Genomic DNA, 72,089 nt, shown 5'->3' with positions numbered 1-72,089 from the left:
GACACTGAATTTTGCTTTTTACTAAACCAAGAGACTAAGGAATTTCCTAAGAAATGACAAGTTCTGCTAGTACTCTTGCGATCAGATTTACTTCCTGCAAAATCTGCATCACTATATGAAACTAAATTAAAGGAAGGTGATTTTGGGTAAAACAAACCAAAATCTGAAGTATCTTTCAAATATCGAAGAATTTGTTTTACTGCAGTTAAATGAGATTCCTTTGGATTAGCTTTAAATCTTGCACACATACAAACACTAAACATTATATCAGGTCGACTAGCAGTTAAGTATAATAGAGATCTGATCATACCTCTATAGAGCTTAGTATCTATATTTTTACCATTTTCATCTTTATCAAGAGAAGTAGTTGTACTTATAAGATTTCTTCTTGATTTCGATGAGTCCATCCCAAATCTCTTGAGAAGTTCTTTTGTATACTTAGCCTGATTGATGAAGATTCCTTCTTCAGTTTGCTTTATTTGAAGTCCAAAGAAGTAGTTTAATTCACCCATCAAGCTCATTTCAAACTCTTCCTGCATAGCTTTAGCAAATTCTTTACAAAGAGAATCATTAGTAGAACCAAATATTATGTCATCAACATAAATTTGCACAATAAGAATATCTGAATTAAGATTTTTAATAAATAAAGTGGAGTCTACCCGACCAATGGAAAAACCAGATTTTTCTAGAAAATTTCAGTCTTTCATATCACGCTCTTGGTGCTTGTTTAAGTCCGTACAAAGCCCTTTTTAATTTGTAGACTTTTTCTGGATATTTCTCATTTTCAAAGCCTAGAGGTTGCTCTACATAAACTTCTTCATTGATGTGTCCATTTAAGAATGCACTCTTAACATCAATTTGATATAACTTAAAGTTCATGTAACTAGCAAAAACAAACATCATTCGAATTGACTCTAATCGAGCCACTGGTGCATAGGTTTCATCAAAATCTATGCCTTCTTCTTGATTATAGCCTTGTGCTACTAGCCTTGCTTTGTTTCGAATGACTTCACCATTTTCATCAAGCTTATTTCGGAAGACCCATCTTGTTCCAATTACTGGATGATTCTTTGGTCTATCAACTAGATCCCAAACATCATTCCTAGTAAATTGGTTAAGTTCTTCAGACATGGCAAAAAGCCAAAATTCATCATCACAAGCCTCATTGATATTCTTTGGTTCTATTTTAGATATGAAAGCAACATTTGCAATATATTTTTCTAATTGCCTTCTAGTTTGGACACCACTCTTTATTTCTCCAATAACTTGTTCATGTGGATGATTAGAAACTTCTTTCCAAACTGGTTGAAGAGGAACATTATTTTGAGAAGTACTCTCTATCAAAGGTTCTTCTTGAAGTATTACTTCTTCTCCTTCACTTAGAGGTATAACCTGTTCACAATTCTCATCAAATGCAATATGTAATGATTCTTCAATGCAAGATGTTCTTTTATTAAAAACACAATAAGCTTTACTTCTAGAAGAATATCCAAGAAATATTGATTCATCTGATTTTGAATCAAATTTATCAAGATTATCTTTGGTATTTAACAAGAAGCATTTACTACCAAAAAATTTGAAATATGAGATCTTTGGTATATGATCATAATACAATTCAAAACATATTTTATGTAAAATTGGTCGAATAAAAACACGGTTTAAAACATAACATGTTGTATTTATTGCTTCAGCCCAAAAGTATTTTGGTAAATTTTTATCTTAAAGCATGGTTCTAGCACATTCTTGCAAAGTTCTATTCTTTCTTTCAACAACTTCATTTTGTGGAGCCTCTCTAGGAAAAGCAAAGTTGTGAGATATACCATGTAAATCACAATACTTTAGAAAAGATTCATTTTCAAATTCACCACCATGATCACTACGAATTTTAATAATAGATGTAGATTTTTCATTTGTAATTCTTCTACAAAGTTTGGAAAATTCAGAAAAAGCATCATTTTTGCTTTTTAGAAAAATCACCCATGTAAATCGAGAATAATCATCTGCTATAACAAAAGCATACTTGCTACCATTCAAACTTTGAATTCTAGATGGTCCAAATAGATCTAAATGTAAAAGTTCAAGAGGACGTTTTGTTGAAACTATATCTTTTGCTTTAAAAGAACTCTTGATTTGTTTACCCCTTTGGCAAGCATCACATAAGTGATCTTTCTTATATGGTATTTTAGGTAGGCCTCTAACAAGATCATTCTTGGATAACTTGAAAATAATTTTAAAGTTAACATGTCCAAGTATCTTGTGCCATAACCATTGAATTTCATTTGAAACAATAAGACATTTTTCATTAAAAAAGGGTAACTCATCTAGATAAAGTTCATACACATTGTTCCTTCTTTTACTTTTAAAAATGATCTTTTTAGATTGAAAATCAGAAATTAAGCATAAATCATGTTTAAAAGAAACATGAAAACCTTTATCACATAATTGACTAATAGATAATAAATTCTGCATTAAACCATCTACTAAAAGAACATTTTCTATCAAGAAAAATTTTGGATTACCAATATTACCAATACCTATTACTTTTCCCTTGTTATTGTCACCAAAGGTGACGGTTCCTCCATCCTTATTTTGGAGGGTGGAAAATAACTCCGGCCTTTCAGTCATATGTTTGGAACAACCGCTGTCCAATATCCATTTGCTCCTTATTTTGTGTACCTACAACAAAATTAGAAGACAAAGCATTTGACCCCTTCTATTTTTGGGTCCATGAGAGTTAGTCTTAGAAAACCATATCCATTTGGATTTTGGTTTTCTTTGATAAAAAATATTCTTTTTATAAAAAGATTTAGCATTTCTAGAGTAATCATGTCTAGGCTTATAAGCATTATAAGTGCCATGATTAGATGCATTTCTATTATAACTAAAAAATTTAGTTCTTTGAACAAATGGTTGAGAATATTGTCTTTGATTCTTCACCACATAGTTTGGTCTATTTTGAGTATCAAAGAAGCTATATCCCAATCCGGTTTTATTAACCGAGCATTTTTTAGAACCAAGAAGTCTTTCTAGATTCTCTTGACCATTTGTGAATTTGGTCACTATAGAAAAAAGATCATTTGATTTTTCTTTTAGACTAGTTATTTCTTTTTGTAAGAGATTGGTTCTAATTCAAATTTCTTTTATCTCAAATGTTTGACAAGAGTTTTCCTTCTTGAGATCTTCTATCTCTTGAAGTAACACTTTGTTTTGAGAGTCAAGAGTTGAATTTTCAGTTTTTAACTCTTTGTTTTTAGAACTTAGACTCTTAAATTTGGCATATAAATCATTGAATGCTTCTAATAAATCATCATAGTCAAATTGACTTACCGAATCTTCTTGTGCTACAAAACACATGTTGACGACTTCTTCATTTGATTCTTCATCGAAAGAGGAGTCACTATCATCCCAACATGCTTGAAATGCCTTTTTCTTCTTGAATTGGTCCTTGGGCTTGATTTTGAGAAGAGGATAATCTTTCTTGATATGTCCTGCCTTTTTGCAATTAAAGTACTTGACTTCATTGGGATTAGAAGAATCCGCTTTCTTTACCTTTCTTTGAAATCTTCCCTTTTTGATGAATCTTATGAATTGTCTTGTAATGAGGGCAATATTTTCATCTTCATCTTCTTCTGAATTTTCAGAGTCATAAGTAACCTTAAAAGCAAGAGATTTCTTCTTGGGTTCTTCTTCTTGTCTGTCTTGAAGTTGGACTTCATATGCCATTAGGTTACCAACCAAATCTTCAAGAGTGAGAGTGTTTAAATCATTTGCCTCTTCAATAGCAGTGGTTTTTCTCTCTTGTTCAAGAGTTAAACACCTTAGGATCTTTTTGACTAAATCCACTTGTGAATATTCTTTTTCAAGGGATTTCAGAGTGTTAGTTATATCGGTCATTCTTGTTACCATGTCCGATATAGATTCATTTTGCTTCAATTTAAATAATTCAAATTTATGAACTAAAGAAGCAATTTTAGATTCCTTTACCTTTGACGTACCTTCGTGAGTCACGAGAAGAGTATGTCATATTTTATTTACTGTAGAGCATTGAGAAATGCGATTGAACTCTACCTTGTCAATGGCACAATACAATGCATTCATTGCCTTGACATTAAGTGAAGTAGTGTTTTTTTCTTCATTGGTCCATCGGCTGAAATCAGTTGATGGAGTTTGGTATTTATCTGAAACAACTCTCCAAATATCGAGATCCATGGATTGCAAGAATATTGTCATTCTCACTTTCCAGTATCCATAGTTTGTTCCGTCAAAGAGAGGAGGACGAACAGAGGAGCATTCTTCTTTGTGCTGAGATGTTGTAGTTGTCATGCTAGATGATGATCAAATCAAAATAATAGCAAACCTGCTTTGATACCAAATGAAAGTGCAGTAGGATCGAGGCAACGAGCACTAGAGGGGGGGTGAATAGTGCTTTTAAAAATTGTCTGCGAAATATTGACGAATTTTGCAATTTGAAAAGCAAACACACAAAGAACACAATAATTTATCATGGTTCGGTCTTTCCCGACCTACATCCAGTCCCCAAGCAAAACCCTCTTGAGATTTCCACTATCAACCTTGTGTAACTACAAGATCATACAGACCAAATCTGGTCCCACTTTTAGTAACACACCTACTGAAAGCAAACAACTCCTTTAAACCAAGGAGTCCTTCCTTTTACAGAAAATTGAAATAAGTAACAACTTACAATACAACCTATGAGCCCTTCTTTTGAATGCAAATGAGATGCAATTGGCTTTTGAGGTTGTTGAAATACTCTACTCACGAATTCACTATCTCTCAAAGGAATTTGAGTGAAAAACTGAAGTGAAAAATATCACGTGAGTGAGAAAATGAATATGAGTGAAAAGCAAAAAGTAATTGATTCAAATTGATTGAATTGCAGTACTTTTGAGTGTAAAATGCACTCATATTTATAGTTGAAAGTTTTCATACGTTGAGGGTATGAAAGGGTGTCAAAACAGTCCATTTTGAAAGATCAAAATGTTTGAAAAATAAAAAGACACGCCTTTTTAAAGTTTCAGGAAAAATGGCAAAATTAGTCGACTGAGACAGTAGTTAGTAAACTAATAATTAGTTATTAGTAGACTGACAGTTATCGTCGGTCAACTGATCTGTTTATCGAGCCGTTTGAAAATTTGAAGTTTTGAAACTTAGTCGACTAGAGATAAAATTAGTCGACTGATAATATCATCAGTAGACTGAAAAACTTTTCAGTCGACTGCTGCTAAAATCTTCTGAAAAACATACATTTTGTCCGATCGACTGATAAAAGCATTAGTCGACTGCTGCTAAATTTTCAGAAAACACATGTTCTGTTCAGTCGACTGATAAAGTCATTAGTCGACTGCTGCTAAAATTTCCAGAAAACAGACATTTTATCCAGTCGACTGATAAAACCTTCGGTCGACTAATTTGACAAAAATGACTTTTTAGAAAATATGGCACGAAAGGATTAGTCGATTGGTGAGTCTATTGGTCGACTAATAAACACAAAAATTTAAGAAAAGAGTTTTCTAAAAAGATTTTCATGAAGGGTTCTTTTAGAAATATTTTTCTAAAGACTTTTTAGGTGAAATGCAACCTAAATATGTACTCTAAGTAAGGCTCTTACAAGAATCTATGACTTTTAATGAATTTAACATTTGCACACTAGTCTTCAAAGATTCTTCATCGATATCTTCAATGTCTTCATTGCCTTAGCTGAAATGCAGTTGATTTCACTTGCTCATCATCAAAACCTTGTACTTGAAGTATCATGTACGACTTCATTGTCGTAACACAAACCTCGTGGGGTATTATGATGTTGAAAGACTATGTATGCCTCATCCCTGCCCCATGAAGGTTATAAGGACAACCCTACCCGAAGATTCATAGGGTAGGGCCAAAAACTCTGCATAGTAAGAGAAGACCTTTGTTTTTAGCTCAGGCAGTGTACGCATATATAGGTCAGTATAAGGACTCTATGTCAATCTCCCAATCACTGCATTGCAGAATTGATCATCTGAGATAGACTCCGTTGAGCCATAGAGGAAAAAATAAAATACATAGAATAATAATACTCCTATGATTGTTTTAAGGCGGCTATATCCTATATTATACTAGATGAGTTTTAAATAATCAAGAGAAACATTATATAAGATTCGTAGAATCATAATTATCATGTGCATAAATATATAGAAGTAGACATATATAATTTCTATTGTTTACATATGTCATTATATATGAGCATACATGTAAATGAAAAAGACATGTATAGGGTCATCTTATTGACCTGATAATTCAAGTCATGGACTTTATAGATATGCACATGAGGTGCCTGTGTATATGAGACACACAAAAAATATTAAGAGAAATGGCTTATTTTCCATATGATAAAAATGCAAAAATGCATAAATTGTCCCAAGAATGAACCTAATGTTTACATAAGTGTAAGAATGCACGTTATAGTCATGAGATGAACATGTTTATCCTTGTTTGAGAAAAGAATTTGAATGCCTTAATTTTTCATAGACTTCTATGTCTAAGTATACACATATGAAATACATTTGAATGGTCTAATGAAATTTTGACATGTTTGTCATATGCAACTTTATAAATACATATATTATGTTTGAGAAGAACTCTATGTCCTGACTTATTTTGAAAAGCATGTGTGTGTATTTCACGCTATACATGATAAATGAGAATTGACCTACTAAATTGATGTGATTATATGTTAATAGCTTGAATGTTTATTCATTGATGCAAATGAATGGCATGGTTATTAAATGATTGTGAATTTCTTTGACCCTCATTTTAATAAATGATGAAAATCATACTTTGGTTGTACCATTACAAACTTGATTTGTAATCTTCAAGTTTGGTTTTAGGTTTCCTACAAGCACATTGTTAATGCCTTACCACATTACAGATATCATCTTTGAAGATTAGAGTGAATGACAGATTGTTGCATACTAAAAAAAAACTCTTACCCATTACGATCCCTATGAGGATCCAGACTTTATTTTTTTTCAGACTTATAAACATTAAACTTTTGTTTTGGATCTTACCATTTCAATGACATGTAAATATTTTGGAATGACATAAACTCATGGATGTCCTTCCTTTGATGCAATAATTAAAGTATGATTGCAAATCTCAACTTTTACGTAACTCCTCAACAGTCTTAACTTTGTATTTTTATATGTGATTTATCTTAGAGTAATAACCTCAATTGGGTTGTATCTACGGATGGTTGCTTACTATATCTAATACTAGGAAGCTAATATACGCTCGCGCTTACACTCAGGTGGGTCGTCCAGTATTTTGAACGATTGAATGGGAGTCATGTAAAACTTTATAACAAATAAAATTTTTAAATTTTCTCAAAATTTCAAGTTTTTTGGAAAAAGTTTTAAAAGGTTAGAATTTTTAGAGACGTTACACCTACTATTCAAGTTAGGGTTGCAAATGGGTCAGACTAAGGTTAGATCTTACTAGATCAAAATATGAATCCAAAATATAATTGTAAACAGTAAATCTAAATTTGAATCTGGCTCTGTATTGGAATTGAAGATGTAAAATTGAATCTGAATCCAAAATATGCGTGGTAATATTGTATCTAGAAGAAATAGAACAAAAACAAGATATTTGCATGTAACCAAAATGTAAATGGGCCAGATTTTGAATTGGATCAACTCATGATCCGACTTAAAATGTTGATTCAAATCCAACCCAAAGCTTGAAGTAATTCGATTGAATATATCTGAATTCGATAAGAATGTACATTTGGATCTTACTTAAATAATTCATATCAGTAAAAAACATGTCAAACTCGAATTGGATATTTGACTATATCCATTCCATTTGCAGCCTACTTCATCTTGCAGGCACACCAGACAGTCCTTTTGGTTGAATTTCTCAGCTGTATAAAAGAAGCCGATCATGTTGTCCACTCCAATTATGTGTGGCCAGTGAGGTAGTTGTGAAGGTGTTGAGTTGAAGACCCTAAATTAAACCCCATTGGTGGGCTGTAGCTTTCAGAGGTGGGCCACATAAGACGGGGTGATCATGGCCCCCCACACCAGGTTTTCCTCTTCTTGGGCAAGGGTTTCTGAGGTGGGCCAGGTACCAACGGGGGCTCAGATTGTCTGGCAGGAGCAGTTAGTGCACGTCACCTTGTGTTGGGACGTTTCAAGTTCCAACCCCAAATGGTATGGTTGTATAACTGGTAGGGGTCTGCCTAACCCCAGCTTTCTCTGTCTAAAAAAAAAAGAACCGGTCATGCTGTCCAAACCCGACCCGTTTAGCATCAAATTCGATGAGTTTCGATCAGGTGATGCAAGGACCCGAACCAAGATCCATTCATACCGTTGTAGGGTTTCTCTCTCTCCTGTCTCTCTCTCGATCCCTCAACCACAATGGGGCGAGGTGAGTGCGATTTCTTGTGGTTTTGATTCTGCTTTTCTTCTATTCTGTTGTTTCAGGGTTCTTCGGTTTTCAGAATTGGGATTTTCCCGCTTTTTTCATGATTTGATTAGGGTTTAGTGTTCTTCAATTTCGTTGATTCGTGGATTGTGGAGGCCAAGGTGTTGTGGATTCTTTTGTGGTCTGGAAATCGTCATTGTGAATTGGGCGTCATCGATTTAGTCACGAAACTTTAGTATTTGTTATTGGTTTTGCTTATCAGATATTTGATTGGCGCGGAACACACCCGCCCCCCGACGGAGACAGAGACGTCCGTTAGATTAGATCCACGGCTTGCCCTCTTCGATGGTGAATTAGATAAATGGTCGGGACTCCTTAACAGCCCTATGGCTGTTCTGCTTTTATTTTTTGTGGATATGCCATCAAAACGAGTTTTTGTGATTCCAAATTGGGATTTTGGGGATTTTTCTTTTATTGCTCTGAAAAGATCCCGCAGTGAGCGGATTCGCCTACACCGACATGAATAAAGTTTCTATTTTGTTATTTTCCGGTTATAAACTGATAGATGTTGGGAAATCCATTATCTTGATCAAGTTTGTGTTTCAATCTCAAAATTTTAATGTGGTTGTGTTGTTTGTTAATTTTGTAATCCACCATCACGGAAATTTGAGTTTTGGATGATATGTAATGAATTACTCTGTCGTGATGCCTAAATACCTCTTACACCAAAATTGCTTTTCTGGTCCTTTTTCTGTATACATTGAATTTCATAATGATAATTGTGAAGATTTTGAGTGTTTCTAACATGTATTGAGATGCTCATGTATGTTCCAAACATGCTTGCAGAGATAATCTTTCGTTCCAATTGCAAGAGTTCAAGAATTTTTCCTCTGTTCCGGGGATTCTCGTTCATGCCTAGAGGACCTGTTCGACTGGCTGCTAGGTGTAGCTTAATGCCACACAGTATGCAGAGAAATTATTCTGTGGAAAATGAGAGAGGTGGGGAGTCTGGTGTAGATCGAGTTTGTCGGATTTTGGAGAAGGGCACCTGGACTTCTGAAACAGAGGATGCTCTTTCTGCAATAGATCACGAATCTCAACCGGAATGTGTCGTTGGTGTATTGAAGAGCCAAAAGGATGTGCGACTGGCCGTACGTTATTTCCGATGGGCAGAACGTAAGATTAGTCAACCGCATCCACCTGAAACATATAATGTGCTTCTCATGATTATAGCTAACAGTAGAAATTATGATAATTTGGAGCAGATTCTTGAGGAAATGAGCCTTGCTGGATATGGACCAACTAACAGTGCATGTATTGAATTGGTTACAAGTATGATCAAATCGAAGCTACTTACAAGAGCTGCTGATTTTATAAATACCATGCGAAGATTCAGGTTCCGACCAGCTTTTTCAGCATACACTACTCTGATTGGGGCTCTTGCTGATGCTCATGAGCCTGATCTTGCATTGACAATGTTCCATCAGATGCAGGAAATAGGTTATGAAGTCGGTGTGCATTTGTTTACTACCATGATTCGTATATTTGCAAAGGAAGGTAGACTTGATGCAGCTCTCTCTTTGTTGGATGAAATGAAGAGCAATAATTTTGATGCAGACATTGTTCTGTACAACGTTTGCATAGACTGCTTTGGTAAGGTTGGAAAAGTTGATATGGCTTGGAAATTTTTCCATGAGATGAGGGCTCAAGATATCATGCCTGATGACGTGACATACTCGAGTATGATTGGTGTCCTTTGCAAGGCACAACGGTTGGACGAAGCTGTTGAACTCTTTGAGCAGATGGAACTCAACAGGAAAGTACCATGTGCATATGCATACACCACCATGATTATGGGTTATGGCTCTGCTGGCAAGTTTGAGGATGCTTATAGGTTACTCGAGAGGCAAAGAGAGAAAGGTTGTATACCTAATGTCATTGCTTATAATTCTATCCTTACTTGTTTAGGGAGAAGGGGCAAAGTTGTTGAGGCTTGTAAACTTTTTGAGGAGATGAAGAAGGATGCAGAACCCAATCTTGCAACCTACAATATTATTATTGAGATGCTGTGCAGGACAGGGGAAATGGAGATGGCATATAAAGTTAGGGATACCATGGAAGCTGCAGGTTTGTTCCCCAATATAATGACTGTAAACATCATGGTCGATAGGTTGTGTAAAGCTCAAAAGCTTGATGAAGCTTTGGGAATCTTTAACTGCATGGAACAACGGGGATGTATGCCCAATTCAATCACATTTTGCTCTCTTATAGATGGTTTGGGGAGAAAAGGCAGGGTTGATGAATCATACAGACTGTTTGAGAGGATGCTAGATTCAGGTCAGGTTCCAAATGCTGTCGTTTATACTTCACTTATTAGAAACTTCTTCAAATGTGGAAGAAAGGATGACGGACATAAGATTTTTAAGGAAATGATGCGCAGAGGTTGCCCCCCAGACCTCACACTTTTTAATATTTATATGGATTGTGTTTTTAAGGCAGGTGAAACTGAAAAAGGTCGTGCGGTTTTTGAAGAAATAAAAGAAAAGGGCCTTGTTCCTGATGTGAGGAGCTACTCTATACTTATTCATGGTCTTATAAAAGCTGGTCATGCACGAGAAACTTATGAGTTGTTTTATGCTATGAAAGAACAGGGATGTGTTTTAGATACCCTAGCTTACAACACAGTTATTGATGGCTTCTGTAAGTCTGGAAAGGTAAACAAGGCCTATCAGCTTCTTGAAGAGATGACGGCTAATGGGCACTCTCCCACAGTGGTTACGTATGGATCTGTTATTGATGGGCTTGCCAAGATCGACAGACTAGATGAAGCATACATGCTTTTTGAAGAAGCTAAAGCAAAAGGAGTGCCACTTAATGTTGTTGTGTATAGTAGCCTAATAGATGGATTTGGGAAAGTCGGGAGGATAGATGAAGCTTATTTGATCATGGAAGAAATGATGCAGAAGGATCTGGTTCCAAATGTTTATACATGGAACTGCCTGCTGGATGCATTAGTAAAGGCAGAAGAAATCAGTGAAGCTCTTGTTTGTTTTCAGTCCATGAAAGACTTGAACTGCAGTCCCAATGCTCACACCTACAGCATTCTCATAAATGGTCTCTGTCGGGTACGGAAATTTAATAAGGCATTTGTCTTTTGGCAAGAGATGCAGAAGCAGGGCCATGCTCCAAGTCTTATTACCTACACAACAATGATTTCTGGGCTTGCAAGGGCAGGAAACGTAGTAGAGGCTAATGAGTTGTTTCAGAGATTCAAAGCAAAGGGTGGCTTACCTGATGCTACTTGTTATAATGTACTTATAACTGGCTTAAGTAATGCCAACAGAGCAATGGATGCGTACAGGGTATTTGAAGAAATGCGACAGAAAGGCTGTAATGTAAGTGTAAAGAGCTGCATCATTCTTTTAGATGCACTGCATAAGGCTGACAACCTGGAACAGGCAGCCATTGTTGGGGCTGTATTAAAGGAGGTGGCAAAATCTCAACATGCTGCGAAATCTTTGTAACTTAAATAAAAATCTGGTGGTACCACGTATTGATTTTGGCATAGTTTTGATGTTTTTGGGATGTTTCACCGCCAATCAGATGTTTGTCTATTTGCAACTCTGTTCAGCCTAAGATATTGATGGGCTTGCTTTCTGGCATGCTGCTGCAACTGGATGAACTATTTGGCAGGTATGCTTGCAGTGTGTTTTTGCTTGATTGTATTTGTTTATGTGATGCATGCCCTTGCTGTCTGATATCCGTTTATGACAAAGCATAAAGGGCATAAAGGCCAGAGAGGGCTGTTTTCCTAGATGCTCATTATTTTGTCTGTCATATTAAAATATTGTTAGAGGTGGTGAAGAAATGTTCCTTTGGATACATATAGCTACCTAATATCTTCTTATTTGTGTTTAGTTTTACATTTATCTTTCAGACTTCGGACTGGAAAAGGGTGTCTTTCCTATATCAAACCCTTGGGGAACTTGTGTGGGAGTTTACACTGGCCCATGTTTCTTTATCCATTCACTGAAAGGGGAACAGAAGGAATCCTTCATATGATTCCTTGACCATTCTAACTTAATCCTCTTATCCATCAAACGATTTATCGTTAGCAAGAAATGGTAATAAAACCTCTTCACTTGGTTTTGATTTTTTCTTTTCTTTTTTCTTTTTTCATTTTATCTTGTCAGAAACATCATAGGAAAAATTGGTGGCTTTTTAAGAAGGTTTTACTATCCTCTTTAGCCACTAGATCTTTGACTTTGCTATCGATTGACCACCAAAACACTAGTTGTCATATTCCATGCAAGCCATATTTTGTTGTCCTTAAGATCGTTAAGATTGAGATGAATATTGGTATCATAATCCAAAAATTAATGGCTAGCTAGCTGCATGATGATATAGGCAATGGTGATCTTTTCATATGCTAGGGCATGTGTGGGTGGGGCACAAGCCACTAAGCTAGGACAGTGAGCCACATTTTGATCATTGAGCATTTTTACCATTTATGTTTATAGTTTTTTTTTATCTTTTTGATAGCGGATCCTAGTTTAGAAGACCCCGATCCGCACTCATTGGCCCAAATCGATCCAAGTATGGCGTACTCATATCCAAATCCGTTATACCAAGTGATTTGGGTGGACCCAAGCATTATTATAGAGCCAAATGTCGAAGACCCGAATCCAAGCTTCGTGGTTCAAGCAATTGATGATGACCCATTTCCTACGGATCCAGATCCAAGTTCCATCTTGCAGTGGGACCCACCCCTAAGGTGCCACGTCAATATTTGCAACATCCTCGACCAAGAGAGACATTTGATTTGGGGCATCACATCATTCCGCATTTGGGGCCCTGATCCAATTCAATATTGGACGGGACGGACCAAGGAATCAGACTTGTTTGGACAGGCCCAGATTCAATAAGCAATCAAGAGCCAGCCAGCTAGGTGGGCCCTACCTAGGGAAGTCGACCTCCCCTCTTGAATGCCCTAGATGGATGTGCAAGTGGGTTTATGAAGGGGTTTTGGGTGTTACCTAAGGCCCTAGTAGGTTCTATCTAGGGGACTCTTTGGATTTTACAATTTCTTTAATGATTTCTTGTAATTTTTTGTGTGTTAAATGCTTTATCTAAGGTCTATATAAAGGGCTTGTAGCCACCTTGTGATAGATATATGAAATTAGTTGAATGAACTTATATGTTTCTCACTCTCTCTCCCAAAAATCTCTCTCTCTCTCTCTCTCTCTCTCTCTCTCTCTCTCTCTGCCCTAGGCCTTCCTCACTTCTTTCCTTGGAATCAACCCACGTCAGCCGAGTCGACTTTCCTGGACCATCTCCCAACTGTGGACCCTTAGAAGATCCCCTAGCCAACCCCTCAAAACTTTGGTAAGTCAACTAAGTCCAAGTCTTAACTCTGAGCCCGGTTTTAGACTCCCTAAACCCGTTAAACCCAGCCTCAGGTCTAGCATTCTGTTACTGAGAATTGCAGAATTTGACTCAATTTCATCATAACGTTTTTCCTAAACTTGACCTAGTCCAAGCCTGCAAATTTAACCATGCATTAACCTACTTGTCCTTAGTCTACCCACTAAAAATCGAATCAAAACTCATTCTCAATGAGGATAAATAAATCTAGCACTGTAACCTGTTTTTATCAAATCGCAGTCCAAACCCAAACTCGTTTTCTGTGTTCCCTTACTTTTATCTCTCTGACCTTAAAGTCCTTGAACGTCAAATTTTAGCCGAACCTTACCTAGCCTATCCCAAGCCTACCGTGAATTTTTTATTATTTTCTGATTGGTATTCTGAAAAGAATAAATTAATCTCTTAGGGTCTGTCAGAATCCAAACAGAACCCTGTCCTCAGAAAATCCTAGAACTTCCAAAATTTTTATCTCCCAAACCACTATTCTCAAAATCCTAAAAATTTTGTCCAAGCTTGCCTAACGTGTCTCAAAGTCTCTCCTAAATTTTCACCATTTTATCTGCTATGAATTGTGAAAATGGGATTTTTTACTAAACTCTGTTAAAACCCAAACTAAACTTGAACATGTTAACCCTATCTCAAACCCAACCGGCCAATAGCTTGAACCCAGACCTACCCATGGGCCCAAGAACATAACACTTTATATTTTCCTCGTGCCATTAGTAGATCATATAAAGTTGTCAACAAGTTGGTATGAGTTATCACCTGGATCAGATCTCATCTTGGTTAGATCCGGTACTTAAAAGCATAGGCAAAACACAAACTGGATTTGTTCAAAGAGTGAAAAAGGATCTGACTGCATCCAAGACCCAAAGATGAACTAGCCAGCTAAACATGTGGTGGAAGAACTTGGTTAAAAAAACATATTATCCGTAGACCTGCAGCACTCTTTGGATACGACACCATGTACTATCTCTGGTGCCTAGGTGTTATATGCACACTAGATATTGAACTCAATGCCATCCTAGGTGCTCTGTCATCTCACCTAGGAAGCAAGCAAAGCTATGTTCCAGGGAATAACCTGAGTTGGTTATCCATCCAGTAGAAACAATGAAAATGAGTTGTGTGGTATTTTGTAGCTTTCTGAACCTATTGTGTTGAGAAACATGAGAATGCAGTTATATGCCTATTTTAGATTTTTGGGTAGCAAACTTAAAGAACTCACATGGTTTAACGTCAGTGAAAACCCTAATCACATTACTATTTGTTGTTTACTTTGGTGCAGCATGTCCGTATGGTACATGACTACACATTATCATGAAGAGCATGAATTGAGTTTATCTTGTTCACCCTTTATGCTGTAAATGATAGAGAATCAACAGCAGTTAACTGCCAGTATGTCTTTAAACTCTAGCGTCTCAAGAGACAACTGCAGTGTTATTAATTTATTACAGCCGTCATATTCATTTTCTCTGCATGTTTGACTGATGATACTTCTCGTAATTTTGTACCAGGGGGGTCAGAGAATCTGGAAGGCCTTCCTTTCCCTGTTGCATATTAAATTTCAAGTTCTTATTAGTCTCTAACATGGGCTCATATGCAATGTCCAATACAACGGATTTTGAGAGATTTGCTATCACTAACATGAACTAAAGCTCTTTCCATAACAAAGAATCAGGAATTTTGGAGAAGCGGGAATTTTAGCTTTGAAATGCATTTTTGAAGAGGCAATTTTGTTGAGAGAGAGATCATGCTGGAATGATATAATACTGCAGCCCACTGTACCAGCCCAAAAGGAATTATCTCGTCATCTTTTCATTCATAAAATGGTACCACTATAAAGTTTGATTCACACAACCATGTGATCCTTCAAGGTTACCGACGTCAACAACTCAAAGAGCCCAGCCAAAGAGAAGCACAAATACCTGCAGTTTCAGCATGCCTTCCCACCTTCTCAATCAGCATTCTTGGAAGTTCCTTATTGAAATTGATCCTTTGTTATCTTTATGTTTAGATGTGGCAGCTCATCTTAGAAAAAACAACAATTTGAAATGTCATGTTTTTGCCACGGTTGCTACGTGTTGTATTAGGTCAACATAAATTTCAAACAACTGCATTTGTTCTTCCCAAGGCACAACTGGATGATTGGTTGTATCATGCATTGATAGGTTATATAGGACAGCCACTATCATCCTAAAATATCAATTCATCTGTAATACTGACTTTTCTTTGAAAAAAAAAATTAATAATTCCATATTCTTCTTTCGGAAATTTTGAAAAACTTGCCATGCCCATTGTCTTCTGCTAATTTTGACTTTGCCATGTATAATTACCAGTGATTTCTGATTTTTTTTTGTTTGTAGGCTAATTTGCTGAATTAGGGAATTAATCTCCACATCCATCATCTTTCTCTATTCCCTATCTGTATTCTAGGCCGATTATCATGGGAAGAGGGGAAATTTTACTAAATTGGCCGACTCTTTCTTCCTGCTGGTGTAACAGTCATCTGGTTTGATTTAAAATCGAACTGACTTGGGCTTATCAAAATCAACATTACATCATTTAGTCAAATTTTGAAAATCAAAAATCAAAAATAAAATAAAATAAAACAAATTTATGACATACGTTCAGTAAAAGTTTTGTTTCACAATTTTTTTTTCCAATATTATTTCTTGGGATGCAGTGTGTAGACCCAGGCAAGATGGAGTCTTAGACATACGTGGTCTTTCTGCTGTGTTTTTTCTTTCTTTTTTTTAAGATGGGAACCCTCGCCAAGAACCGGCTCCCTTAATGGGTCCGCCCCCCTACTAAATAAGCCCTGGGTGGGGTCACCAACACCCCAAGCCCTTACAGCGCCCACCAGTTAAAGGCACCCGTACACCCACTGGGAGTGGAACCTGAGGCAAAGAGGTCAGCAACTTCTCTTCAGGCTCGCTGCCACTCAAGTCACCTGGGTGAGTTTAGCGGTCTTGCTGATGTCAGTGCATCTCTTTTGGCCAAGTTAGCTTGAATCATGCTTCCTTGTCGGAATGTCAGGCTATTCAAACGGTTAACAGCATCAGTGAGCATATGCTACATATTTTGGCTGTGTTCCAACCAAGTTTTCGAAAATTGGTTGTGCAAATCGATGGCAGCCTCATCCTCGATGGTTGTGCTGAGAGAATGAGATTTATTGTCCACAATATTATTGGAGGAGTGTGGAGCTTGTTTCCTACCGGATCTAAGGTGGGGGTTTGGGGCATCCCGAGGTAATTTTTTTTGGAGCGTAGTTATGTAATTTTACCTTAGACTCATTATATCCAAGCTAGTAGACTCCATGTAAAATTTGTGGACTCCTCATATTTAAGGAGGCATCATTTTCTATTTTGTGTATCTCAATCAATAAAAGAATAAAGCTCAGTGCGGTAATAGACGTAAGCAGTTTTTGTCGAATCACGTAAAATTCTTATTTTTGTGCATAGTTGTTTTCTCCTTTTGCTTTTTTCATGCTTGTTTCTTACTTTCGTCAAAGAAGAAGGTATCCATCTTGAAGTATGTGGATGTTGGTCTTTGAGAGCACTATATTTTCAAAAAATAAAAAATGATCAGTTTCTCGAAGGTTGAAAGAACACCAAAGACAAAAAAGTTAAAGCTGCATATAGATTTATGCGGTCTTGCTCATGTACCGTTCATTGGAAGCTCACGCTATTGTGTAACATTTATTGATGACTTTACTTGAAAGGTATGGATTTATTTTCTAAAAAATAAATCTGATGTGTCTTCTACTTTTTAAAAGTAGAAAAGTCGAGTAAAGAATGAGTTAGGGGTAAAAATAAACTATTTGAGGTCTAATAATGGGATGAGTATAACAATAAAGAATTCAAAGAATTTTGCGCAGTAAATGGGATTTGTATGGGAAAGACAGTTCCAAGAACACTACAACAGAATGGAGTTGATGAATGCATGAACAAAACCTTAAATGAACAAGCTAGAAGCATGAGGATACATGTTGGATTGCTCAAAATGTTTTGGGTTGAAGCAATGAGCACAACAACTTACTTGATCAACTGAGGACCTTTTGTTTCCTTGGACTTTGAACTACCATAGAAGGTGTGGACAGGCAATGAGGTAAATTTGTCACACTTGAAAGTTTTCATTGGATATAGTATTGACGAGTTCGAATATCGATTTTGTGATGATCATAAAAAAATTATTATAAAGAGAGATGTTATATTCAATGAAAACATTTTGTATAAACATAGATCTATTGAGGAATCTGACAATGCATGAAAGGGTGAGCAGGTTGAATTGGAGATCTCTGAGTATGATGTAGCAAGTAGAGTTCAGAAGAGTCCTGAAAACATTATGTTGTAATTATAACTTAGCACACCTATGATAGAGCTGAGAAGATCATTTAGAGTGTCCAGACCTACTCAGCCATATTCTCCTTCTTTGCATTACTTAATATTGACTTATGGTGGTAAGCCATAATGTTTTAGTGAAGCAATGCAGGTTAATGATCATCTTCAGTTGAAGTTAACCTTGAAAGAAGAGATGGACTCATTGTAAGCAAATCAATCATGGGTGCTAACTTAGATGCCAAGGGGTAAAAAGGCACTTTATAACAAATGGGTCTATTAAATTAAGAAAGAATATGATAGCAACAAGAGATACAAGGTTAGGTTGGTTGTGAAAGGTTTTCAACATAAGAAAGGTATTGAGTACATTAAGATTTTCTCTTCTGATGTTAAATTGACTATAATCAAGCTTGTATTAAGTATCATTGCAATTAAAAATTTACATCTAGAGCAATTAGATGTGAAATTGTTTTTCTTCATAGTGATCTAGAAGAAAACATTTACGTGATGTAGCCAGAAGGGTTTATAGTACTAAGGAAGAACTTGTGTGCAAGCTAAATAAAAACTTGTATAGCTTGAAGCAAGCTCTCAAAGAGTAGTATAAAAAGTTTGATGGATTCGTATGTAACTACGAATTTATGAGATGTCAGATGAACCATTATTGTTACCTTAAGAGGTTTGATGATTGATATATTGTTCTTTTATATATATACATAGATGATATGCTCATTGCATTCAAAAGTTTATTGAAGCAACAACTATCGAAAGAGTTTGCAATGAAGGGTCTTGGAACTGCAAAGAAAATACTTGGAATGAAAATTTCTCGAGATCGAGAAGCTGACTCTTTGAAGTTGTCTTAGCATATTATATTGAAAAGGTGTTAAGCCTGTTTCGTAGCCGCCTTGATAGTTTCCTTTTGAAACTGAAATGTAACTATTGCTTCCTTGCATTGGTACATAAACGTATGTCGTAGCTGCCTAGCTGCTTACACTGATCAGTGCCTACAGCCATCACAGTGCCTACAACCATCATATGGGGTTTTCTGATTTTTTTTCTTAAAATTGACATGTCCATATGTGTTCTACTTTCTTGATTTTATAGGAATTGGTTATTGGATCATCTGATTCTGCCACATGGATAGGCTTTTTTTTTTGGACGGAGGAAAAACTTGGGGTTAGGCGGATCCTAACTGTTTATTCAAGAAAAACTATATACATAATTACATTACATAGGGGGAACCCATTCAGGGCTCAAAATTCTCTGCACAACTTCCTGCATCTCTTGAGGCCCATCAAACTAGTTAGAATTGAGAGCCACCTGACCTGTTGAAGAGTTGACCCGAGTTGCAACATCACCAATCGAAAGACATCGTCGGCGCTGTAGTCTCTGAGAGCAAACGTACGAGAGATGTTGAGAAACTCTGTTTTGATGTCACATAATATGATACACTGTCGTATTTGATTTTATATGATATGATAATATGTCCTCTTGAAAAATGTTATATTATGATTGAATATGTTTTGCCATAAATCTAACGAGTATTTGATGCAAGGATATCTCACCCAAAAAGGATGGAGACTTCCTGTTCAAGTACAACTAGTGCAATCATACTCCTTGAAGAAAAAGCTTGATGAACCATGCATTCCTAAAGATCAACTGAAGAGATCGGCTACCTCAAGATGAAGATTTTTTTCTTCTTTAGAGTCATATGTAACAGAACCTTCAGGAACATGCATATTGCATATTACATACTCATTCATAAAAACTATATCATAAAAGTATACGATAGTTTCAAAAAGCTCCTTTTTGAAAACTAATAATTGTACCTTCTTACAACCCTTTATGAAAAAGGTATTTTGACATGATTTCAAAATGTAATAATTGTATCTTACATCATATACAAGACAACATGAAAAGAAATATAGGAAAAAGACAAAACATGAAATCGCCTACATAAAGAAAAATAAATATAATATGTTTTGAAAAGACTCTAGTTACCTTCTTTAAAGAAATAATTTCAAATGTAGGAAAAAGACAAAACATGAAATCGGCTACATAAAGAAAAACAAATATAATATGTTTTGAAAAGACTCTAGTTACCTTCTTTAAAGAAATGATTTCAAATATAGAAAAAAGACAAAACATGAAAATCGGCTACACAAAGAAAACAAATATAATAAAGGTTTTGAAATGACTCTAGTTACCTTTTTACAAACTCATAGAATGTCGACTTACTTGAAGTCATCATTCTCTTTGTATAGCATTAAATACCTCCTGTAAGAAATCCTTGTTAAATATCCTTCTCAAGAATGTCGACTTTCTTGTAGTCCTCATTCTCTCTGAAGACTTTGAAAAACACAACATAAAGAAAACACTTGACATGACTATGTACAAATAAATATCTCAAAGCACTCATTGTACTTACACTCATTTAAAGTAAAGAAGTACTTATGTACCTCAAATCATTAATTAGGATAAAGACAAAACTACAATCCAACGTTCAATGTACTATTGTAAGAAATAGACTTTTTACATAAAATATGTATCACCTAAAATATTACAACGACTAGTGTACCCTATATTTTACTTTTATGGAAAAAGACATTTTCGAATTTCTCCAAAGATGTTTTTGAAATGACATATCATTTCACATCTCAAGAAGGCTACGATTTCAAAATGTAACGACTACTTTTTTAAAAGCTATATAAACACACTCAAATAAACTATTCAACATGGAATGGAATAGAATAGACATGTGAGCTTACAAAGAGAAAAATACCTATTCGATATTTGAAAAGAGAGCCTTGAAAAAGAAAGAGAAAAAGAAAAGAAAGAAAAGAGAAAAAGTCAAGTATAGCTCTTTGACAAAGAGTATCCTCTCAGTGACAAACAGAACATTCTGAGAATCCTTTATTCGTGCATTCATATAATTCTGAAGGTTCTATAGAAAGTATTGTAACTCTGTTATTCACTGTTTTTCCTTCTTTGTTGAAAGAAGTAGACCTCTGTGAAAGAGGGTGTTGCCCTTCTCTGTTGAGAAAAGAAAACCTCTGTGAAAGATGGTGTTGTCCTTCTCTGTTGAGAGAAGAAGACCTCTGTGGAAGAGGGTGTGCCCCTTCTCTGTTGAGAGAAGAAGACCTCTGAGGAAGAGGGTGTTGTACTATTTATCCGGTGACTCGGATGTTATAGTGAAAAGCTCAAGTGGTTTGCTTGGGGACTGGATGTAGGTCTGGGTATTGACCGAACCAGTATAAATTCTGTGTTTTATGTGTTGTGCCTTATTGCCTGATTATTTTATTTTATCGATCTTTATCGTATTTCACTATTCACCCCCCCTCTAGTGGAATTTCATTTGGTATCAGAGCAAGTTTGTTGGTTTCGACATAACAAGTCTTCCAGCACAAATGACATCTATCTCTTATGCTCGTGATATGGAAGGTCAACACGCATCTCGTCCTCCTTTCTTCAATGGCTCCAACTATGGATACTGGAAGTGCAGAATGGCTATATTTCTCAAATCCATAGATTTTGCTGTATGGAAAATTGTTGAGCATCCATACACATCTCCATCCGCAGACTATAACTTATGGTCTGATGAAGAAAAGAAAATGGCAAACCTAAATGCTAAGGCTATGAATGCCTTATATTGTGCCATTAATCAGAACGAATTCAATAGAATATCTATATGTGAATCTGCATATGATATTTGGCATTCTTTGGAGGTTATTCATGAAGGAACCAACAAAGTGAAAGAAGCCAAAATCTCATCTCTTGTCAGAAAATATGAGTTGTTTAAAATGAACAAAGATGAACCCATCACAGAGATGTTTACCAGATTCACCAACATCACCAACGATCTGAAATCTCTGGGTGTAACATATTCCCAGACAGAAAAGGTGAAGAAAATCTTGAGATCTCTCACAACTGATTGAGAGAAAAAGACTACAGCCATTGAAGAAGCTCAAGATTTATCTAAGCTTACTCTGGACGACTTAATAGGCAATCTTATGGCCTATGAAGTCCACATGAAAGAAAGAAGGGAAGAAGAACAACCGATAAAGAAAACTCTAGCTTTCACAGCTCTATCTGAGAATGAAGACTCAGATAAAGAATCCGAAATTGCGCTACTAACCAGAAAATTCCAACGCTTCATGAGAAGGAACCGACTTCCAAACAAGCACAAGGAAAGAAAAGATCCTAAGGAAGATCCCATGTGCTATCAGTGTAATAAGCCAGGTCACTTGAGGCGTGACTGTCCCCTTCTCAAAAGAAAGTCCAAGACCGAGGAACCAAAGAAGAGGTTCTTCAAGAAAAAGGCTCTGCATGCTCAATGGGATGACTCAGAACCATCCACCAGTGAAGAGTCAAGTGATGATGAAGCCGAAACTGCAAACATGTGCTTCATGGCAAACGAAAGCTCTGTAAGTGAAATTTCTGATTTTTTCTTTGAAGAACTTCTAGATGCTTTTCGAGAACTATTTGAAGAATCTAGAAAATTAAGCTTCAAAAATAAAACTTTAAAATCTGAAAATTTAGAGCTTTCCCAGAAAAATGAAAAACTCAACAGTGAAAACTCTGAGTTGAAAAAGAAAAATCTTCTTATTACTTCTGAAATTTTATCTACTAGCTTCAAGACTAAAAACCTGCAAGTAGAAATTTTAGAATTAATAAGTAAAACTGAAAACCTTATGAAAACGGTTTTCAAGTTTACTAAAGGAAAAGAGAACTTGGATAAACTTCTATCTTCTCAAAAAGTCTCTTTCTACAAGAATGGTATTGGCTACTCTCATTTCAACAAGCCTTCTTGTATGAATCAAAAGACCACTTTTGTGAAAAGTTCGTCTGAACCAAATAAGGAGTATTATAATGTTAATTTTTTTAACTCCTCTAAGGTTGTAGACAAACCCAAATCCAAATGGATATGGGTTCCAAGGTCTAACAAAAAGGGACCCGATTGCGTACCAAAAAGAAATTTTACTTAATGATTTACAGGCTCCAAACAAGAAGAACAGATGGATTCTAGACAGTGGATGTTCAAAACACATGACTGGACATTCAGACCTCTTTGTTGTTCTTCATAAAAAAGAAGGAGGAACTGTCACCTTTGGTGATAACAACAAAGGTTTGATAATAGGTATTGGTAATATTGGAAATATAGATAAACCTCTTATCAAAGACGTTCTCCTTGTTAAAGGCTTAAAACATAACCTTCTAAGTATTAGTCAAATGTGTGATACAGGTTATAAAATTAGCTTTAATCATAATGCTTGTCTTATAGCAAACACCAACGAAAATATTATCTTAAAAGGTATAAGAAAAAATAATATATATGAACTATACCTAGAAAACATCACAGAACATTGCCTCATAGCTAATAATGACTCTCAACATCTATGGCACATGAGAATGGGTCATGTCAATTCTAAATACATGTCTAAATTAGCTAAAGATAAGTTAGTACGTGGGTTACCCAAAATATCTTTTAAAAAGGATTATTTTTGTGATGCATGTCAATTAGGAAAACTGTCAAAATCTTCTTTCAAATAAAAAAATATCATTTCAAGCAAAAGACCTTTAGAGCTTCTCCACCTGGATCTTTTTGGTCCTTCTAGGATAGCTAGTCATAATCACAATAAATACGTTTTTGTCATTGTAGATGACTACTCAAGATTTACTTGGGTGATATTTTTGAAAAACAAAAGTGATACGTTTTGTCAATTTGAAATTTTATGTAAAAAATTACAAAATGAAAAATCTTGTTCTATTGTTAAAATCCGTAGTGACCATGGAGGAGAATTTGAAAATGAACTTTTTGAAAATTTTTGTAACTTGCATGGTATTTCTCATAACTTTGCCTTTCCTAGAGCTGCACCTCAAAATGGTGTAGTAGAAAGAAAGAATAGAACCCTTCAGGAATCTGCTAGAACTATGCTCCAATACAATAATCTTGCTAAATCTTTTTGGGCAGAAGCTGTTAATACTGCATGCTACATAACTAATAGAGTTCTCATTAGACCCTTATTAAATAAAACTCCCTATGAACTATTCTATGACAGAACTCCAAGAATAGACTATTTCAAAGTCTTTGGTTGTAAATGCTTTATCCTAAACACAAAAGATAGCCTAGATAAATTTGATGCTAAATCTATTGAAGGCATATTTTTAGGATATTCAAGTCATAGTAAAGCATACAGGGTTTTCAATAAGTGTTCTAAGTCTATTGAAGAATCTATGCATGTTAGTTTCTGTGAGTCTATTGATCAATCTGTTCATAAGCAAACTAACAATGATGATGTTGAAAGTACAAATTTATTTTTAGATAACACAGCTAAGTCTAATGAAGATGATCATCAAAGAACATTTGTCGATATCAAAGATCATCCTCAAAAGCAGATTTTGGGAGAACTGACAAAGGGGGTTCAGACTAGAGCTCAGCTAGAACGAATTGCAAATATGACATTCATTTCTCAACTTGAACCAAAGAAGATTGATGAAGCCATCATCGATGAGTTCTGGATGCTAGCCATGACTGAAGAACTGAATCAATTCCAAAGGAATGAAGTTTGGGATCTTGTACCAAGACCAAAGGATCATCCAATCATTGGGACAAGATGGATCTTCAGAAACAAGCTAGATGAAACAGGTAATGTTATAAGAAACAAGGCAAGACTAGTAGCTCAAGGATACAACCAGGAGGAAGGTATTGATTTTGATGAAACATTTGATCCTGTTGCTAGACTTGAATCTATTAGAATGTTTTTAGCATATGCAAGCTATATGGATTTCAAATTATATCAAATGGATGTTAAAAGTGCTTTTCTAAATGGTTTTATAAATGAAGAAGTTTATGTAAAACAACCTTCAGGATTTGAAAATGAACAATATCCAGATCATGTTTTCAAACTCAAACGTGCTTTGTATGGTTTAAAACAAGCACCTCGTGCTTGGTATGATAGACTTAAAACCTTTTTGTTAAAAACTGGCTTTTCTGTAGGCAAAGCAGACTCTACATTATTTATAAAAATAGTGAATAATCATACCCTAATTGTTCAAATATATGTAGACGATATCATCTTTGGATCATCTAACAGCACTCTTTGTGAAGAATTTTCTAAGTCCATGCAGAAAGAATTTGAAATGAGTATGATGGGAGAACTCACCTACTTTCTTGGACTGCACATTAAGCAAACCAAGGATGGAGTTTTCATCAATCAGTCTAAGTATGCTCGTGAACTTCTGAAGAGGTTCAACATGAACTCAATTGCTTCAAAATCTACTCCTATGAGTACTACTACTGTTTTGGACAAAGATGAAGATGGTAAGTCTGTTGATACAAAGGTATACCGAGGTATGATAGGATCACTTCTCTATTTAACTGCTAGCCGTCCAGATATTATGTTCAGTGTTTGCTTGTGTGCTAGATTTCAGTCAAATCCAAAAGAATCATATCTTAAGGCTGTAAAAAGAATAATGAGATATTTAAAAGACACAGTTGATTTTGGATTATTCTATTCAAAATCCTCTACATTTGATTTAATCTCATACAGCGATGCTGACTTTGCTGGAAGTAAATCTGACAGAAAAAGCACAAGTGGAACATGTCATATGCTAGGGCACTCTCTTGTATCATGGTTCAGTAAGAAACAAAATTGTGTATCCTTATCAACTACTGAAGCCGAATACATTGCTGCTAGCCTAGCCTGTACACAAGTTATCTGGATGAAACAAACCTTAAAAGATTTTGGTTTAAATTTTGAAAATACAACTATTTTCTGTGATAATACTAGTGCGATAAACCTATCTAAGAATCCTATTTTACACTCACGAACTAAGCACATTCAAATAAGACACCACTTCTTAAGAGAACAAGTCTTAAACAATATAATTAAACTGGAATTCATACCCACTAATCAACAGTTAGTAGACATTTTCACTAAACCATTGAAACATGAAGACTTTACACGAATTAGAAGAGAACTAGGAATATGCAAACTAAGTGACTTATAAATTAATCACACTTATTATAATACTTCTTATAAGTTTTGTTAAAATCTTATTTTAAAAGTTTTTCTTCTTATCGATTTTTGTTAGTCAAACTAGGTTTCCATATTCACGTACACTTTAAAACTCTTATAAGACACATTCTTTGTGTCTTTCAACTTGTCATCTTTTCAAGTACACATCCATTATGACTTCTTGTCCTATCTCCTTTCACTCATATCCATAAAAACTAATTATATTAAAAGCTATCATAACATTGTTCACATCACTCATCTCATAACTCCTTTATTATTTTTGTCCTTTTGTGAAAACTTCTCTTACGATAAATTGATTCACCTTCAACATGATAACATATTAGTTTATGAGAACTCTTGCTTTTCAAATTATTAGTTAAAATCGAATGTTTATTTTGGTTCTTTTACCTTTCTCTAAAAGATCTAGTTGCTATGTTCTCACATAAATTTTTACTATATCATTTAATATATCATAGATTACGTACACTCTATTATATCTCACGTAAATTTTTACTATATCATCTTTTATATCATAGCCTAAAGAACTATCTAGTGTCATCTCTTCATGCTTTACATCTTTTACAAAAAGTATTTGTACTCCACCCATTAGTACGTTTTGTATCACCTTTTTTATATTTCACGAAGCTCCTTTTTCATCCGTGACCATGACTCTCTCATACATTTTATATCTCTCTCCAATCGAGACTCATTAAAACCTTGTCCTTCATATTTTTTATTCTCATTAGTACCTTTAGTACTTTCTCTCTCTCTCATACAAATTGAGCCTCCATTCTTGTCAATCCATGTTTGTGACTCCTTTACTAGTTTAAAACTTAACTTTATTCTCTAACAACTATGAACTTCCTCAAATCGAGTTTCTTTAAAAATATGTTTATCAAATAAACAATAACTCATGTCAATCATAACTTTATTTTATGTCTTTTATCTCATATCAATCATGATTTTTTATTACTTCTTATCCTACTCAAAAATCCATATATGTCATCTCACTTTTCCCTATGACTACTCTCACTCCTTCTACGCATATCCATAAAAATATTTCTTATATAAGCAATTATTACCCTTCATTCATAACTATCTTTTTGTCTCATCACTATTCATAGTCAAAGTGTGTTCCTCTCATCTTTACGTATACTCATAAAACAATACAAATGTGAAGACACATTTTTTAAGGCATTCTTTTCTTTCAAAAATGTCATATCTTTCAAACCACATATCCGTATCACCCTTCTTTATGTCTATTCATTCTTTTTCCACACATATCAAAATATATACTTATTAAATAACAAATTATTGCCTCTCACTCTCTTATCTTTGTTTGTCTTATTTCAAAATCACTCTTCACGAATTTGGAATGCTTCCATATCAAGTAATATCATGTAGAAAAAGTTGTTTGTTTTATTAGGCCATTATTTTCTTCACTCTCTTCAATATGTCACTCCATACTCCATTCATGACATTTCTCACTACTCGATACACTCTCCCATAGTATATTTGTTCAAATCTATGTCCTTCTTAACTTACATACCAATGTGATACACTATCTTCCACCATTGATTTGATTTGTCATTCACAAGCCCCTTAACTTACAACTCATGAATTTTCTTATTCAAACTATAATCCAAAAATCATTCACTTCCATTGTCATTCAATTATTGTCACAATTATTTTCTCTCTTCTATTTAATCGATTGGTTCATTCCTCACCAATACCACTCGTAGCTCACTATCTTCATACATACTTTCAAACTCTTCCTCTCTCAACTTCCTTTTGCAATGGCTTCCTCTTCAAACTCTGCAATCACTGCCGCAGATCTTAGGTATCCAGATCTTTTTCATGACTACAACTTACTTTGTTCTCGACCCATTCATGAAGGAAAATTAGTTCACTATGAAGACTTCATGTTATTTGACCTAGACAGCTATCTCCCTGAACTCAAACATCTACTAGGATCTTCATCCCAAGCTGCCTACTATCCTGAACTAGTTCGACTATTCTACACAAATTTTTCTTCTGATCATGAACGAACTACCATCACCACCAAAGTACGCGAACGTCTGATGTTCTTTCATGCCTCCTCATTAGGTCGTATTCTAAACCTACCTTCCACCGGCACAGACCTCAACAACATAGTACCAATCGAACGATCGGTACTTCGAAAAATTCTTCTCTGCACCAACTGCTACCAACTTCCCTGGCACATGAGGAATCTCCAACCTCATGCTCAATTACTTGCCCAGATTCTTCTCCACAACATCTATCCCAAGCTTCCCCGCAAGGGATTAGTTCCACAAAAAATCTCTCTCCTTATCTACGCAATTTTTTCTTCTACTCCGATAAACTGGTCCTCCATTCTTTTCGACCTTTTTATTCGTTATAAAAAATTCAAGCCTTTTCTTTTCGGGTGTTTTATAACTCCCATTCTAAAATACTTCAAAGTATCCCTTCACAATGAAGTTATCCTCCATCCTTCTCAGGTCCTCGATGCTACTACCTTCAATCTCAGGTCCCTGCACCTTCCCGGCTCTGATGAAGAAGATCCAACATCCACCTTTAATTACTTCCCTGCTCTGATGGATGTCCAGCGTTCTCAGGATCGTATTCTTCGCCGTCAAGCCTCGTTGCAGCAAACTCTACAGACCCTCCAGTCGGATCAAGTCAACCGAACACATCAACCTACTCCACCTTCGAAATAAACTTATTTTTTTACTGTAATATTTATTATTGGTCTGTAATAACTCTCTTACTCTGATCCCTTCCTTTTTGTCTATAACAAAGGGGGAGAAAACCTGTCTCCATTATTGGAGAAATACTCTCTTTAAACATTTTTTAATATTTTATAATATTATTATTTCTATGCATAATGTCTTTTTGACAGGGGGAGCATATTTTATCATCATCAAAAAGGGGGAGAATGTTGAGAAACTCTGTTTTGATGTCACATAATATGATACACTGTCGTATTTGATTTTATATGATATGATAATATGTCCTCTTGAAAAATGTTATATTATGACTGAATATGTTTTGCCATAAATCTAACGAGTATTTGATGCAAGGATATCTCACCCAAAAAAGATGGAGACTTCCTGTTCAAGTACAACTAGTGCAATCATACTCCTTGAAGAAAAAGCTTGATGAACCATGCATTACTAAAGATCAACTGAAGAGATCGGCTACCTCAAGATGAAGATTTTTTTCTTCTTTAGAGTCATATGTAACAGAACCTTCAGGAACATGCATATTGCATATTACATACTCATTCATAAAAACTATATCATAAAAGTATACGATAGTTTCAAAAAGCTCATTTTTGAAAACTAATAATTGTACCTTCTTACAACCCTTTATGAAAAAGGTATTTTGACATGATTTCAAAATGTAATAATTGTACCTTACATCATATACAAGACAACATGAAAAGAAATATAGGAAAAAGACAAAACATGAAATCGGCTACATAAAGAAAAACAAATAGAATATGTTTTGAAAAGACTCTAGTTACCTTCTTTAAAGAAATAATTTCAAATGTAGGAAAAAGACAAAACATGAAATCGGCTACATAAAGAAAAACAAATATAATATGTTTTGAAAAGACTCTAGTTACCTTCTTTAAAGAAATGATTTCAAATATAGAAAAAAGACAAAACATGAAAATCTGCTACACAAAGAAAACAAATATAATAAAGGTTTTGAAATGACTCTAGTTACCTTTTTACAAACTCATAGAATGTCGACTTACTTGAAGTCATCATTCTCTTTGTATAGCATTAAATACCTCCTGTAAGAAATCCTTGTTAAATATCCTTCTCAAGAATGTCGACTTTCTTGTAGTCATCATTCTCTCTGAAGACTTTGAAAAACACAACATAAAGAAAACACTTGACATGACTATGTACAAATAAATATCTCAAAGCACTCATTGTACTTACACTCATTTAAAGTAAAGAAGTACTTATGTACCTCAAATCATTAATTAGGATAAAGACAAAACTACAATCCAACGTTCAATGTACTATTATAAGAAATAGACTTTTTACATAAAATATGTATCACCTAAAATATTACAACGACTAGTGTACCCTATATTTTACTTTTATGGAAAAAGACTTTTTCGAATTTCTCCAAAGATGTTTTTGAAATGACATATCATTTCACATCTCAAGAAGGCTACGATTTCAAAATGTAACGACTACTTTTTTAAAAGCTATATAAACACACTCAAATAAACTATTCAACATGGAATGGAATAGAATAGACATGTGAGCTTACAAAGAGAAAAATACCTATTCGATATTTGAAAAGAGAGCCTTGAAAAAGAAAGAGAAAAAGAAAAGAAAGAAAAGAGAAAAAGTCAAGTATAGCTCTTTGACAAAGAGTATCCTTTGAGTGACAAACAGAACATTCTGAGAATCCTTCATTCGTGCATTCATATAATTCTGAAGGTTGTATAGGAAGTATTGTAACTCTGTTATTCACTGTTTTTCCTTCTTTGTTGAAAGAAGTAGACCTCTGTGAAAGAGGGTGTTGCCCTTCTCTGTTGAGAGAAGAAAACCTCTGTGAAAGATGGTGTTGTCCTTCTCTGTTGAGAGAAGAAGACCTCTGTGGAAGAGGGTGTGCCCCTTCTCTATTGAGAGAAGAAGACCTCTGAGGAAGAGGGTGTTGTACTATTTATCCGGTGACTCGGATGTTATAGTGAAAAGCTCAAGTGGTTTGCTTGGGGACTGGATGTAGGTCTGGGTATTGACCGAACCAGTATAAATTCTGTGTTTTATGTGTTGTGCCTTATTGCCTGATTATTTTATTTTATCGATCTTTATCATATTTCACTATTCACCCCCCCTCTAGTGGAATTTCAAGAGAGATGGACTTATGGCACGTAACGGGACCCAAGAGCCTTCAAAAGCAGAGACCTTGTAACACCTCCTGGAGTTGGTGGTGATGATCGGTGGAGGAAGGAAATGAGGACTCAGGTCGTCCGACGTAGAGTTCTCCTTATTCGAGTCCTCCATGGCAGAGAAGAGGAACGTCGAGGATCCCCTCCTTAGTGGTGTGTGTCGCCTCATTGGAAAGTTGGTTTGACTGATAGGGCACCTGACATGTCTTTGACCATTGCAGGACTGACTGTGTCTGCTGAGTTGGACCACTTTTCTTGGAATGACTCATGTTGGGACTTCTGCCGAAGTAGGTTATATGCCCCCCCCCCCCCCCAAGATGGTCGTTAGCTACATCGCGTGTTCGGGGTCTTAATGAGCACCATGTATGTAAGCACGTGCGGCTCGTATCCCCATGTTTGTCAGCATCAGTTAGCGTGCGATTGCAAAGACTTAAGTACCCTTTCCTCCACTGGTGTCATAAAACAACGATTATAGAAAAAGTGCGGTTGCAAAGACTTAAGTACCCCGAAGATGGTTATTTAAAACTCAGTCCCTACACTGCAGGATTATCCGAGAAAGGAATCCCCCCTGAAGAAGACCATGAACATCAACCCTCTCTCACTCTCTCTCTTCTCTTTCTGCCTCTGTGCACATCCAGTAGGGGATCCTACACTGCTCCATCAAGCACCGACTGACCTGCACACTGCCTCTGTGCACATCCAGCAAATGATCCTATATTGTAGCATGGTTTAACTTGATGAGTTGTCGAGCTTGATTCAGAGTTTTTGCCCTTACAGGAGGGGGTTCTGGAGGCTCCCCCCAGCGCGGGTCCCGCTGCGCAGTCAGCAGGTAGGGGTCCAGGGGGGCCGCTCCTGACGGGTGGTCTCTGGGGGGTGCTGCCCCTCAGAACAAATTTTTTTTGGGGGCCTTATATAAATTCTTTCTTTTCTTTCCCTCCTGTAACTGTCGAAAAAAGAGCAATAAAGTGTTTTGTTTGATCGTGGCGCTCATATATTTCCTTCGGTTGTTTCTTGCTCAGGGTTTTTGTAACACCCTTTCTCATGATTTTCTGTTTTTTTTTTTCGCTACTCGATTTAGCTATTTTCTAATTTTTTTTTGCTACGTGATTTTCGTAAATCGCTGCGATTTTCGTAAATCGCTACTCAACTTAGCGATTTATGAAAATCGCATAGCGATTTGTCATTTATTTTCGCTACGCGGTTTTCGTAAATCACTACTCGATATAGCGATTTACGAAAATCGCATAGCGATTTGCCATTGATTTGGCGGGGAGGTGGGTTGTGTCGGAGAGCACGGCACCGGAGGTCGAGATAAGGACCTCGCGGTGCCAGAACCCGATGAATACCCACCAAGACTTGAGGGTACGAACGCCTGTGTTGAGGAGCGTCAGGGTGGCCTGGAAGGCATAGCCCTGATCGGAAGTATTGCTGACGTAGGGGTAGACGAATTGTACTTTGAAACTCCGTTGTAGGTGTACTGGAGAAAGATTCTGTTGTAGGTGCCCCTCGAAGGCGGCAGAGGGGTCACCGTAGTCGGTTGCCCACTGAACGAGAGCAGCATTCCGGCCACTGCTAGCAGAAAGAGGACGACGATCACCATCATATCGCCGGCTCTTTGCCTCCCTTAATACAGTGTTTCACGGAGAAGGAAGAAGAAGAAGATGATGACGGAAAGTTCAAATGGAAAAGAAAGAGAGAGCGTTTCAGGTTTGTTTCGTTGTTTGGACTTTGAAGAGTTAACATCATCCTCGACTTTCTGAATGGAGGATATTTTTGTTTTTTTTTAATCATCGTTTCCCTTTTTTTGAATGGAACACATTTTGTCATTTTTTTGAACCGTCGTTTTATGACGAGAATAGCAAGAAAGGGTACTTAAGTCTTTGCAACCGCATCGAACTCAGATGCTAACTGATGCTGACAAACATGGGGATACGAGCCCCATGGACGCCTGATGTGGACCTGAAACTCCAAGTATCTAATCATTGAGACCCGAACACGCGATGTAGCTAACGACCGTGTCTTCGGGGGAGAACACACACCACCCTCTCGACTTCTGCGGACGGTTACACGAAGTGGGACGGTTACACGAAGTGGGGCGGTTACCAGCTTGTAAACTGCTCAGCCGACTTGGCTGGGGATGTCGCTGGAATGACAGTCGGTCGGTGGTGCAGATCGCCTTCCGGCGAGAGGACATTCTGCATTGCTGGACCAACAGAATGATCCATAGCAGACCCCTCCTTGTACCTTTCTACATCATCCATCCGCTCCACATCCATGGATGAATCCTACTTGTTGAAAGCAGTTTTAGAGTAGTTCTCTAAATTGCGAACTGATTCCAAGAGGGACGAATCATTACTGTCAAGAGCAGTGAATCGATTGGGATGATGCGTCTATTGAACCCGTCCCTGGGACACTCTGTTACGACGATGAAGTTCACCTTTGTCCATTCGTCCTTTGGAGCCTGTTCTGACTTGTCAATGGGAGTCGATCGATGAATCGGGCTTGTGATGGTCGAGTGATTTGTCGATCACAATGTGAACAAAATTTGATTTTTTGTTCGTAGACAATGTCTTGAAGGAAAGAACGGTGATTCAGAATTGCAATTTCGACCTAGGCGCAACGCTCCATTGATCTTGTCAGACTGTCCACCTCCAACAGATTACCCTGAAGATATGCAGCGATACCTTCAAATACATTTGTGGTCCAGCACTCTGCGGACAACCCTGGAAGCAGAATCCAAAGGGGAACACGATTAGATACTTGGAGTTTCAGGTCCACATCAGGCGTCCATTGGTACGCCACCAACGTGCGACCAACCACTTTCCATGGAGCTCCATAGAGCAAAATTTTATCGGGGATGCAAATTTCCACAATGCTCTGAGTTCTTGGAAGGCAAACCGATACTCGATGTGAGTACATTCGTTTTCTCCAGAAAAACCGGCCAGCAAAGTCCACTTGAAGGGCTGCAACACCTCGTCATGTCATCTGAAGAGATCTCCAAGCACATGTTCCCATCATGCTGGACCATGGCAGCTTTGGGCGATGAGCCAGAATTCGTAGAACCCTCCAGTATGCTCACCCATGAACGAGTTGTAGGAGAAGAGGCCGGCGGCTCCGGGCTACGAGGAGCGTCTCCTGCCGGGAGCGAAGCAGGTTATATGTTCCCCCCCGAACAGGGTAGTTAGCTACATCTCATGTTCGGGGGTCCCAAAGAGCACCACGTATGTAAGCATGTGCGTCTCGTATCCCCATGTTTGTCAGCATTAATTAGCGTTGGAGTTTGATGCGATTGCAAAGACTTAAGTACCTTTTCCTCCATTGGTGCAAAAAAAAATGACGATTCTTGAAAAGGAGTGGTTGTAAAGACTTAAGTGCCCCGAAGATGATTATTTAAGACTCAGTCTCTGCACTGCAGGATTATCTGTGAAAGAAATCTCCCCTGGAGGAGGCCATGAACATCAACCCTCTCACTCTCTCTCTCCCTTCTATTTCTGCTTCTATACACATCCAACAGAAGATCTTACATTGCTCCATCAAGCACCGGCTGACCTACACATTGACTGTTGTTGAGCCTGATTCAGATTTTTTACCCTTACAGGAGGAGGGTTTGGGAGCTCATCCCAGCGTGGGTAGCATCATTCAACTAAATGAGTTGTAGATCCTGATTCAGAGTTTTTACCCTTACAGGAGAGGGGTCTAGGGGCTCCTCCCAACGTGGGTAGCATCATTCAACTTGAAGAGTTGTGGAGTCTGATTCAGAGTTTTTACCCTTACAGAAAGGGGGGGTCTGAGGGCTCCTCCCAACGTGGGTAGCATCATTCAACTTGATGAGTTGTGGAGTTTGATTCAGAGTTTTTGCCCTTATAGGAGGAGGGTTTGGGGGCTCCTCCCAGCGTGAATAGCATCGTTCAACTTGATTCATTGTGGAGCTTGATTTAGAGTTTTTGCCCTTATAGGAAGAGGGTTTGGGGGCTCCTCCCAGCGTGGGTAGCATCGTTCAACTTGATTCGTTGTGGAGCCTGATTTAGAGTTTTTGCCCTTATAGAAGGGGGGTCCGAGGGGTCCCCCCGGCACGGGTCCCGGGTGTCGTGGTCAAAAAATGCACAGGGTATCATGGTGAGAAAGACATATTTTTGTTCCAAGCAAGGTTGGAAGAAATCAATGGAAAATCCAACAAGGAGCATGCCAGAATCAAGATGTGGATGTCAAGCGAGAATGGTGTTGTGCAACTCAAATAACACAAAATAATAGGGGTCTGATTTTTAGTTAAAATGAGGAATGAAATGACAATAGAAATCGCTGAAAATTTACAGAAATAAACTAGATTCAATAACGAAGACACCACTTTTTATGGATTTGAAATATGACCTCTGGTTATGGAGATATGGCCTCAACAAGTTTATCCTAATTTGGGTAGCGATTTATAGTGATTTGCTTACTGAATAACACTACAGATCGCTATAGCGATTTTCGGAAGACACTACAAATCGCTATAGCGATTTGCGGAAGACACTACCGCAAATCGCTATAGCGATTTGTAGATTCTTTCGTAAATCGCTATAGCGATTTGTAGTGTCTTCTGCAAATCACTATAGCGTTTCGTTGGAGACCCGAAAATACTACAAATTGCTGTAGGAAAGCTCGATAATACTACAAATCGTTGTTGGCAGGCCCAAAAAAAATTTGGTCCAGAGGGCGCTACCCCCCGAGCCCCCCCAGGGGCAGCCCCCCCTGGACCCCCGCTCGCTGACCGCGCCGGGGGGAGCCCCCGGACCCCCCTCCTATAAGGGCAAAAACTCTAAATCAGGCACAAAAGTAGAGAGAGAAGGGAGAGAGAGTGAGAGGGTTAATGTTCATGGCCTTCTCCAAGGAGAACTCTTTGCCTCTCTTGATTTCTTCTCTAGAGAGAGAGAGGATTTTACAGTGTTTTACAGAGAAGGAAGAAGAATAAGATGGCGATGGAGCAATGTAGGATTGTCTGTTGGATGTGCACAGAAGTAGAGAGAGAAGGGAGAGAGAGTGAGAGGGTTGATGTTCATGGCCTTCTCCAGGGAGAACTCTTTGCCTCCCTTGATTTCTTCTCTAGAGAGAGAGAGGGTTTTACAGTGTTTTACGGAGAAAGAAGAAGAAGACTTTGAAGAGTCAACATCATCCTCGACTTTCTGGATGGAGGACATGTTTGTCCTTTTTTTGAACGGAGAAAGAAGAAGAAGATTTTGAAGAGTCAACATCATCCTCGACTTTCTGGATGGAGGACATGTTTGTCCTTTTTTTGAACTGTTTGTTTTTTCTTTTTTGAATGAAGGGCATTTTTGTCATTTTCTCAAACCATCACTTTATGAGAAAAATAACAAGAAAGGGTACTTAAGTCTTTGCAACAACACCAGAGTTCGATGCAAAGTTATGTCAACATACACGGGAATATGAGCCCCATGTGCTTGTATACGTGGTGCTCATTCAAAGCCCTGAACACTGACGTGGGATTCAGTGAATCATCGGGGGCGAACATACACCACCCTCTCTGTCGGGAGGGGTCAGGGGTTGTTAGGGGAAACACTCTCCATCCTATCCAATTATATGGATAGGCTTTATAATGTTGAAAATCAACTGTCTAAAATTTTCATTAATATCAAGGCTTAAAAATCATTTTTTTTTATCAACCAAACACGATCCAAATGTTGTTTCCTAACAAATCAATCATGTCAAACACAACTACAGAGTTAGATTTGCTAAAGCCACTTGGAAAACCCCTGACCTTACTTTTGTAAGCACCTACAACCAATTTTTTATATATATATATATATATATATATATATATATATATATATATATATATATATATATATATATATATATATATATATATATATATATATAGTTTTGCAATCCTCACGTGCACAACTACGAAATGGAATCAAGCTGGTCATCCATCGCGCAGCATGCAAAAGCGGCAGAAAAACTCACAAAACAGCATTTTTTACGAGTTTTTGAATTAGTGATGCTTTTGAAGCGCCGTTAAAGGTCCAGTGGGACATTTAGCAACGCTTTAAAGCGTCGCTAAAGCCCCTAGAGACGCCAGTCATTTTTTAAAAAAGACTTTTAGCAACGGTTTCAAACGCCACTAAAGGCCTTTTTGTGTGATTTTTGATGTATTTCGCATTTTTTGCGGGGAAAATGCTGTGTCCATCACATGCACGATGAACGCTCAGCAAAATCCCATTTTGAGTTGCGCACTTATGGATACACCACTCTCTATATATATCTATATATGTGATGACGAGGAACCCTCTCTCTCTCTCTCAATTACCACTCACGTTTCTCTCCCTCTTTTTCTACATATTATGTTTCCTAACACACAAATACAAGCTTGTAATACAATCACGCCTCACAGGTTCATGAATTTTTTCAGTTGCAACATACCAACTCAACCTAAACTTTCACGTTTCATTTAAGTGAAATTACACTAATATAAAACCGAACCTATATAGAAGTACTACAGAAAGAGGAAGTTTCAAAGCTTGGAAAGTTTTCATGGATGCTTCATCTCTAAACATTTGTAAAGTCATGTTATATCATATCTTGATTCCTTGATATTTAAGTGTAAGTGGTGAATATCGTTCCTATGTCATTTCTGTAGAATCTATTGGTCAAGCATGCATAGTTGATGATGGGGGGAAAATGTAGACCATACAAAACAAAATTTGGTGTTCAAAATGTTGAATATCATAGATTTTCCCTCTGATGATAATGTAGCTCCCAGCTACCTTACATAATTCCAGCATTGAATAGTGAGTGAGATTAAAGACAAACCATTAAGTTTCAAATGCTAAGTTTTAAGTGTTCAAAACATGCTAACATATTTCTCTGTCTGTGTTAATAACAGCTCACAGCTTAAATTATTGAGTGGAAGAAACAAGAAACGTCCTATTTCATTACAATGATCGACCTCCCACCTATTTGATGGTTTAACAGATTATGATATTTAGATTGTGAAATTCAGTATCTGATCAACCTTCAAGCACAATAGCTGCTAAAATTCAGAGGAAGTTCTTATCCACTAGATGCTGTATCATCATCAATGGGACTCGATCTTATTGCCTTCACTCCCTGTAGCAATAAATCTTGTTCAAGTGCAGAAGCATTTTTGAAGTGAATACCAACCATACCAGCATTTAAAGCTGCCTCCACGTTTACCACCCTGAGAGTTGGTTGTCAAAACCAGAAACAACTTGGCTATAAGGAAATTGGGAAGAAATATATAAATTTAGGAACTCAAGAACTGCCAACAATCAAGCATGAAGAGATGCTAAAATTTAATAGAAAATCAACTTTTATAATACAAGAGATAATATTGACAAAGTTTCTAACCTGAAGAAAAAGTTACTGAGATTCTACAGGGCTACTAATTGTGAATCAGTAGTTAGTTTCCAAAATCTACCAAAAACAAATCTGTTAGTACAAACAAAACACCTAGTTGGCATTTTAGAGAATCAATGCATGGCTGTCCGTGCTACACACAATATGCACATTGGAGATCACTGCCACATTTGTGTTAGTACAACAACATGATTTATATTGCTGACTTTCCAATAACTTTACCAGTTCTTAGCCACTTGGCTCAGAGATAGGGTTTAATACAAGTAAATTTCATCAAGAAGCTTAAAGTTTCAAGAGGTAATTTTCTTTCTCCACCTTATGATAATGCTAAGTAAAACACTTCAAATACAGACTTGAACCTATGTCAGTCTACACTTGCTCAATAAAAAGGAAGAGATGGAAATAATACTGTTTGATGGATGCTAAAGGATATAGGTAAATTCTGAATATACTGCAATTTTGATATGGTTCCACAGCATTTCGAATCCATAATATCCAAAACTTCAGCATAAATCAATTGCACCACTAAACTGATAGTAGATGCTGTCTTTTCCATGGCTACATTTTTTTCTTGGGCTAGGCAAAGGGAAAACCCAGTACTAATTCCCTAAATAGACAGGTGAGTTCCCCCTGCCAGTGGACCATGGTTACGTTACTTATGCTCTCAAATCGGTCAAGATCTATATCAAGTGGTTTCCCTCTTGTTCATCCACTTTTTGATCATCAATCACAAAAGTGGATAAAAAATATGTGCCAACTCCTGGTTTATATAGAAGATATTAATTTCTGATATTTTAGTGTGTAAACAGTGCATATCTTTGAATTGTTTAGAAAATTTTAACAAGCTACTAAAAATGCATTAGTTCACAAAGTCACACTTTCAGGAACCTAGCAGTCAACTTAAATACGAAATATAAACCAATAATGAGAAGTAGATAAGAAAAATAAAGAAGGCAGATCCCACCTGTCATCAACAAAAATACAATCAGCTGAATTAACTCCAAGTTGCTCAATAACTTTCAAATAAGCATCAGCCTCGGGTTTCCGTTTTCCTGTGCATAGATAAATGGATAGATTCACAGCAACAAAACCAAAAAACCAGCAAACCGTCATACACAAGAAGTAATCTTTGTCAATCATATAGGTTGGTGTAAGCATGTGCAATAGTACTACTATAGCTATGTTTTTAAGTTGGTTTAAGCAAAGGTTTGCTTAACCGCAAATAGCAAATATCTTCTCTAACCTGTCTATAAATAATGCCAAAAATATTGTTCTTGGGATTTTCTCAGTAATAAAAAATGGCTGGATTTTTTAAAAAACTTGCTAAATTTGTTAAAACATTAAAAGTGAAAAAAAGGAAAATTATGAAAAAAATAGAAAAAAATCATTACTTTGATCAAAATCACAATATACTAGACACAAGCAATAAATCAAATTCATTAAATTGTGTCATGAATTTCACATTTTATGGATCTATTGCAATACTCGGTATTGATGATTAACATGATATCAGCATAAACAATAAAAAAAGGCCCGGCAAGGTTATAAAATTTCAGTCAAATCAATCCCCCTTAGGCACCCAAAAATTAATACAAACAAATATCAGTTGAGGCAAAAAATAAAAATATTACCTATGAAGCAGGAACAGAATGTCCAATTTAAGTATGTTGAGAGTTTTAATTTTTCTTCTATCAACATGTACCTGTGAACTGGAATCAGCATAAGATTGTAGAATGGCTATAAAAGAAATTAATTCCATATGCTTACCATATGGGATAGTTTGTGAAAGCATGCATCTCATAGCCATTTTGCTTCAAACTGTTAAGTAATGTTTCCATGCCATCTAGGTAGGAGTAGCCATTTCTCATGCAGTCTTTCAGACCTGAGAATCAAATGACAGAGAGTTGATTGACTCTTTGAAAACCTTCTATAGGTGCAAGAGCAAATGTAAATAAAAGAAATGTTTTAGATCAATTTTTAGTTCTTATTTAACAGTCCAATGATGAAAAACAACTTGACTTTGCAAGCCGTTTAGTTTGACTGATTACTGCTTTCTTTTTAAATCTGATAGTTATTTGTTATGCAGATGAAATTGTGCTTTTTTGATGTTTATGGATGAAAATTGATGAATATGTATTATTTAAGAGTAACTTTTAAGTTATGCACTGCATCATCTAATTACTTTACTACTCCATTAGGCTTAATCATATCAGTTGTAAGATACACTTTTCAAGAGTAAAAACTCAACAGCCTATATTGCACTAACATAACCATGACAATGAAATAACTCAAATTAGTATTTGACCCAAGAGAAACAGCAAATAGGCCAATGCAAATATATCCCAAGGATTAGGTTTAGTTTTGGATGATTGTGTACCACATTAAGGCATCATGGTTCAGCTATAAGGAAGTGAAAATACACTACAAAAATATCTCTCAACAAGTTCTCACAAATACACCACAAGAATCACAAAGAGAACTCAAGAACATAAACTACCCGAAAATGGGTATACAAACATGAAATAAATAAATTTAATGAATTGGGATAAACTCCCATACAAAAGGAATGAATTACAAAAGGAGAGGAGCCTCAAGGGAGTCTTTGGACTCCCATTAGAGCCGTTGGGAGTCTAACGGCTCCCTTGTGGCTGTACCTTTTTGACAAGTCAAAAAGGTACTTTTTGACTAGTCAAAAGGTGAAGGTTATAAGAGTCCTAAAATGGACTGATTTAGCTAGTTCTAGTTAGGTTTCAACTAGAAATAACTAAACCAAATACTAACTAAAGAAAAAAGAAAATTACATGAAATTACATGCCTATGAGATGCCTATGAGATTACATATGAGATTACATATTTTAACACTCCTCCTCAAACTTACGGTTAGATAACCGAAAGTTTTCCTAAGAGAAAGTGAAATCTATGAACAACGAGAGGCTTGGTGAAGAAATCGGCCAACTGATATTCTGAAGCAACATAGAAAAGATGAATGGTGCCGCGCAAGAATTCCTCTCGAACATAATGACAGTCCATTTCTATATGCTTGGTGCGTTCGTGGAATGTCTGATTGCTTGCAATATAGATAGAACTCTTGTTGTCGCAACACAGATTTGATGATTTTGAACTTTCAACCCCCATATCGGAAAGGAGACATCGAAGCCAAACTAATTCCATAGTGGTTGTAGTCATTGCCCTATATTCAGCTTCTGTTGATGAGAGGGAGACCTTTTGCTGCTTCTTTCATCGCCATGACACCAAGGATTCTCCCAAGAAGACACAAAAACCTGTAGTTGAGTGGTGGTCATTTGGATCACCACCCCAATCTGCATCAGTATAAGCAAGCAATTCTAAATTAGAAGAAGCAGATAAAAATAAACCTCGAGAAATAAAATTTTTAATATATCTAATAATACGCAAAATTATGCCCATATGAATAGAAGTTTGAGCATGCTGAAATTGACTGGTTGTATGAACAACATGTGCAATGTCAGGTCTTGTGATGGATAGATACGATAGAGCCCCGACAAGTTGTCTATATGGAGTTGGGTTCTCGAGTGGTTCCCCATCATCAATCTTCATTTTGGCATTCACAATTTCAGGGGTATCAACGTTTTTTCATCTGAAATACCTGACCTGGCAACAATATCCAATGCAAATTTAGATTGAGTTAGCAAGTATCATCTAGGTGAGTATGCAACTTTTATACCAAGAAAGTATTTCAAGAAACCCAAATCACTCATTTCAAAGTGTGTTTTGAGAAATTCTTTAATGTCATAAACTCTCTGTTTATCACTTCCGATGATGATCATGTCTTCAACATAGAGTAGAAGGATGATAATACCTGCATTAGAATTCTTAACAAACAAAGTTGTGTCAGTAAGACAAAAACGAAAACCAAAATCAAGCATAACCTTACTAAACCTGTCATACCAAGCTTTTGGAGTTTGTTTGAGACCATACAACGCCTTGTTTAGACGAAGAATTTTTCCTTTAAGGACATTCATTCCTGGTGGTAGGTCCATGTATACTTTTTCAGCTAAATTTTCATTTAGAAATGCATTTTTGACATCCATTTGAAAAATATGTCATCCTTTTATTGATGAAAGTGCTATTAGGATTCTAACGGTGGTCATTCTAGCTACTGGAGCAAAGGTCTCTTCATAGTCTATTTCATACTCTTAAGAATAGCCTTTTGCCACCAATCGGGCAATGAATCTTTCAAGAGTACCATCACTCTTAGTTTTCACCTTGTACACCTAGCGACACCCAATAGGTTTCTTGTTGTTTGGAGGATGGTCTTGAATGGACCAAGTATTTGCTTTTTCTAAAGCTTCTAATTCGACTTCCATAGCCTTGACCCATTCTGGATGATCCTTGGCTATATCATAACTAGGAGGTTCTTCATAGGAATGAATTAAGGCAATAAAGGCTTGATGTTTTGGTGAAAAAGACTCGTATGACACAAATTTTTCAGGAACCCTCGAGATCCTAGTGGATTTTCTAGATGAAGACACAGATTCTTGTTCCCTTGTGTATTTATTCAGAGCACACTGTCTTTCGAAGTTTGCTCGTCTAGAGTATTGAATACAATCTTGACTGTTGCTAACAGGATCAGAATCAGTCACAGTCGTCTGATCATCCAGATCAATTTCTCTTTCACTATCCCTTTGAACTAGATCCAACAAGAAGGAATACTTGTCTATTTCAGTAGAGTCTTTGTTTTCAAAAAAACTTTCATTTTCTAGAAAGGATACATTCCTTGAGACATATAACTTGTTATTTTTAAGATCAAAACACCTGTACCCTTTTTGATGACTTGCATATCCTAAGAAGGCACAGGGGACAGCTTGAGGAGAGAATTTATCATTCCTATCTGTAAAAAAAAAACATTTGCACCCAAATACCCTCAATCTAGAATAATCAGGAGTTTGTTTGAAAAGCTTTTCAGTGGGAGAGATATTGTTTATTGAGGATGAGGGCATTCTGTTAATAAGATAAACAACAATCAAAATTGCTTCGACCCAAAAAACCTTAGGAACTTGATGTGTGATAAGTAGTGTTCTAGTTGTTTCCATAATGTGTTTGTGTTTTCTCTCAGCTAACCCATTTTGTTGAGGGGTATAGGGACAAGATTTTTGGTGTGAAATTCCATGTGAGTTCAAATATTCTTTAAATTCAGTTGATAAAAATTCTCCCCCTGAATCAGTGTGGAATATTGAAATATCATTTTTAAATTGATTTTTTACCATATTGTGAAATATTTGAAAAAATGAAAACACTTCAGATTTGTGTTTGAGAAAGTATATCCAGGTATATCGTGTAAAGTCATCTACAAAAATTACATAATATAGAAAACCACATTTTGACATAACCGGTGTAGGACCCCAAACATCAGAATGTATTAATTCAAGTGGTCGAGTGGAGACAAAGGTTCTTTCTTGAAATGGTAGCTGTTTCATTTTTCCAAGAATACATTTTTCACAAGTGAAAGTTTCAAAATTACAAAAATTTTCCATGTTTGGAAAATACTGGAGTTTGGACATACAAGGATGACCAAATCTTTGGTGTAAAAGATCCAAGCCCAATTTTTGAACATTATAGCATAATGTTTTCTTGGGTAATTCCAAAAAGTCCATGTAATACAAGCCTCCTTCTCTATAGCCTTCCCCAATCAGCTTCCCTGACTAGTGATCCTGTACTCGACATTCATGAGAAGAGAAGGAAACATTACACCCATGATCAGATAATTGTGAGACAGATAAGAGGTTTAGATTAAGTTTAGGGATATATCTAATTTTTGGAACACAAAATCCTTTTGAGTTTTGAGAGCTATTTTAGAAATTTTTTATTCCTTTTATTTCAAGAGTTGTTCCATCCGCAGTCAAAACATTCGATCCACTTGAGTTATAACAGTGTGACAGCAACTTTAAATTTGGTGTCATGTGAAAGGAAGTACCAGAGTCAAGGAGCCATAGGGGTTTACCTGGATCGGAGATGCCAACAGAAGAAGCAACAGCTCCGGCAGAGGAAGAAGATCCTTTAAGAAGAGGTTGTAGAGCCTCCACCAGCTAAGTTAGGGACATGTTTCCAATGGATGTCTCATTTGATTCTTTCGTTGATTCAATAGAAGCTACCTTCTTCTCATAAGGTCTCTTCAACTTTGGGCAGTAAGTTTTAACGTGTCCCGGTTCATGACAGTAATAACAAATAACTTTTCTTTTTCAAAATCGCCTCCTTGTCTTTCATTGTTTGTCCTCCCAACATGTGGAGGTTTGTATGTACGAATGTGATTATCGGGTCTAGATAGAGCTAAAACTGTATCATCATCACTTTTGGCGACTCGTTTCTTGAGTCTATTTTCTTTCATACTTAGCTCTTCAATTGTATCTTCAATAGAGGGAACCTTTCCCCGATGTAGAAGAGCGGACTTGGTTGATTCAAATTTGGATCTCAACCTATTGATAAATTGAAATAAATGCTCTGCATTTACTTGATTCTGGCGAAGCTCAATGTCTTGTGGACAATGCCACTTTGGTTCAAGAAGAGCCAATTCTTTTCATAGCTTGGATAAGCTATTGTAGCACTCTCTAATACTCTTTTCCCGTTGAACCATATTCCGAACTTTTTCTTGCAAATTACATATATGAGCAATATCTTTAAGAGAATACATTATCTTAAGATACCCCCACGCATCATTAGCGTGTTCGAATTTTGCGAGACTTGAACACTTCTTTATATCTACACTAGAGATTAGCCAAGACATGATCTTGGCGTGACCCATTCTCCATTCTTTTCAATTTTTCTCATACGTAGAGATGACCTTAATTTTTTCTACCTCTGAAAGAGGTACTTCTCTTCCTCCTTTAGTGAGAGTTAGTTTAGGTTCCTCATCGGTTCCATCAACTAAGCTCCATAGACCTTTTCCCCAAATGAGATGCTTCATGAATGAAGCCCATGTTACATAGTTTGAATCGTTGAGTTTTATGGGCTTAATGGTGACAATATCATTGTCATCCATTTTACAAGCTTGAGAATGAGAGGGGAAGGAGGAGAAAAACAAGTAAGAAGGGGAATACTTTTACCACAAAGAAAGAGAATAGGTAGCCTTCCAAGCTTTTAAAGGCTACACACGATCAATTCTTCAAAGAGACCACTTTCTTGAAGAATATTTGAATGGCACGCTTCCCAATGCACGTTCACCGACCTCGCTATGATACCATGTAAGGAAGTGAAAATACACTACAAAAATATCTCTCAACAAGTTCTCACCTATGTCACAGGGATTCGGCCAGACAGGTGTCGCACCCGCGTCGCGTCGCCCATGTTGACGCGACGCGACGTGGGTGCGACACCCGGTGCGGTCAACCCGACCCTGAGTGCGGTCAATGCACCTAGGATCATTTTGGTCCATTTTTGTTTTTTGTTTTTTGTTTTTTGTTTTTTTTAATTTTGCCCTATGAAATGGGCTGCGGAATTTAAAAAAAAACAAATTCTTGGGAGGGGGGGGGGGCGGCCCCTCCTGGACCCCCGCCCGCTGACCGCGCAGCGGGACCCGCACCCGGGGGAACCCCCGGACCCCCCCTTCTCTCTCTCTCTCTCTCTCTCTCTCTCTCTATATATATATATATATATATATATATATATATTTATTTATTTATTTTTTTATTTTATTTTTTTGCCACACCCCCGCACCCAAGGTTTTTGAAAGTGCCGCACTCCTGCACCCGCACCCATGTGACATAGGTTCTCACAAATACACCATAAGAACCACAAAGGTTCACAAAGAGAACTCAAGAACATAAACTACCTGAAAATGGGTATACAAACATGAAATAAATAAATTTAATGAATTGGGATAAAATCCCATACAAAAGGAATGAATTACAAAGGGTATTAGTCCCCATATTTATAGGGAAGGGGAGAGGAGAGGAGCCTCAAGGGAGTCTTTGAACTCCCATAGAGCCGTTGGGAGTCTAACGGCTCCCTTGTGGCTGTACCTTTTTGACTAGTCAAAAGGTGAAGGTTATAAGAGTCCTAAAATGGACTGATTTAGCAAGTTCTAGTTAGGTTTCAACTAGAAATAACTAAACCAAATACTAACTAAAGAAAAAAAAGAAAATTACATGAGATTACATGCCCATGAGATTACATATGAGATTACATATATGAGATTACATATTTTAACATCAGCAACATAATATCTTATATACTCATAGTAAAACATTTGGGTATGAGTGATTTTAGTAAATCATTTGTGTGTGTGCTTGTTGCAAGTATATAACTATGCATATAAAATGAAGAGGGGAATCTATTATAACACTTTGCCTTGCTGATTCTTTGTCCTTGGAAATATATATATATATATATATATATATATATATATATATATATATATATATATATATATATATATATATATATATATATACTTTTGGAAAAAATATTAGGCCATGCAATTTAATGCAAAATATTAACAAACACTAAGATAGAGAAAGAAAATGCTCAAAGAAAATTGTACCTTGTAAATCAAAACGTCTTCCATCTTTGAAGAATTTTGAAGCAAGTTCCTCCTAAAATAGAAATTTTGAACTTGTTGTATGAAGTAAACATGAAACAATATTCACAATGTTGCAGTGGATAATAATAAAACCACAAGTATAAACGTTCTAAAAGCCTAGCGAAATCTTATGGTGTACCAGCTTGCTTTGGAAAACTGGACATTATTCCCACCAACAAATCATTGCTTGGAGAATCCAAAAACAGATCTTACAGACACATATAACTATGCACCCAATAAGCAAAATATATGAAACAAAAAGCTAGGACAATCAGGTAGTAAAACTATGAAACACTAAACTGCCACAGGAAAATTTCCTTCCAAATTCATTTCTGTTATGTGCACCTCTTATAATTTTCAACATTTGAAAATGGTGTTTCTAAACATTAAGGTTTCTTTAATGAGCTCATCTATAAGACAACTATTTGCAATGCATAAATATCAAAGCCGACAACATGAAATGGAGAAGACAAAGAAGGATAATTTCCAGTTTTACACCAACTAAAGCGCAATAGCGCACTATACAATACACAAGGATACATAATGACACAACTCTAAAGAATAAAAATATGCATGCCTTGCTTATAACATAGTTAAAAGAAAATGTGCATGAAGTATAAAATAAAAAGCAATGATGTACAAACTGTAAAAATGTCTACAAAGAGACAATACGCATACGAGCACTAATACTTCACAAGAGATGTGCACAAAGGCACTCAAACAATACTTGAACAAATATGCACAAAGGCATAAAATAACACAAAAATGCACAATGGCATGTAAAGACTCTTTATATTCGAAAAGAGAAGGAGCTTGAGCTCTCAAGCTTGACATTTACAAGGGGGAACACCCCTATATATACACCACAAAGGGGAACCACCTTGGGTGTAATAATCGGATAAAAAAAAAAGGGTTAAGCTTGGATTCGGGTCGGATCCAGACCCGGACCCAATAGAGGCACCGCCTCCCGGGTCTTCTATAGACAACGAGGCAGGGGATTTCAAACACGACCCCCCCCCCTCATCGTCTCTCTCTCGATTCCCCTCACCGCCTCTCGCCCCTTTTCTCTCCTTTGCTCCGTCTCCCTCACGTTGCCGCCGGCGATTGGAGATGCCAGCGAGCAACTTCGTCCGGCCGCCTCCTCTCTCAGTCCGACAGGCCTCCCGATGACGTGAGCACCCCCCTCTCTGCCTCCCCGTCGCCGGCGATCGCAGTCGTCGGCCATTCCCTTCTTCGAGCCGACGCCGACAACTCGCTGTCGACCACCATTTCTTCTTCTCTACTGCGATCGACGATCTCTGAGCGTCGGCGACTCCCTGTCCTCGACGCCTTTCCAGACCCGTCGCTGCCTGCGACCTCGGTTTCGTGGTGGCCGCCTGCGACCTCGGTTTCTCGGTGGCCACCCGCGACCCCGTCGGCTGCGCCAGAACCCCGACGTCGGGAGAGTTGGCGCCCCTTCCACTCAGCCTCTCTCCCTGTTATATCGGCGGTCTCATTTCTTCCGGCCACCTGACGTCTACAGCTGTCGGCGACCGCACCGTTGCTGTCCCCTCTCTGCCATGGTTCCCGATGATCGCCACCGTCAGCGAGCAACCCCTCCGACGGCCCCGTTGCTGTGATCTTTAGAGATAAAACCCTCCCCTCTCCTTCTCCTTTGTGTAGGGTTGATCGGGGGGCTGAGCCCCCTGTCGTCGCCTCTTGTCGGCAGAGGGTTAACCCCCCTGCCTTCCTTTTGTTGTTGGTCAACAGGGGGCTGAGCCCCCTGTCGTCGACTCTCCTCGGCAGGGGGTTCCACCCCTTGTCACTTTTTTTGTTTCTCGGTAGGGGGCGGGGTCCCCCTGCCTTTGTGATTGTCTTCGGCAGGGGGCTTCGCACCCCTGCCTTCATTTGTTTCCCGGCAGGGGGCGATCCCCCCTGCTCTCTTGTCATTTCCTGGTAGGGGGGAGAATCTCCCCCTGCCCTCTGTTTCTCCTTGGCAGGGGGTTTTGTCCCCCTGCCTCCTGCGTTTTGTCGGCAGGGGGCGAGGCCCCCCTGCCTCCTTTGGTTTCCCAGCGGGGGGTGAAGCCCCCCTGTCTTCTTTGTGCTTTCGAGTAGGGGGCTTGCCCCCTATACCGTGGTTGTTCTCTGGCGAGGGGCTTTGCCCCCTGCCTTGTTCTTGCTGTCGGGAGGGGCAGAGCCCCTGCCTGTCTCGTTTCCCACAGGGGGGTTGCACCCCCTGTCTTGATTCGTGTTCTGACAGGGGGTGTTCCCCCCTGTTTTGTTGTGGCAGAGAGCCTCTGCTCCCTCCCCTGCCTTTCTCTGTTATGGCAGACAGGGAGCTACTGCTCCCTGCCTTTGCTTTCGTTGCCAAGCAGGGCTGAGGCCCCTGCCTCTGGCACTGCAGCCTGCGAGAGGCCTTGCTGCCTTTGTTGCTTCTTGTTTATCTTACGACGTATACTAATGTTCTAAGCATCACAGGTTGAACGGTGGATCATGCTCGCTCTTTATGGCTTGAGCTCGTGCTTACCTACGCAGTTGGCATACGAGGACCGTCACCTCTCAAGGTAGAGGAAGATTGCATAGAAGACTTGGATAATTGAATTAAGTTCAATTAACTAAAAATGGACCATTAAATAAATATATATATATATATATAGAAATATATATATTTATACGAGTACGTATTTAACTCAAGGACGCGGTTTCGCGATCCTGGTCCTTTACTTGTCGTCGCGCATCGCGCAAAGGTTCTGCGTTGCATTCCTACTTAGTCTTTACTTTGCTGTTGCGCATCGCGCAAAAGTTTTGCGTTGCACTCCTGCTTACAGTCTTTACTTGCCGTCGCGCATCGCGCAAAGGTTCTGCGTTGTAATCTTGCTTAGTCTTTACTTTGTCGTTGCGCATCGCGCAAAGGTTTTGCGTTGCACTCCTGCTTACAGTCTTTACTTGCCGTCGCGCATCGCGCAAAGGTTCTGCGTTACACTCCTGCTTACAGTCTTTACTTTGCCATCGCGCTTTGCACCAGATTCTTGCTTTTGCATATGTGTTGTTACGGCCTTGCTATTGCAGATGACGCGCAGGTTTTCGCGAATTGCATACGCGTTTGAGGCATCCTCGGGGAGGATGCAAGAGACATCTATCACTCCCTCTTGCGACAAGAGTTCAGTCGGGAGCTGGTGATACACCTTCGTCTAAGGAGAGGGGTATCTTGCAAGGATCCTGGCTCTTCGTGTGTGCAGTCCTGCAGAGTCGACTTGAGATTTTAGGGAGTTGCGCAAAAGCATCTAAGACTGCCCCAAATCGAAGCATTTGGAAGGATGTGATTGGCTGGTTTTGTTCGCCTTTACGGCATATCTCGGGTGATCCCGAATTGGGGGTTCGAGCGAACTTCTTAGTGGGTGTTCTGTTGAGAAACCTGTATCTCATCTATCGAGGTCGGTATCGAGTCATGCGAGACATGTAGATACCCCCGATAGTGGATGTGATTCGAGATAATCACATGAATAATGTTGGCATAATGTACTGTTATTTCAAAAGATAAAGTAAAGTTGATAAACTTGACATCTTTGTGAAACACTCCTGTTGAGGCTTCTATTGAGGAGCTATACCCCTTTCATTCTAGAGTATTTGTAGTCGTGCACGACACGTCTAGTACTGCGATGATCGAATGAGACGGTCGTGCGACCTCAAATAGTGCTAAATGCACAATGTTGTAATCACATAAATGGCCTCACATTCGCCTTCACAGGCAAGATGCTCGAGTGGTTTAAAGACCACAGCATAGAATGGGTCGTTAGTTAAGCAACCTCTAACGCACTCATTCGCTTCTGGTTGTCTGTCAAGGGAGAGGACAAATCGGTACAAAAACTCCAATGGACAGGTTGTTAACAACCACCCCACGGGCAAAGATCCGGCCTCCCCAGTCATTGGAGTTAGGGGATAGGGGCTACACAAGTTAGCTCAACACTTCTGCAGAAGTTGGATGCATCTGTGGCACTGCTTTTCAGCCTCTGGGGAATCCTCTCTCGGCTAAAGTCGTCCCCTTTGGAGCGAACTCAACTAGCTATTCGGGTTATTGAAAATACATAGAATAACAGACGCCCGAACTAGTCTCAATTGTTTCTACGTTTTGCTTGCGCGTACCCGCAGGCCAGTAATATCGAAACATAAAGTTTGTTCACACTGGTCGATCGCTTGCTTGCTCGGTAGTTCAGTATGCTACTCGTTGAGCTATGCATGTCTCTCAAGGCGTTACTCTAGTTGGTTAAACTGCTTATGCAGTTCTTTGCTGAGTAATAAGGAACTTCTCATACTAGTTAAATGCTTATAATAATAGCATTATGCCACTTGCTACATATTAGCATGTGACTTGCTTTATCCCTTGGTCGAACTCTTTGGTGCTTATTGTAGCGTAGCACTTGTTGGCTTGTATCTCTTATGATTGATGTGATTGCATACAGCTCGTAATCTATGAACTGGTGGCAACTAGGATTGATGTGGCCGCTTGTCTTATAAGCTGCTTACATATTGTGATATAACTGTTGCCGTATGATTGCTTATGAATGGCTTGCGATGCAATGGTTTGTGCCTTACGATTAATTTAATTACTTGCTGATGGACTGAGCCATCTGATGGCAATTGTATGTCTTACGAGCATTGTTACGAGTGTTTGTCTTATTCAGTTGTTTTGTTTGGCTGTCAGATAGAGTTAGTTACTCTTCGCCTATAGAATCAACTGGATTGCCATATCTGCGTGTTCTCATGCGTCGTTTACGCATGCTTTGAGGTCCTATTTAAGGATTGCAATATTCTTTGTAGCAATAATACAATGCGTAGGATTATATGCTTCTGTGTGGAGTGATACGATGCATATTGCTGATATACATGCTAGCGCCCTTATTGTGGCTACTGACCCCGAGGCGGTCCATGGTTCGGAGCAGTCGATTAATGATGCATGTATCACTGAGTGGGGTGTCTGTCGAGAACCTGATCTCCAAAGGATTATCTGCGAGGGCGTGTATGATCAAGACCAGGTACCCGGCTAGAGTGGTAGATTCTCTGTGAAGATGTACACTGTCCACGAACGGGTAGCCGCAAAGACGGTGAACTCTTGTGAGGAAGTGTATGGTTCAAGACCAGGTATACCATCTAGGGCGGAATTCCTTGTGAGGTTATACATTTCCCAGACCAGGTGATCTGGCGTTGATCTTGTTGATTGTAATAGTGGCTATCGACCCTGAGAGCAGTCATTTGTGTTGATGCGAGTATCCAATGATTTTCATTGGATATGGCGTTTGTTGGGGACCGATTTTCCCAAAGGTCTCGTTATGAGGGTATGTATGACCAAGACCAGGTATACCATCTAGGGCGGTAATTCCTTGTGAGGTTGTACATTTCCCAGATCGGGTAATCTGGCTAGAGCGGTAGAATCTCTGTGAGGATGTACACTGTCCATGAACGGGTAGCCGCGAAGACGGTGAACTCCTGTGAGGAAGTGTATGGTCCAAGACCAGGTATTACCCTCGAGGGCGGTAATTCCTTGTCAGGTCGTATATCTCCTGGACCGAGCGATCCGACGTGGATCTTATGTTTTTGCTTACCATAAAAAGTTATGGTGAACTATGATGATCTTCTGAGATTGTTTGTTATAGCCAACTATGAATACATAGTTCCGACTTTCTATTTTAGCATGATTACATGCATGACTCAGATGTGAGAATAAGATCGTTAGCGATTTGAGATAGTGATCATGTTTTGAACCTTCTAGGGAAGGGTGGGCTTTTCTGAGGAAGTATGACGCCTTAGTGAGTCATAACCGGTGATTGTTGGCCGCGTAAGGCCTTGAGAGAAGGGAATAGATTAAGGTTGTTCAGGACAAAGCATGTATTAGAAGTCGTGAGAGTGACAAATGATGTCCTGATACTGATTCAATGCAGAGATCTCGTTCTAGGAACGAGAACAAGCTAGTTGCGTGGTGGTTCACAACCTACGATCAATTGAATCGTATGCTGCATTTGTCAGTTGCACTGCTTACTTGCTTTGAACTGCTTACTGTTTGCACTACTTACGCATTTGCACTACTTACGCATTTGCACTGCTTACGCGCTTGCACTACTGACTCGCTTACACTGCTGACTCGCTTGCACTACTTACTCGCTTGCACTATTTACTCGCTTGTACTACTTACGCGTTTGCACTATTCACATGTTTGCATTGCTTACCTGTTTAACTATATATCTGCTTTAAACTGCGTAACATACTGAATTAAATGTACTTAATTCAGTTTCTTGTAGTCTCTCTTGTGCACCTACTAGTTTTTCGCGAAACTAACTCATTCTATGGGTACAGGTGATGATTAGGTACACTACGGGCGATGGCGCGATTGCAAGATGACTTCAAGACTTCTTCTTTCTGCTCTTAGCTCGCGTCCTGGACGCTTTGGGTTTGTAACAGATTTTCCTTAGGATACCCTAATTCTGTGAGTTTTGGTTCTTTTAGCTAGCGTGCCCAAAGTTGTCAGCTTGCCTTCTGATTTATCAAAGAAAAATCTTTCGCTGATTTCATAAACAAACTCTGAAGAAAAGAAATATTTCTAGTCTCTTGCCTGTTTTTCTGAAAAGGTTCGCAAGTTTGAAATTTGGGGCGTTACATTGGTCTGCTCGACGGTCAAGATTCACCTTTCTTAACTGTTCTGATACCAAGTTGTAACGCCCCAAAATTTCAACTTGTAATTTTGAAAACATTTAGAGAAAATCTTTCAAAGTTCAGGATTTTGATCTTTCAAATCGTAAGCGAAAGCAATTTTCTTTTAGAGAGAAAAAAAAGTTGACAATTATGGGCACGTTAGCTTATAAACCAATCTTACTTACAGAGAATAGCCAGGATGCCAGCAGAAAGAGGGTGATCTCGAGCCATGTTGCATCGCGCCATCGACCGTCAGTAAAGTCCTACTTGTCACCTACCCATTTCAAAATGGGTCAGTTTCATAACAAACTGGTAGGTGCACAAATAGACAATGTATAAATAAATAAAGTGGGACATCACAAGATAAACAGTTTATTTCATTGAAAGCAGTAATAGCATTTGTAATTGCGAAAAATTAAATCTGAGCAACATATACAAAGAACATCTAAACTGAAGAAAAGAGAACGCAATATATAAACAATATTGTGTGTAGTTAACTAGCATAGTTAAATAATTAATACAAGTAAAGAACATGCCATCATTAGTCATATTCATCTATATGTACGCATGCAAGAAAATATTAGTTGTTCTTAACTCAAGATTCAACTACTTTATTTAATTCATCCAGAGTCCGCGTGCGACTTTCCCCTACCTCAAGAGGTTGTGTCGTCGCGCGTGCGTACAATTATAGGTGTTGTAGGATACAGGCTGCGAGGCACGGGCAGGATCCGTCGTACGAACTACAAACAAACAAACGTGATTATTAACACCCTGCAAGCATTGACCAAGTTAGGGTCGACCGCAACCCAAAATTCAACACCATAGGGTTTTGGACATACAACATCCCAACACAGGGTGACGTGCACTAACTGCTCCTGCCACACAAGCGAAGCCCCTGTTGGTTCCACCAAAAAGAAAATCAGGCAGAGGCATCGCCCCTGCCTGGCAGCCAAAAAAGAGAGGCGGCAGGAGGGCAAGCCCCTGCCTGCCGAGAACAGAGAGGCGGCAGGTACGTGCCCCTGCCAGCCGGGAGTTGAGAGGCGGCAGGGGCATCGTCCCTGCCTGTCGAAATCAGAGGTGGCAGGGGGCGAGCCCCTGCCTATCGAAAATCGAGAGGCGACAGGGGGTTGTCGACCCTCCAGCGAACACAGAGAGAGAGAGGGGAGAATGAGAGAGAGAGAGGGAGAAGGCAGGGGGCGCCGACCTTCAGGCAAACAAAGGGAGAGGGAGGGCATGGTAAGGCTGTCGGCCCTCCAGCAACAAGCAGAGAAAGGAGGATGTGGCAGTGACCATTGGCCTCCTACCGACCCTCTGGCAGACCCAACAGATAGGGGAAAGGCTCGGCAGGGGTCGTCGGCCTCTTGCCGACCTTCCAGCATACCCAAGGGAAAAGGGAAGGGCGCAGCAGGGGGTCGTCAGCTCCCTGTCGGCCTTCCGGCATATAATGAGAGAGAGGGGAGGCACAGCAGGGGACTGTCGGCCCTCTGACAGACAAAGGAACGATGGAAGAAGACAAAGAAACAGAAGAAGAAGAAAAGAGAGGGTAAGGGGGTTACCTGAGAGTCGGCTTGGTTGCACACAGGGATGTCGCCGGCAAAAATCAGGGAAGATTTACAGAGAGGGGGGCGACGTCTGCTATGCACGCCGGACAGAGCAGGGTCGCTGACGGAGGTCGTGGCTTCCTCTGACGGAAAGATGAGGACGAGGGAGAGAGCGAGAGGGAGATGAGTAGGGGCGTAGGGGTGAGAGCCCTCCCTCCCCTCTGCGTTCTTTTTAAAGAGCTCGGGGAGGGCGAAACGGGAAACCCCAACAGGGTTTCCATTTCGAGCAGAAGGGGAAGGTGGGGGAAGTGGCACGGGAGGGGAAAGAGAGTTAATGAAACTCTCTCCCCGCAACCCCGATAACCCTAGCGGGTCTGAGTCGGATCCGGGTCTGACCCGGCTCCGAAATTATTTATTTATTTCTTTATTTTTTTCAAAAAACATGGGTTTTACAGGGTTAATAGGCTTGTGTCCGATGGTCTTATTCATAAATCAAGTTTTGTCTCTTCTAGTAGTAGTAAAAGTTTGTGTCCTAGTTGTTGCATATATAAGAGTTATTTTTTGATACTTTGAATAACATGGCTTTGAGGTTGTTTGAACTTATTCATTCTAATGTTTGGAGACCAACTCCCATTAGTTTTATTTATGGTAGTACATACTATGTTGTTTTCATTGATGATTTCTCTTGCTATTCCTGGATTTATTTCATGAAGAACAAATCTTAAGTGTTCTCTTTGTTTTGTAGATTTCATACATATGTCAAAACCAGAGTTACCAGTCGAGGAAGCGGGAGCGATACGGGGAGCAGGAAGCGATACGGGGAGCGGGAAGCGGGAGCGGGAAGCGAGGCACTTTCAAAAATTTAGGAAGCGTGGGACCACTTAGAAGAAAATTATGAACCGTCTCGAAAGCGACCTAGAAAGCGAACCGGAAGCGAGGGGGAAGCGAAAAAAATGAAAAAAATGGGGAAGCGAGGGGGAAGCGTGCTTCCCATAAAAGGGGGACGCTTCCCCATGCGTTTCGGAAGCGCGACGTTTCGGAAGCCGGACGTTTCGCGCTTCCGAAGTGCGTATCGGGGAAGCGCGCTTCCCCTTACTCCTAGGCGCTTCCAGTAACTCTGGTCAAAACTCAATTTTCTCTTTAAATTCTTAATTTCCAATTTGATGGTGGTGGGGAGTACATGTCAAAAGAATTTACTGAATTCCTACAAGAAAATTGGATCAATCGTAGAATTTCTTACCCGCGGACACCTCAAAAAAATGATCTAGCTAAAAAAAAGCATAGATATGTTGAAAGTGCTTTGTCTATGATGCATGCTAGTGATGTTTCCCTGAATTATGGACAGAAGCATTTTATATGGTTGTTTTTATCATAAATAGGCTGCCCATGAGAATTCTTGATTATAAATCGCCATATTTTACCTTGTATGGAAAGCAACCAGATTATGATATGTTGAAAGCTTATGGATGAACGTGGTATGTCCACATAGATAAAAAGCCTTAGAAATAAATTTGATGATAAGGTTGTTGTCTGCAAGTTTGCAGGGTATGTTGATGGCTATGCAGGTTATAGATGTTATGATGCTTTGAAGAAGTATATTCGCATTTCAAGAAATGTTATATTTGATAAAGACTCTATTCAAAATATCTTTGTGAAGCTAATGCAGGAGGAAGATAAGAAGGAACCTGAAACTTATGAGTCGTGGCTGAGTGATCACTTAATTTCAGGTATTCAGTATGAGAACCATGAAATTGAAAAACCAGCAGAAAATCAGCAATATGTCATGAGGTTGAAGAACCGGGAGGAAGTCAGCACGACAGCGATGAAGGGCAGGTTCAATCTCAGGGAGGCTCCAAGTATGGGTAGGTGTATGTCAGATGTAACACAGAAGTACCTCAAGGGCAAAATGACGCGAATCAGAAGGAGATGGAAAGTAAAGTAGTTGAAGAATGAACTATGAGGCGGTCCTCACATGTGTATCACCCTATTGATAGGTGGGTAAGTTATGAAAGCATCAGCCTTAAAAATCAATTTTTTGTTACAAAAATTTAGAAACACGAAGAGCCAAAGAGTTTTATGGAAGGCTACAAAAATATAAGATGGATAGAAGCAATAAATGAAGAGTTGAGAACCTTGAATGAGTGTCGTACATGGGAGATTATAAAAAGAACAAAAGATAAGAATGTCGTTGGATTGAAGTGGGTGTACAAAATTAAGTATAGGCCAGACGAAAGCATAGAATGGCATAAAGCAAGGCTCATTGTGAAGAAACGTTCAGCCCTATAGTTAAAATTGGAACTATCAGAATCATCATGTCCTTGGCATTAGATCATGGTTGGTCATTAAATCAGCTTGATGTAAAGAATGTGTTTCTTCATGGAGATCTTAAAGAGGAAGTGTATATGGAGCAGCTTCAAGGTTTTAATGAAAAAGATCCAAGAAAATATATATGTAAGTTAAAGAGAGCTATGTATGGGTTGAAACAGGAATCATGTTCATGGTTTAAAAGCTTCTTAGATGAAATTCAAAGACATGGCATTAAGAGATCAGCGTTGGATCATTCTTTATTCATATATAAAGGTAAGAATTAGATTACTTTGTTACTTATATATGTGAATGATATTATTGTTACTAGAAACTGTGAGGCTCATATTAAAGAAATCAAAGTTCTCCTAAATAAAAGATTCTAGACGAAGGATCTTGGAAAGCTTATGTATTTTCTTGGGGTGGAGGTGGATCAGAAAATTGATGAACTTGTTTTGACTCTACAAAAATATACTTCTGATTTGTTGAGCAGTTTTAAATATTGCAACCCTGCAGCTACTCCAAGCCCGATATATCGAAAGTTGAGTGTTAATGATGGAGACCTATATGATGATCCAACAAGGTATAGGAGTATTTTTGGAATGCTTTAGTATCTGACATTCACTAGATGCAATAAATCAGGTGTTACAATAGATGCATGAGCCTAGAAGGGGACATATGGAAGCAGTTAAAAGGGTCTTGTGATACTTAAAGGGAACTCTTTCAGATGGTTTGGTATATAGGAAAAGAGTGAAAATGAAGATTTGTTGATGGTGATGGAATTTTCTTATGTTGACTGAGTAGGCGATCCAAATGAAAAAAGGTCAATATCTAGGTATTGTGTGTTTGTAGGAAGAAACCTAGTGTCATGGAGTAGCAGAAAACAAAAGTCGATAGCGCGTTCAAGTACAGAAGCTAAATATAGATCTATGGCAGCGGCCACATCGGAAGTGACATGGATTAGACATCTCTTAATTGAGTTGGGCAAGAGGATTCCAACATCCATCCTGTTTTGTGAAAATCAAAGTTCAATCAAGATTTCATTGAATCCAGTTGAATGTGGAAGAACCAAACACATTGAAATAGACCAACATTTTATCAAGCAGAAAATTGAAGATCAGGAAATTGCAATGAGATATATTGGACCAGAAAAACCAAAGTTGCAGATTTTTTTTACCAAACGGCTCACTAAGCAACGGTTTTGATTCTTGAAAGGCAAATTGTCCATGATAATGACCATGTACAACTTGAGAGACGTTGTTGAGACAAGACCTTGGATCGAATCTAGATCCATATCCAGAACCATGTTGTACGTTATGTGGTTTAGATTATTCTTTTATTGTTTTGACTTGTTTTTCCCTTATTATTTTCTTATGTTGTATTTTACTCATGAGGGCAGTTTTGTAATATGTAGAAAAGAATATAAAGGAGTAGAAGAACACACGTTGCCCTATCTTTGGGACATGTGGGATTGCAGCCTCCATCTTTCTTGTCCTCTCTCTCTTGCATTGCATAAGTGCTTCGCATTAAATCATGTTTGTTACCAAAAGTTTACATAGCCTAGACAGAGTGTTCAACTTCAAGTGTTTGCAATGGAAGTACCAAGGAATATGTTGCACAACACAACAAATCATGTTCTGCTTCCCAAAGTTGGATACTTTAAAAGAGAAAATTCTTAAGTCATAAGGGTGCTAGTAACAGTAAAAATAGCAATTAAAGTTCCCTAAGTGATGGATCCTCAAGCACTAGAAGCGATGTAGGGCAGAAAAGTAGCTTCTTGCCTATTCCATTGGGAACTGCAGACCTTTTTGGTACATGTGGCTCCTCATGCTATCACTAAATGAGTGGCCACCAAGGTTGCCAAACTAGGAAGCGGAAGTGGAAGCGGGAAACGATACAGGAAGCGAAAGCGAGAAGCGAGGCATTTTAAAATTTATAGGAAGCAGAAAGCGAAGTATCAATTTGAAAGAGAAATATGAATAAAAACTGAAGCAATATGGTAACTGAATAGGAATCGAACAAGAAACAAATAAAAACTAAAATAAAATTGATCATTCTTATATTTCATGATTTTTCATTAAAAGAGTATTTTTTGTTAAAATCTAACAATGAAGGTTACCAATTTAGAGAAAGTACATAGGAAGTGAGAGGAAATACATGAAAAACATGAAAAAAAATGTGAGAAAAGCATATAGAAAGCATAGACCATGTGTATGAGAAGCATAGAAGAAGCATGGGGGAATCGAGATTCCCATGAAGTTTCGGAAGCGAGGAGTATCGAGCTTCCGAAGCGAGTTTCTGGGAAGCGAGCTTCCCACCTACCTAAGAAGCTTCCAGTAACTCTGGTGGCCACCTCCATATTGCTACAGTATCGGCCCTTGTAAACTTACTAGACATTAACACTCATTCAATTAGTCAAGAATTGGGCTTGATCATTGCCAAAAGAAGAAGCACCAAACATATTAAGCTTGCTAGGACACCTGCTAATGACACTTTGTTCTAGTGGCAACCTGCCTCTTCCAGTAGCCTCACTCACAAGGGAGGCCAGGGGCCAAAGAACTATGGAAATTGAAAAACAATGAAGATATAGTAAATGTCCATCATCAATCTGAGGGTAGTGTTTGGAATGACTGATGATTCAACTACTTTGAAGTGGGCAGCAAAAACAAAAAAAAGGTAATAGTGGATAGGGTACAGAACATTAGGGTTGCCAAGAGAGGGGGTGGGAATAAAGGGAAGAATAAACTTTGATTGTGTTGACACCAGTGGTGCAACATTCTGACCCAAGGCAAGTGCTTGACTATGTTTTGTATTAAGAGACACCACTCACCCTATCTAATTAGATCGTAGAAATGTATGCACCAGATAACCACATAGATAGAAGCAAGCTGTTATCCTTTCTTTTCATGTTTGGTAAATCTCTATGTGTTGCTCATTAATCAACAAAGGGTTGGTTTGGATCACATGCTATTATTGGAAGGACTAGGAGAGATAAAGAGTGCCTCCTGTGGGGGTTCACAGAGGCTTCCTTTTCCTTATCTAGGCTTGTGTAGCACTCGCTTGCTCCCGAAAAAAGAAGGCTTGCCCCAGAGTTTGCTGGCAATGGAACAACAAACACTCCATTCCCTTTAATTTCTTCACTTAAAAAGAGGTTTCAACTAATCGATTGGTCGAATTTGCAGAGATTTACTTGAAACATCTCTGTTATACCACTACTAGGCATCCCCACATCCCAACCTGGGGATTACGGTCCAATATAAGAGCAAATTTGATAAAAAAAGATATGCTATGGCACTTGGAAATAGGATCTGTGCAGCAATTGGTAGCAAGATAAGGGATCACTTGCTCCTTGACCTGGACAGTTGAAACAAGAAAAGATGATTGATGAGCCCTAAACTTAACAGCTACAGTTTGGTCCTAATAATTAGTAGGAACAGATTAACAGATGATAATATGGCATACTAGGAATGATGAGGCCAACCCATTGTAGATGATTTACAAACAAATTTTAGAATACTATATTTTTTGATAAGGAAAATGTGGAAGAATAAGATTAGCAGTACAAAACAAAGTCATAGCAATCAATTTTTATTCACAAATTTGATCATCATTAGGTAGGCCTTGTAAGAACTTCTACTTGCATGAAACAATGTACCTCATTTATTAGACCGCTTTCAAACTCACCCCAGGCAGTCAGATGCTTGATCTCCAACAACTCTTTCATTGGCATTCTGTGTATGAAAAATAATCTGATGTGAACTACAAAACATTCCAATTTCTCAATGCATCTGATAAGCTGTAAGATGAATCAAGGACATGAAAATAAAGCTGAAAGATGGACTGAAGATTAGCACATCTAAAGCAGAAAGTTGAAAGAATTTGAACATATGTAAAACATTATACATAAAGAGTGTACGGCACAAGATTCCTGACAATATGTGATTTGTTGAAAAGCTAAAAGCTCAAACTACCATCACATGAGTAACATGAGGACAAAGGCTTGTTTGAGCAAAACAAACAGGAGTTGACCAAAGATACACATAAACTGCAGATGACATTGTTAAATGTCTCAATTTTACAATGACAGAAGTCATACAGAAAATGTCTGACCTTCTCACAAGAAGTTGGCTCAAGAAAATCGAATTCTACTAATTGCCAAGAAACATAATATACTATTCAAGAATTCAGGTAAATAAGATAACATCTAAGATAGGAAAAGGAGAAGCACTATCTATTAAAAAAAAGTACTGACAAAGGACAAATCTAAGCATAGAGCAATTGCTATTAGGAATAAATCTAAATCATAATGCAAGAAAAGCATCATAGGGAAGAAGTTGAATGCTAGCTATCCGCAAACACACCCAAAAAATAAAAAAATATCTGATAGATAACGAAGATAGTAATGGGTGAAGCCGCTACTGCTACATGAAAATCTCAGTGGAGTAGAAAGAACCAATTTGCTATGAGCTAACAGGACAAGATGTCCAAAACATCCTTCAACTTTGTAGATAACGTGAACATCATCACGAAAAATCTCAGAATCAAAACACATAGTACCTTTATACATTCCTCGCGGCAACTTCAAATCATGTATTTCTACCATTATTCGCATTTCTCACATAACTTCAACACCCCATGAATCCCAAAAAAGCTGCCCCAAATCTTTCATGGGCCTTGAAAATCAAAGCGTCCCAATCATGATGAGCAACGATAACCACTTTTTCAGATTTTCATGGCAGAACCACAATTAATGAGGCTACCAGATTTTCTTTATAATTACATAAGCAACCTCACACACATAACGATTATCGTAATATAATTCATGGTTCGAAAATTGAAAATCCAGCACCAACAAGTCAAATCCCAACAAGCATCCAAATTCATCTCATAACATTCGATTTTTCAAACACAAAACCCTAAACTCTAATCAAAGAAACCTTAAAACTACGTGTAACAATGACAAAATCCAAAACACACGATACTGGAATGAAAATCCGACACCAAAAAGCTTCCAAATTCATCTCATACCATTCTATTTTTCAATCACAAATCCTCAACTCGAACCAAACAAACCTAAGGCTACGATAGCATTAAAAATTAACGATACCAAATCAGAATATCCGACACCAACAAGTCGAATACGAACAACCAACCAAATTCATCTCATACCATTCGATTTTTCAACCGCAAAAGCCTCATATCTAACCCAAAAAACCTCAAACTCAAAATTATTTTACAGAGAGAGAGATTGTGCCTGAAGAAAGCGGGCACGTCCTGGTAGAAAGGGTCTCTGATAATGGTATCCATCACATCAAAGAGCAGAATGGGCAGCTTCCTTTGCTCTCCCATTGAGCAAACAGGAACGGTTGGGGTCATTCTAGAGGAGGAAATATAGCCGTTGGTTGATCTCTTCGTGGTGGATGGGAGGATGGTGGTCCTCAAAACCAAGGCCATAGAAAGAAAGACCATGAGGCATATGAGTTCATGCCTCGAACCCTGTTGTCATTCGCCTGAGGTTTTTTTTTTCTGTTGAAGGAATCCTTTTTTAACGTCCCAAGAAGAAGATCCTTTCAATCCTCTGATCCGGTTATGATAGGGTCCTCCTATTCAGTTGGATAAATGGTCAGGTCCAAATGCATAATTATGTAAATTTAGGTCCAATAAGGCATATGGAGATAATTGGATTCAGATCCAGCAATGGGTCACACCCAACTCAACTTCAAATTTGAGCTTCAATCTAGTAACATTAGAGCTAATCCAGTTAGATTGTATTGTTATTTTGATTAGACCCACAAGCTAAAGTGATGTCACGGGTTTGCTACCCGTAAGTGTATGCCTCTTGCCACCAGGCCAAAGTTAGATGTAGTCCCTGGTGTGCAAGCAGCATAGTTGCGAGAAACGGGTACGGGTACGGGTATGGGTACGGGTACGGGTACGGGTACGGGTACGGGTATAGGTACGGGTACGGGTACGGGTACGGGTACGGGGTACTGGTACTAGTATGTGAAGGCTTAAAAAGCTTTAGATTAATTTTTATTAGAAACACTTATCAATACGACTCCTAAAAATATTGTTATGAGTTTCGAATAAACATTAAATGGTACCAGTTTTCTTTTCATCAAGGCTTCACAATAATCAGGTATGGTTCCATGTTTAGGAACACGTATTTATTCACCAGCATAAGCTATACACTAAAGTGAACCCGTCGTTCACAAGCTCCCTTCTGGGATGGAATTCATGAATTGGGCTAAGGCGAAAGCGTTAAAAAAAAAAACTATATAACTTCTACCGAAACGAAATCCTCTGGTGCAAACAGGGAATGAACGAAGTCCGTGTTTCTAAAAAGCTAATACGAAATGTATATTTTCCTAAAGATACATACAAATTTAAACTAAACATGCGTATGTAATACATCATCATTGTATTATAGCTTTATTTAATTTGTAATATCTAAAAGTCTTAATAAAAATAGTGCTTTTATAGAATGAAATTGTTGTTTGAATGCGGAAATGTTAATAGCAATGAGCTTGATACTCACTTATAATTTAATAGAAACATGTTTCTAGGTGAGATGGTACACATTTTTAAGTAATTGAGAGGAGTTTTTTAGACATTTGATACTTATGTTTGTAGTTTTCAAGACGAGTTTAGTACTGCTATTGGTATGCCTGATAAGTGATACGTTAAGGTGTATCAAGTACCAATCATATTATGGCAAGAAGCACTTGGGGCTTTCACATCAATGAACTCGTGGTTGAGTGAGGTGATTTTTTTTTATTCAAGGGAACCCCCATCACTGACCACACAATGGTTGGCCTCCGGTTGGTAAAACCCTTAAGGTCCCCCCTGCCATCAGGTAGTACATGAAGGATTTAAGATCATGGTATGCATAATGAAGGCGAGCTCTAAGTGATAGAGGAGAAGAAAAATAGGGTTGAGATTGACGGTCTGCTTCAGAAGAGATTCCTCGATGAAATTATCAAGCTTTGTGCCATTCTGAAGAGACAGAGGCTGAGATACTTTTACTCTCCTGGGTAGTTGTTACCCCGCCATAATCATCTCATTGGATTCCCAAACATGTTGGGAAGCAAATGTGATGTGAAGCCCACCACTATCATAGTGATTCATAATTCAATGGCTCACTATGTAAGCGGGTCATTGAATTCTTAGCCCACTACTCTGGATCATTGGATCTAATTACTTAGATTCATATTTCAGATCTATTACCTGGATCTAACATATGAGTTTCATATGTAAGACCCATTGGCCACACTGGATTTGTACCATGATCCAACATCTCCCACTTGGCCATATGAGGCAAATACTTGCATTGTATTATTTATGTATCACACTCATAACTATATGATATCATGAAGTTTTACATATGCTAGTTGGATTTCTCCTTTATGATATATCTCTATCATGAGGCTATTCACAAACTAGGTTATTTTTTTGTCATGTCATAAATTTTGTCATAACTTTTAATGTGTAACAGTTTATTTAAGTATTCACTATTCATGCAGTCCATAGTTCTAAAGAAAAAGTTACTATATCATTATATAGGTCTCACATAGTCATGAGGTTCTTGTGAATCTTCTATGACTATATCATAGGCATGCACATTAGTGGAGTACTATGAAATTTATTAATTCATAAATTCATGATTTGCCAAACATAACAAATACTCTCACTTTTTAAACTTTCACCATAGTTTATACCCTCACCATCTATGTACACTATCACATGTTGATCACCACCTAATCATTTTAGATCAATATATCCATATCCAAATAGTCATAAATGTTACTGACTAACATCATGTTGCATTTCATGAATAAACTTTTAAAGCATGAAAAATATTCCTTCATACAAGCATACCATAGAGAGAATTATTTATCATTATATACAAATAAATATTCTCACATGCATGTGTAAAATTATAATTAAGCTTCCGTTATTCCAATACATTGCATGTAAGCAATATTTGCATTAGGCAATGATATTATGAGGTTTTATATACACTAGCTAAACTTTTCTTTCATAATATATCATCATCATGAGAATATTCACAGATTAGGTTGATTTTCCATCATAAAATAAAGCATAAATCTCATATCCAAATTTAATTTGGATATGTACCATATCTATAACTAATGAAAGATATTCTATTATCATTTAGATATACAAAACATGATAAGTTAATTTTAAGGCTTTAATCAAACCACATGCTTGTGAACATATAAGTTTAGATTCATTATCGGATCCACTCAAACAAAATATATTTGTATGAGTTCATATCCAAAACTGACTTGAGGTGTTATCTATAAGTCCAACATAATCCATATTAAAATGGATCGCCATACAAGCTTAAATAAAATCACAGGATTTGACCATAATTTAAATTCATAATCATAAGTATATGTTTCAAATGCAAATAGATCCACATTACACATCCAACATTCTACTTATCTAGACCTATTCGGGTCAAACAAAGACCCATACAAAATATATTATTAGGTCCAATATCTACCTTGTTACTATCTAGATATACCATAAACTTTGGATCAAATATGAATCCATGTCTCATAGTCGAGCATTATACTTTCTTGGATCCTTCACAAAACCTGGATCAAATCTAGATCAATATCCTATATTCAGGCATTATACTTTTTTGGATTCATCACAAAACCTAGATGAAATCTAGATTCATATCTCATATTTGGGCATTATACTTTCATGGATCCATCATAAAACCGGAATCAAATCTACGTCCATATCCCATATCCGGGCATCCAGACCCAACACTAGATACATTCAATAATAGAACCCAATTAAGAAACTATCCAAAAATTATACATGTATTTGATCATAACTATGTTCATATCATTCTATAAGCTTTGAGTAAAACAATTTTAAACTTGATCTACACCCAATCAATTTGATATATCCATATCCATATAGGTTCAACCAAATTCAAAATATTTTATTGGATCAAATATCATATTTAATAGATCTTACAATTAAACTTGATCTATATAAAAAATTAAATCAATACAAATCATACTGGATCCCGATATTAACATGAACAAAATATTAATGCATATATTATAAAATACATACGCAAACACAATATTTGAAGATTCAAAAAATTATATATGCATGCTAAAAAATTCTTCTCTTATACTAGGGTAGAGAACCAAAGCAAATTATAATTGGATCCAAAAAGAATTTTACTGGATCCAACCAAATGTATAAAATAATACCTATACTGAATTGATCCAAACTTATTTAAATAAAGTTTTGTGAGGTATTTTGCTAACCAAAAGCACTTTTCAGTAAAATCAAAAGAGTCAAAAATATTTCTAAGTAAAATCAACAATCCAGAACACTAAAACATAATATCAAGAAATTTTGAGTTAAATAAAAAAAACTTAAGAGCCTTTTGAAATTTTCAAAAAATCCAATAACTGTTCTGAACAAAACAGAAATCACAACTCTTTTTTGGATAATATACATAAAGAGGGCCTCTTTCTGAAATTTCTAGAAATAGTGGCCCTTTTGTGTTTTTTTTTGTTTTACTTTCTTTCGTAAAAAGAGATACCCTCAGGGTTTCCCCCTTTTACGAAAGGGGGAAACTAGAGGAACTGAAGAGGGGGTATGACATCCATTGCCCTTGCCGCTGCCTTTGCTGTGAGATACGACAACCGCTGCTGGGGGTTACGGTGGAACCACCATAATGGTTTTCAACAATCGTTTGGTGGAGAAAGGTTTTCTACCTCCTCTACTCCACCGACAACCTACAAAGGCCAGCTACCTGGTTGGATTTGTGCTTCGCCTCCATTTATGCTAGATGAGCAAGTTTGGTGAAGAAGTTGTCACTGATTGCCATCACCAGATCCTTGAGCCTCATCCTTGACATACTTCTGCACGAAGGCTAGGCCGCAACCAAGAGAAACCTGGGCGCTGACGATCCCATGGTCGTCGTAGAACCCTTTCTCCTTCTTATAGAAGTGCATCAACCCGCCCTTCCCCTTGGAGCAGTCGATGACGCGGCCCATGAGCACGAAGAATGCTTTGACGAGGGTCCTGTCGCAGGTGAGGTAGATGCAGTGGTCATGGTAGGTGGTGATGAAGCAATCTCGATGGGTGGTCTCCACCTCCATCCCGACGGTGACCACCTTTTGTCCGTCATAGAGGTAACTAAACCCTCAGATCAGCTTGGCCTTGTAGAGTGAGTCAGAGGCGATCTCCATCCGATGCATCATCGCCATGTCCCCAAAAAAAACCCCATGAGCTTCACAGGCATCGTCTCCACTAGCCCTAACATCCCCTGTGCACACCCCACCACTTCCTGCACCTTTCATTCACTACACTGCACCTAGGCATTTCATTACCTATCAATGTGGTACCTGTACACCTCCATTTGCCTTATATCCTTGCATATGCATACCTTCTACCTGTCATCACCAACACAACATATACTCCCTATGCGTCTGCACCTCCAGTTTCATAAATATACATTTGCCTGTTGCAATTCAATATAGCATGTAACCACCCTGTGCCACCACTGCATTTCATTGTCACAACACCCACCTGTTGTCTTCCCTGCTGCATTAGTATATTCACTACCCTTGCCCACCTGAACTTTCACTCATATGTCCCCAGATTCTTAGCACATTACTACTTCTACATTATCACCCTTCAGCACTCACATCACATTCCTGCTGCAACTCAATATAGCACACATCCACCCTATGCTTGCATCTACAGCAGCACACATGGCCATTTTCCCCGCTACCTAACACTTGTTAAGGACCATTCCATTTATTAGACCCCCTTTTCCCCAGCTCCACATTTTAACAAACACCCATGCACTTGCACCGACACTATCACCCCACCTTCAGCATCATGTGGCATATCATCTGCACTATCTTCAGCATTTCCACTCCCTATACAGCATCACTTGCTGCAACCCCACCTATGCCCATCACCCACTCACCTGCCATTTTCATCTCATCACTCACTCCACCTATCTCTTTTCCAGCTGCATCACACCATCATAACCATCAGCACTTATTCACTTGCTGCTATCACCAGTTGCAATGACACCTTCACAATACCTAGTTGAACCACTATATGTTGTCATAATAGTTCATGTGTATTATTCAATACCAACCCAGCTCTTGGGTAGATTTTATGTTATATTTTTTCATTAACCTTAGCCTTGTATAAACATAAATTGCATCCATTTTCAAATACAAGCAGTGCATTCCCATTTGGATAAATTCGTATATGCTTTTCCCATTTAACATGAGCATGACATTTGGGCTTTTATTTAGTACTTTTTATCACCCTTCATATCTTGCAATCTTGTTTTGTATTAACTCTGTTTTGCAGGAAATGGAAAATGTTACTTTTCTTCTTAATTTAGGAATTTGAATTTCAATTCAATTCAAAAACTTGTAATAGCTAGATATTAATGAAAATTTTACATTTTCAGCTAAGAATAGAATGTATGAGCATGCATATTTTCTAGAATTACGTGTTTCATCTTATTTTCTTCTTTATTTCAAAAATTTACCATGGTGAAACACGAATGACACGTGCACCATTCTAATAAAAGGTAATTAATCCTAAGCAAATGATTCACATTGATGGCCATAGTCCAAATGTGGACAATGCTTAGGATTTTTATCTTTTATGGAATAACATTGGATCCACATTGGGTCTCTTTTAAAAAATTATCATATTTTCTGAAATTTTCTTCCTTTATCAGAATTTGACATGTGAAGTAATTTGAAATATATTCATGGCCATAGTCAGGATATACCAAGAGTTAATTCCATTTCAAATTCTATAAAGGCACCAAAAATATATTTTATTCTTTATCAGAATTACAATACAGATTATATTGTAATACATTTGTGACCATAGTCATGAATGCATTATAATATTAATCTTATTTTAATTCTCCTAAAGAATGAAATATGCTTTTCAAATCCAATTCTCAAATTTCTCTCAAATCATTCATCATTTAGGATAGAATTGCATTTCCTTTCACATCTTTTTCAAATTATTTTCCCAAATTCCAAGTGATTTGAAAATAAATTTCAAAATATTTTTCTCATTTCTCAAATCAATCTTCAATTCTTATTTATAAATTCAAATTCATCTTCCTATTCTTAATTCTATCTTATTTCAAGATTCAAACTTCAACATTCCAATTTCAAAGTTTTATTTAACTTTGAAATTTCAAAGTTCATCTCTAAATTCAAAATTTAATTTCCAACTCAAATCAACTTTCAAAGTTCGATTCAACTTTGGAATTCCAAATCCATTTCTCAGTCCAAAATCAATCCAATATTCCAAATCAAATTTCAAAGTTCAATTCAAACTTTGAAATCCCAGATTCATCTCTTGATTTCAAAATTCAGGTTTAAAATCAAGTTTATTCTTCACTTCAAAATTCCAAATCCCCAAGTTCCTTCTAAAATTTTTTGAGTCTTGATCTTCAAAATTCAATTCACTTTGAAATCAAGAATCAAAGTTCTGAGGTTAGCTCTAAAATCGATTTTTCCCTGAATTCAAGATCAATTTCAAAAATCAAAATCAGAATTTCCAAAATCCAACTCTATTTTCAAATTCCATTTGGATTTCTCAAATCCAATTCCATCTTAAATTCCAGATCTCAAATTCAATTCCATCTTGAATTCCAAATTTTCAAATCCAATTCCATTTTTTCAACTTGATTCCAATTCCAAATTCAATTCTATTTTCTAAAATTTCATCTGGATTTCTCAAATCTGATCTCATTTCTAAATTCCATCTGGATTTCTCAAATCCAATTCCTTTTTCAAATCCCATCTGAATTTCTGAAATCCAACTCTATTTTCAAACTCCATTTGGATTTTTCAAATCCGATTTCATTTTCAATTCAGATTTCAAATTCAATTTTATCTTGAATTCCAGATTTCAAATCCAATTCTTTCTTGAATTCTAGATTTCAAAACCAATTCCATTTTCAAATCCCATCTGGACTTCTAAAATCCAAATTCTATTCCATTTGGTTTTCTTAAATCCAATTATATTTTAAAATTCCATTTGGATTTCTCGAATCCAAATCCATTTTCAAAGTCCGTCTTGATTTTCAATTCCAAATTCAAATTCCAACTCTATTTTTGAAATTCACTTTTCAAATCTATTTTTCGAGTCTAAATTCAAATCCAATTCCTGTTTTAGGTTCTGAATTCAAAACTCAAGATCAAAGATCCCTTTTCAAAAATTGATTTTTGAGCATCAAATTCAAATTCAAAGTTCATTTTTTACTTTGAAATTTTATTTTTACTTTAAATTCTATCTCAGTTCCAATTCTCTTTTTTCTCTTCATTCTTCAATTCAACTTCTATTTTTCAAATCTCTGATTATTTTAAGACTTAGAACTTCAATTCTTCTCTTCTAGATCTATTTCAAGTTCTAAGTTAGATTCAAAATCTAACTCTTCCAAATCAATTTTCCAAAAACCATTTCTTCAAAATATTTTTAAACTTATTTCAAAATCACTTGGATAAATCCCAAAAATTCTAAAATTATTCTTCTTAAAAGCATACATCTTTGCATTCGCATTATACAAGCATGATTCTTTGTGCATTTTCAGACTTAGAATAATTTCTTAGACATTATTTAGGAAAAGCAAAAGGCATAAGTTCAATCATTGGTTCAATTACTCCTGGTAAAGGCGCCAGGAATGGTTGAACCTCGTACCGACGAGCGAATCTCATCTCTCCATTTTTCTCGCAAATTTTCAAAAATGGAGGCGAGTAATTTCAAAATATTTTTAAAGGTCAAGTGAGACCTTTGCAAAAGAGTTCCTCTCTTCTTTCTTTTTTTTTCTTTTTTTTCTCTTCTCACTTTTTTCCATCTTTTATTCCCCTTCAAAAAGGGAATACAGGCTAGAGAGGAAAAGAGAACAAGAGGAAATTTTTTGCAATGATCACAAGTGGTGACTCTTCAGCAATGCTGTTAGGATGATGGTTTTCTAACGATGTCATTCGAGTGGTGGCTCTTTATTTATGATATCAGAGTGGTGATTCTCTGGATAGTGTGTTAGAGTGGCAATTCTCTAACAATGGTTGTCTAGAATGGTGATTTTTTGACGATAGCGACCATAAGTAGTGTCACATGGGATCCTCCAAAGAATATATCGAGACATTACACCAATAAATTTTTGTATTGTGGCACAGTTTGAATGGTGCATTGTGTACTCAAGACTTTCAAAAGATTGCTAGGGATATTACTTAGCAAACTTGATTGTGTAACCTAACGGTTAACTATTATTATGTTTCTGTTCTGATAGATGGCTTGGGAGGCCAGGAATGGTTGAACCTCGTACCGACGAGCGAATCTCATCTCTCCATTTTTAAACTATAAATTTTAAAAAAGGGAAGCGAGTAATTTTGAAATATTTTTAAAGGTCAAGTGAAACCTTTGCAAAAGAGTTCCTCTCTTCTTTCTTTCTTTTTTCTTTTTTTTTTC

The 72,089-nt window shown here is 37.6% G+C and overlaps 2 protein-coding genes across 5 annotated transcripts; one reads left to right on the top strand and one right to left on the bottom strand.

The window, feature by feature from the left end:
* Nucleotides 1-8,668: 8,668 nt before the first annotated feature.
* Nucleotides 8,669-15,835, top strand: LOC149842904 (Tetratricopeptide repeat (TPR)-like superfamily protein). Of its 4 annotated transcripts, none has more exons than XM_090001631.1 (3): nt 8,669-8,788; nt 9,271-12,117; nt 15,363-15,835. In XM_090001631.1, the coding sequence occupies exon 2, from the start codon at nt 9,336-9,338 to the stop codon at nt 11,946-11,948; it is 2,613 nt and encodes an 870-aa protein (XP_089857757.1). In that variant the 5' UTR covers nt 8,669-8,788; nt 9,271-9,335; the 3' UTR covers nt 11,949-12,117; nt 15,363-15,835. The 4 variants fall into 4 exon arrangements, with proteins under 4 accessions (XP_089857757.1, XP_089857756.1, XP_089857755.1 ...); XM_090001630.1 differs by lacking the exon at nt 8,669-8,788 and adding an exon at nt 15,134-15,243 and having other exon boundaries at nt 9,040-12,117; XM_090001632.1 differs by lacking the exon at nt 8,669-8,788 and having other exon boundaries at nt 9,446-9,600; nt 9,690-12,117.
* Nucleotides 15,836-37,823: 21,988 nt separating this feature from the next.
* On the bottom strand, nt 37,824-63,068 carry FHY1 (Haloacid dehalogenase-like hydrolase (HAD) superfamily protein). The gene is made up of 7 exons (XM_090001628.1): nt 62,812-63,068; nt 61,213-61,288; nt 47,011-47,062; nt 40,263-40,377; nt 40,127-40,197; nt 39,460-39,547; nt 37,824-38,316 (listed from the first exon to the last, which is right to left on the bottom strand). The coding sequence occupies exons 1-7, from the start codon at nt 63,024-63,026 to the stop codon at nt 38,169-38,171; spliced, it is 765 nt and encodes a 254-aa protein (XP_089857754.1). The 5' UTR covers nt 63,027-63,068; the 3' UTR covers nt 37,824-38,168.
* Between the last annotated feature and the right edge of the window lie 9,021 nt (nt 63,069-72,089).

This window comes from Nuphar pumila, chromosome 3 (assembly GCF_984573655.1).
Source record: "Nuphar pumila chromosome 3, dmNupPumi1.hap1.1, whole genome shotgun sequence".
Classification (NCBI taxonomy): domain Eukaryota; kingdom Viridiplantae; phylum Streptophyta; class Magnoliopsida; order Nymphaeales; family Nymphaeaceae; genus Nuphar; species Nuphar pumila.
The sequence above is the reverse complement of the archived record's forward strand: the minus strand, read 5'-3'. Positions and strand labels throughout refer to the sequence as shown.

Excerpts from the sequence above, each read along its gene's own strand:
- FHY1 (XM_090001628.1), bottom strand. The coding sequence starts at position 63,026 with ATGGTCTTTCTTTCTATGGCCTTGGTTTTGAGGACCACCATCCTCCCA. Across the intron at positions 40,198-40,262 it reads TTCACAAACTATCCCATATG|GTACATGTTGATAGAAGAAA; the intron begins GTAAGCATATGG and ends TCCAGTTCACAG. Across the intron at positions 38,317-39,459 it reads TGTATTTTTGTTGATGACAG|GGTGGTAAACGTGGAGGCAG; the intron begins GTGGGATCTGCC and ends ACCAACTCTCAG.
- LOC149842904 (XM_090001629.1), top strand. The coding sequence starts at position 9,240 with ATGCTCATGTATGTTCCAAACATGCTTGCAGAGATAATCTTTCGTTCC.